The sequence below is a fragment of the Manacus vitellinus genome, unplaced genomic scaffold (genome assembly GCF_001715985.3).
Source record: "Manacus vitellinus isolate BGI_N305 unplaced genomic scaffold, ASM171598v3 scaffold_6_pilon, whole genome shotgun sequence".
In the NCBI taxonomy this organism is placed as follows: domain Eukaryota; kingdom Metazoa; phylum Chordata; class Aves; order Passeriformes; family Pipridae; genus Manacus; species Manacus vitellinus.
The window spans coordinates 6,690,642-6,757,260 of NW_021940750.1; the positions used below are offsets into that span (position 1 = coordinate 6,690,642).

The following is a 66,619-nucleotide window of genomic DNA, read 5'->3' on the forward strand; positions in this document are numbered from 1 at the left end:
TAACAATGGTCATTATTTTAACAAAATATTATTTTTAAGACATACAGACTAACTGTAGTGAAAGTGTTAGAGCCCTCAACACTGTTTTTTCTTGCAGCCTTTTCACTTATCCCTGGTTTATCCTCAATGGCATATCTAGCAGCCAGTGCAGCATTTGCAAGCTCTGTGTTTCACAATCTAGGAATTCCACTTGGGTAAAAGCATTCTATACAAATTTATTGCAAGATTAAGCATAAAGAGCTCTCTATACTAAAACCACTTGAAAAAAAACCTCAAACAAACAAAAAAGCCCCCAAAAACCAAACCCAACTAAAAAACCACTAGAGACCAAGCAGCACCTGAAGGCATTGACCTTTCTTGCACCAGAGTGGGAGACATTTGTCCCCAGCTATTCAATTTGTTTCTAATAAAAGACAAACACCATTGTTACATGTGTCAAAATACTCAGCACTGTGTAAGGCATTGACATAATGATGATCTCATCCTGCAGAGTTTAGAGACTATTGATAAAGTCTGCTCTCTTATTAAAACATGAGATTTAATTTTAGCTACTATTATAAGCATTAACCATATCTCACACAATTTGGCAGAACTTGAATTCAGCTGCACAAAAAACTACATGATTTACAGGTTTTGATCTAAAATACTGCACCAAAAGGATGCCTACCCAAAACTATGATCAAAATCTTTCACACAAATGTCTCAATGTCTCAATACTATAGGCGTCTAGAGAGGTATTAATGAACACAGAGGTACCTTTTTCCGTTCTGCCTCCAGCTACTCAGCAGCCAGATCAAAACAATTAATTCAGCATATACAGCTCAGTAAAGAAAAACTGATACTTTTAACAGTTATCCCCAAAGTGGGTTGATTTCTCCTTAAGAAATCAACTGGGTAGCAAAAATACCAAGCAGCGACAGGTTGATTATATAAACTGAAAAAAACCCTAACCCTCTACTAGGACTTCTACCATCTAAGAAAGGGAAGAAACAGTTCCCTCATTAATATTTGAGGTGAAAAATTTCAAAAGTGGGACAATGTTGAATACTTCAGATTAAATAAAACAGTGGAACGTATTAATGACTATTTTTAAATGTTCAGAATGTTTCAAAACAGAAGCTGTTTTAAAATAAGAACTTTTCTTTTGTTCAGAGTGTCAAACTGGAAAGTTTCCAAAGCCCCTCCAAACAGTAACACAAGCAATTCTGCTGGGAAGACATCCTCTATTGCACGTAACCAGTCTTCTAGTAAGGAGACTATACAGGACACCTCCTGGGGACCACAAGAGATCGTCCGTGGGGCTTTCTCCCCCACACCAGCCTCCTTGGCCTGTGCCCCATCTTGAGGGGTGCTCCCTCTCCATGGTACCTGAAGTCAACACTGTGAGAAGGAAGGGGAAAGTGGAAGGAAACCTCTTCCTCACCCCTTAGTGCAGACAAGGGGCCAGCCAGCACCTCCAGAGCCTGCAAGGGCAGATCACATGCACAGGACTCAAATGATGGTCCCAGTAACTCAGTGAGCAAGGCACCCTGAGGAGTAATTAGATCTGATAATAACATAATAGTCAATGGTTTGTCTAATATATCCTTCCACAACATGTTGAATTAAGGGCTGCTGGAAAGGAGGGGAATGAGCAAAAACCAATTATCCATGAGCAAAAACCAATTATCCATAAGCAAAACTTTACAGAGAAGCAAAAATAAATATATATATATATATTTTAAAAATTTGCAAATAAATAACCTAAGAAACATTCTTTCATTCATTCTGTAGTGTGATTTTTTTCCTAAAGACTGAGTGTCCATCCTGATAGAACATGCAAACTTCAGGAAAACAAAGAAGTAAAAATTCCCAAACTGTTATTATTCAGTATATATGAATTGAAATATTGGTTGAAAGAAAAGATGCACACTGTTTATTTGCAGGACATGAGGTTATGTAATCTAGTACTGTAACCAGACTAGACCAAATAAACTGGCAGTGGTGCAGATGTCAGCAATTATTGAGAAATTTCATCTGGTGAGAAGAAAGTCCTCTTTTAGTTCTAGATACATGTGAACACTCATGTCATTTTTGGTTCAGAATGCCAAATTCTATTATAATGATTATTTTGACATGGCATTTAAAGCTCACTTTATCCAGCTAACCCAATCTCCAAAAAACAGTTGAAGAACTTGTCAGTTTTCTGTGGATTTCTCTTGACTACCTGTTGTACCTTTAAGAACAAGTCACTCTGTATTATACAAATACTTCAAGGAATTTTTAATTGCATTTACTATTTAGCAATATAGAAATATGACTCAATGTTGACAGAGAAGCCTCTGAGTGTAAGGAATGGAAGCATTGAGGATGAAAGGACTTCCTCAAAAAGGATGCTTTTAAACTATAGGAGAACCATGATGTCAGCAAGCCCTTGCCCAGAACTACCTAGGAACTGTGTCATTTAACCATGACAAGTTGTCAATGACAAACACTGGCATAAATGAAGGCTCGATCCCAGGTGACTGTTCTCCTGCTAGCTTGGCATAAGGTCTGTCTCTCAGCAAATCTCAAATGGTATCAAAGTAGACAAAAAGCACTGCACTTTCTGAACGCAACAAGTAGCATCTTCTCCATACTGTATCCTTAGCTGCCTGTCACATAAACAGCCTTGACAATCTTTAAGCAGATTAAGTACACAACAGCTTCATCTCCAGAGGAAGTGAGATTAAAAGGTTTATTGCTACTATGACAACAGCTAGGTTCTGCTGTTCTTAAAATAGTTTTGAAACCTTAGCAGTGACTGGAACTGCATACATGCCTCCCCTACAGGATTCATCATGTACTAAGTACAGTCCTCCAAAAAGAAATCATTTCATAACAGTCTACTTTTTTTTAACCATGTATTTTTACCATGCTCTTTAATCCCTTGTTACGAGCACTAAGAATAGAAAGCAGTAAAAAAGGCACAGTGCTGCCATGTGGCTGTGATTACAGCTTTAGAAGTGATTATTGCCGGGAGCTGGCTGCAGGCACCAGGACAGGCACTGCCCTCAAACAGTAATCACCCCACCCTGTGCACAGTGGGGTCTAATCAGCCCTCTACCCGCTCTAGGCTGCCATTTTTGCCTTAAAAATCTTTCCCTTGATGCTCACAGGTATTCTGTAGTGTCTATGTCTGAATTAATTCCTTCCTCATAGTAACATCCACTTCTGGAAGGAGAATTTGTCACAGAGTTCATTACCAAACAGTACAGTGAGGCTTGTGCCCAGGGCATAAATCTGCCAATAACTAAATGGCAGCAGGACATTCTTCACTTGAGTATGCTATTGTATCAGTGATTAGCATTTTATTGCTGAGGATGGTCAAATAAACCATTGATTCAATCAAATATGCAGCTGCTACATTTGATGAATGTCCGGCTGTGCTCTGAGGCGTTCTCCAAGTACGTTCATGCTGACCTGTACAACAAAACCAGCAAGAAGTACAATCCTTAATTCTGACAGCAGCACTACCCCGATAAAAGAGGGTAACCCTTATCTAACTACTGAAATCAGAAAATTATTATGAACACAGAGGTCTATTCATTACTTCAGTCAGTTTAGATTAAAAGCATACTTCAAAACAAAGAAAAATCAAATCTAATCCAATTACATTGGTATTTTACATCAATGTCTCTTGACCTTCCTGCAGCAAATCAGGATTTAAAGAGAAGAGAAACAAATACAGGTTGTAAAACTCAGGAAGCAATTGACTGTTGCCTTCTCCAGACCTGTTCTGTTAGCTCCTGCCTTGTTCTTTTCTCTATAGAGTTCACAAATTCCTGAAATTTAGAGGCCTTAAATATAACTTTAATAGAGATTTCTGGTAATTAAAAAATACCTAGCAGTAACTGCTACAGACCTAGCTGAATTCTCCATGAGAGTTGATGCTGTCAATAAAGGAAATTTATTTACCTATCCCCAAAAGATTACATTAAAAAATGGAATTAAGTAAGAAAACAAATAGGTAATCAAATTAGCATATTAGATTGTATCTCCAAGTTGAGTATTTATCCTCAGTAAGATAAAATACTACTATTTTCCAGCTTGTCAGACCCCAGCATATACTAGTGCCTGGCTTTACTCCTCCCCACATGGATGTCTTTGTGCTTCCCTTGTTAAACTTCAAGAGATTCCTCTCTGCCCAGTTCTTCAGCCCATTGAGGTCCCTCTAAATGCTGCATAGTTATCTGGTCTATCAGCCACTGCTTCCACTTCTCACATAATCTACTAACTTGCTGAGGGTACACTCCATTCCATCATCCAGAACATAAATGAGTAAGTTGAGCAGCCTGATCCCAGTATTGAGCCCTGTGATAAACCACTAATGACTTGTCTCCGACTGGACCTTGTGCTGCTGATCACAACCTTCTGGGCCTGAGCAGTGGGTCAATTTTCAGTCCATTTCACTATCCACTTATCTAACCCACACTTTGTCTGCTTGTCTAGAGTGAGGTTATGGGAGATCGTCAACGGTTCTCCCCTCATTCATTAAGACACTCAGCTCATTGTAGAGGGCAAGAAGGTTGGTCAAGCATGATTTTCACTTCATAAATCCAAGCTAGGTACTCCCAGTCATCCTCTCATCCTTCATGTACTTGGAAGTTCTTTCCAGGATGATCTTCCATGTCAGCTTCCCACAGACTGAGGTGAGGCTGAATGGCCTGTATCTCCCCCATTCTTTTTTACTGCTCTTCCTGAGGATAGGACTGAAATTTGCTCTCTTCCGATCTTCAGAGAGCTCCGCCAACTGCCATGATCACTCAGATAATTCCAGAGTGGCCTTGCAATGATGCCAGCCAGCTCCCTTAGCACTCGTGGATGCAACCCATCAGGCTTCACACACTTAAATACATCCAGTTTGTTTGCAAGCTCCCTAACCTGACATCTTCCACCAAGGCTATCTACCTTGTTCCAGACTTTCCCTCTTCTCTCAGTGGTATGGGACTGTTTAAGGCCAGTCTTAACAATAAAGACTGAGGCAAGGAAGGCAACAAGTACCTCAGCCTTCTCTATGTCATTTGTCACATATTTCCCTGCCCCATTCAGCAGGGGTGACATCTTTATTTCCCTAGTCTTCCTTTTGCCATTATGCAGTTGTAGAATCCCTTCTTCTTGCCCTTCACATTCCTTGCCAGATGTAACTCCAGAGGGGCCTTGGCTTTCCTTAACCCTATCCCTGCAAGATTGGAAAGCAACTCTATGCTGTGTTTGGGTTATCTGCCCCTGCTTACAACATTTCTTCACTTTCTGTTTGGGCTTAGTTAGGAGCTCCTTGCTCATCCATGCAAGCCTCCTAACACCTGTACTTTACTTTCTACTTGTCAGGACAGACCTTTCTTTAGGTCTTCCATGCAGGTCTTTCACGTAGAGACAAGGTAATCCCCCAAAGAAACATCTTCAATAGCAGATAATCAACATGAAAAAATTTGAACTTTGCAGTGAATACTTCTTCAAAACAACCAAAAAGTGCTGCTACGGAAAAAATTCTTTCATATTGATAAGAAATTGACACCAAAATAACAATACACAACACTGTTAATTAAGTGTTTTCTTTCTGAACTTGGTATATTTTTTTCCTACTAATCTTCATTGTGCCAGCTGGTGTTTCAATATAATCTCGTACCATTTTTCAAACTTTAATTTTCCCTTATGGGATGCTTTTGCAACAGGCTTTGACTGACTCTAAAGGAACACAAAAAGCAGCTTTTAGAAGAAAGTACTACAGGAATCAGTTGAAGCTCTTCTGCTGGGAAATAAAGCAGCTACTTAAGTGTTTTAAGAAAGGAATCTTACTCATTAAATGTTGAATAAAAACATCTACAGCGTTTATGTCTCCAAGTGCTTTAAGTGATGGCTTTAAAATAATGTAAAGGCAAGATGAGTCAGGATCCATGCAACTTTTATTTTAATGATTAGACAAATACAGGAAAATTTGCAATAATCTATCAAAACCATATCTTATCAAGAACCGGAAAGGTGTTTAAAAAACATTCACATTCAATTCAGGTTATGTACAAACCAGTGTCTGTAAAAAAGAAAACAGCAAATACTTTGAATGTAAAAGAATTCCATTCTAGTTCACGTTTCAACATTTCCAATGACCAAGCTACCACTGAGATACAATCACAGTGCAGACATGTTCCACAGTCTACTAAACTTGCTTCAACAGCATTGCCAAACTAATTTTTGAAATAAAGCATTTTGATAAGTTTTGTTGTACAGTACCATCCACCCAAAATTTACTTCTGCATATTTAATCCTTGATTGCACTAGTGGCAGAAGAGTTGTCATCTACAGGTCTGGAGTACATGTATCTATATCTCCATAGGTACAGATATATATCTATATATCCAAGAAGCACCAGTCTCCTATGCCTGAAATAGCCTGTGTCTGCTTTGTACATTTAGGAGATCAGCCATTTTTAGTGGAGCACAGCCCTTGATTATTTGGCTTAAAGAAGTCATCATCCATCCAGCCAGAACTATCCTGAATGTGTTGCAGTATCATGTGCTTACACCTTCAAGATGCACCTCACACAGATGGCACTGAATTTGAGTGTGGCCATAGTAGCCATACATAGATATGACAGTATCATATGCTTTGCTGTAAGACCAGCTTCCATGGGTCTCTTTTCTTTGCCTTGGATTAAATCCCTCAACAGAAAAACTAAAAAAAAAAAAAAAAAAAAAGGAGAAATGGATGTGGTTGGATTTTAGGAAAATCTGTAATTTTTTATGATGTTTTCTCATTTATATATTTATTTGGAGCTCAGTCAAAAAAGGAGACTTATCATTGACATAAGCTGAAAGGGGAGAGAAAGCTACCATGATACCCAGTTTCAAAGTATGAACACTGAAGCAGTCACAAAACAGTTACCCCCAGTCTGCTTGAGCACAGAGGAGATGAATCCATCTGCTAGGGTTACACAATAGCTCTTTCAGAGGTACAGTCTAATGTGCTGTCATTAACATACTAATTTAATAATAATAAAAACTCTCTCAAAAGTGCAGACTACTTATCAGAAGTCCTTCAGTTATAACAATCTAACCAAGATGAATCATGATCTCAGATCAGTGTTTCAAGACAAAGAAGAGAAATGTGACACAACCTTCGCATTTGTGTAGTAACAACCCAAATGCAAACAAAAACTACTGTCAACTGAACCTTATACGGACCCAAGTACTGAGATAATCTTTAGTTGCAAGATCTCATTTGAAACATAAGCTACCGTGACTTGGCCTAAGAGGGCAGATCTAGAAAATTTAATATGGTTTCTGAAGGTGTATTAAGCCCTGATAATAAGCAGTGTACTTTAACATACCATTGCCTAGGTTCGAAAAGCAATTTCCTTTCTGAACTTATTTTGAGATTCAAACATAAACTTGAACAGTTTCTATGAATACAAATTTAATACTCTCCACCACTGTCACTCTACACTAGCTCAGAAACTGCAGGATAACAGAAGCGCCTCTGGGGAGTGGAAGACCGGCAATTTAGTGCTTGAAGGTTCTGACTTCTTCCTTGGGTTGTACATCTAACACCCATTCAAATACATGAAAAGGTTTTTGTGTATTTCTATAGATTCTAAAGCAACTCTTAATGGAGCTAGTGCTCCCATGGTGCATATTGAAGCCAAAAAAGAAACACGAGAGATGACTGCTGCATTTAAGTAAGAACCCTTAACTGAGAGCTGGCTCAAATATGCAAAGAAATGTCACTGATGCCAACTCTTAGCAATCCTGTTCTATACAATGAAACTGTGGTTGGGATGTCCAATAAAATACACAAGGGAATTTTTTTAGATATAATGCTCAGGAAAGGGACAAGTTACAATGGTATAAAACCAACTCAAAGTCTCATAAAAAAAAAAACCAAAACACCACAAAAAACAAACAAACAAAAAATGACAGAAAACCCCAAAAAACCCCAAACAACCAACCTGTTTTAAGTCAGACTTCATTGCAGCAAAATATGGAACAGTGATATAAGCTAGAAAACACAAACAAGTTTGACTTGAAAAGTCACTGTAAGTAATTTTGATATGGTTAGTTTATTAATGCTATCCAAGATGAATCAGAACACAAATGAGATGAATAAGAGTACTTCAGATGAGACAAGACAATACATTTTATGAAAATATAAGTGCTAACACTATAGTTAGCAAGTCATACTAGAAAAGAAACATACATTATCAAGGACAATCAAAGAAAGCCTTTCTTGGTTTTAAAGCAGATTTACACATTACAGCCTTTCTTCCTTTATTTGGGCAATGGTTGGTGAGCATCTCTGACGTTTCAGTCCTTTGAATCTATAGGCACTGAAACAAAACCCCGGAAAAAAAGGTAAAAGGAGCTAGTGTCAGGATTTTGACAGTTGTTCTACTTGGCAAGGACTCCAGTATGAAGATGCAAGTAAAATGGAATGCCCATCCACTCCCTATGCTTCCCAAGGAAAAAATTACTTGTACAGAGTAAGAGTCTATGGTAAAACCAGCTTCATCTCACACAAGTCTCATTTCCACTCAATTATTCATAAACAAGTTCTTCCAAATGAAGAAGACAACAGAGTTGATCAGTTTTAAGGTTTCAATAGATTCTTCTCCTTGTAAGAAGTTCAAAATCTCCTATCTTCTTTTCAGTGATATTGTCTTTCATTTCTCCAATCTTCAGTTCCTCATGGGAGAGGTAATTAAAGTGAAGAAGGTCACAAATTTTGCTCCTTCGTAACTTTTAGCAATGTCTCCCCTAACTTAAGTATGCTCACCGATAAAGATACTGCACCAAAAAATCCCTGTCCAGCCTCAGGTGTTAAGACAGCTGAGTGACCAATACTTCAGGTCAACAGAACTCTAAACCACGTTTTTGACGATGAAGAATTTCAGTGATGCATTAGAAGTGCTTTTAATAGCACTCTGATATCTAGATCTGGCAAGCTAAACTTTATCTGGGATTGCTGCAAATGTCTACTTATTTCAGAAGAATTTCAATAGAAGGAACATACAGCAACAATGCAGTCCGTGCTGTTAGAGACTACTTTCAAATGCAGGGTTTGAAATGGTGTTCTAGCAAAATGATTTGCAAGAGCACAAAGAATAACTCCTGAAATTTTTTTTAATGTAGTTTATTAACCTTTTAAAATATAAGATCCAAATTAGGACCTTATAATCTTCTAATGCCAAATAATTCAGTCCAAGTCTAAGCAGCTACATAAACTGGAGCAGGTATACAGAAGGTGCACTCCATGCTTGAGAATACAATTATTAAAACTGAGTAGAGGCTCTGGTTCCAGTGTGGAAAAAAAAAAGCTTTTAAATTTACTAAACCAAACACGCTCAGGCACAGAGGCTATGAAATCATGGAGCACTCTTAGAGTGACAGTACTTTCTCCCTTTGTCAAATTGCTACTAAGTCCTTTCTTGTTACATAAAGCAGAGTCAGGACTCTACTGTCAAAAAAGCACTGTTGAAGTAGTCCAGATTGGGTTCTCTCTCTTCAAGCAGTTACAGGGACACGTTCCATGTGATTCATCAGCTTCCTCTGTTAACATCAAGGAAGTCCTGAGCACCCTTAATGCTGTGAAAACAATCAACGTGTGGTAAGAGATCGTACTGCTGGTGGAAGCATTAGCAATTTTCACACAGGTGGTCCTTACCAGAGATATGTATATCAGAAAACCTCTGATATAATAGCACCTGGTTTAGACTGGCCATCAGGAAGGAGCCACTTTCACACAGGAAAATTCATTTGGTGCCCAGTGCAGCAGCTGTCTCAGGAAAAAAACCAAACCAAAAACCACCATCGGAAGAAGTTGTAATGATTCAGGCTTGGAATCTTGAGTAATTAACTTCCATCTCACTTGAGAACTGAGAGAAAAACATTTTTTCTTCTCCCGGATTTGCTACAAATACCCATTCCAGCATCAAGTCTGCTAGATATAAAACTGATGGAATGCTAGCTGGTCCATAAAGGGTTGCACCAGGTTATCTGTAGCAAAGTAAAAAACTAGCCCGAAGGTTATGGAGATCGGAAGAGCTGGTAAGGCCTTCTTAAAGATGGCAAGAAGCAGAAGTGTAAGGCACAGACCCTGAGGGGGAGGAAAAAAAAAAACAAAACACAAAAAACATACAGAGAAATTAGGAAACTCTGACAAGCAAAAGATTATATATATACATATATATATATAAAAACATGAATGCCACAGAAATAAAAGATACAGTTTATGCCTTCCTAAACTAAAGGCTTAAGTGACAGACATACAGCCATTGAAAATCACAGCTAAAGTCCTCATTGGAAGACAAAATGTTGCAGTTATGACTTCGTCCCTGATGAACAATAGAAACTACTCCTATTATAATATTACATTATACTCACAATTAATATGGCTACAAAACATGCTAAAGTTGTATTCCAGTCCCCGCTTGCTGTTGCAGAGGCTTTGCCAACAAGGACACTGTAGAAAATGAAGTCTCCTAAACCTAGTTTTACCCCTCCTGCAAAGTGAACACATGGCAGCATTAAGTATCAATCTACTAATATTACACATCAGTAACTGTCAAAGAAAAATGCAGATTTACATTAACTATTAACGAGACTTGATAAAAATAACATTTTATTTTCAAAATTAGTACCACTCCTGAATCAAACAAACTCATGTGAAACAAGATGGATTAGAAATACTCCACTACTTAATTAATTCATCCTATAATTTGAATTTTCATATATTCCCGGTCTCCTGGACATATAAATGCAATATATATAAACTCAGATATTTGTAATTATATTTGTGGAGGGGTGTCTACTTCGTGTTGTCTTGTCATATTCAACAGAATATTGAAGTGCAATTCCTTTAAGCTGGCTGAAGGAGGGGAAAAACAAATAAATCCCTTACAATGATGTTTAATTTGCCAGTTAGAAACCTACACACAGCAAAATATTCCACTGCTTTCCCAATTTTCCTACAGAATTCTTAAGAAGGTAGCTCTTAACAGCACTTGTGTGTAATTACAAAGCATATAACAGAGGCAAAAACTCAGCATACTTAGTCTAAAACGTGAGGTTTAAGAAAATTTGTGATTTAATATCTTATTCTTCTAAACAGTAACTACCATCTTAGCAACAACTCTGCAAGCAAAATACTCAATTATTTCTGCAAGCACCACAAAACTTCTTGAATGCCAGTTCACTGTATGAGCTTTTAGTACAAGATATTAACTAAGAAAGGTCAACACCAGGTGATCAGCTGTTTTTATTTGGCCTATTGATTACTTTGTCACCTGACTACAGTCCAGCCCAAAACTCACTTCAGAGTTCCAAGAGGAACTCAGAACATCAAAACAGAGGTATATGCCTGCTTAAATATTGGGGGGAAAAAAAAGGAAAAAAAAAGGAAAAAACGAGATAAAAATGGATAAAAGAAAAATGGCAACCCTACTCTCTTTCAACAGGCCTCCAATAAATGTCTAGAACAGTGCAGTCATGAAAAGCTTGTAAGCACTAAAACACCCTTTAACTGCTGAAACATTGCTTTCTACTGAGTGGATAACAGTAGTTTAATCTTGAGACAAAAAAAAAAAAAGGGTAATGACTGCATTTACAGGGCCTGTAATCCAAAAGAAGTGATACACAGCAGAACACTGCATGAAAAAGACAGAAACTAATGCAACTGACTGTATAATGGTCTGAAAACAGCTCATGCTATTAAAGTTTTGAGTCTGTGCATCAAATTAAAGAGCAATTTGGCCAATACCACGCATTCCTGCAGCAAACCCAAATGCTACCAAAAAGCAATGCAATCTATTTCTATGAGGCATATCAGGATTGATCATGAGCAGTGAGGATGGTTATGATCTTCAGCTTGCTATTAGCTCACAGCATGGTGTATCTGTGCAGTGAGGATGACTAAGACTGACTAGATTCAGATTTAGTAAGTTTTTCAGACACAGTACTCCATACTCACGTTCTTCAGGGTCTTCACTTGTTTGAGAGTTGCTGGGCAGAGCCTGAACAGCAGCACGCGATTCAGGTGTTGATTCAATGGGTCCTATTCTATTGTCTCTTTGTTGCTGCCATTCCTGACTAAAGCCACCATCATCTGCTTCAGCATCTTCATTCTGAGTCTGGCTTGCCGGAGCTCAAAGGAAGAAAGGCATTTAAGACCTCCTCCAAAAATTTGCCATCTAAAACATGAAAATCTCTCCACATGTAAGGTCATAGCAGAACGAGGAAAAAAGAGGTATGCCATAATATTTAGCAACATCTAACACGGACACACACGATCACAAGACATCTTCACTTAGGATTTCAATACTTATTGAAACAATCAGGAGTCAATATCCACTCTGCAGTCACAGCATCTACATGCTGTACTCAAGCCCTAGTATTCAGGAGTACTTCCACATAACAGTGGAAGTTCTGTGGTGACCTAACTTAAAGATCACAATTTAAGGAATAAACTCTCATCTAATATTTCAGTAGCTTGTTTAGTCAGTACTGACAGCTTAATTTTCCAGTAGAATACAAAACTTTACTGAAAGTTACATATATATAGATGCCTTCAAGCATGTTCAATTCTGAAACTCTACTCTGCTTTAATAACACACATAAATAAACCCCATGTTTTTAAACACTAGCTGCATAGCCAAGAGGGCTAGACACATTTCTGCTTAATATAAATGGGTTTGTATTATACCATATCTTCCCAATTTGACAAAGAATTAAGCTCTGTCAATAGTTGGCTATTGGAAGTAATTTCAACATCAACACCATGGAACCCAGAAAAACAAATGCAATAACATTAACTGCACAATAAATAAGCAATTTTTGAAGTCCTGACAGATTCATCATTCCTAATTAGGTCTCCATGCTTTCACTCCTCTACAGCAACCAGGACACTTAACACACTAAAAGATAAATATCCATAAACATGTATTCCAATAAAGTGACAATTATAAAGGCTTGTCAAAGAAAAACTCACCTTGTTTATCATAAGTGGAGTTTTTGGAAGCTTTCCGTTGGGCTTCTGGATCTTCCTCAGCCATGTTCACTAGCCATATCATTGTTGCTATTTAAAAGAAAAAAACCAACACAACAGCATAGCTTATCATATCTTCAGATGTATGCAATTATGAGATAAAACGGATTGATGCTAACACTTTCTCATTTTTCGTGGGGTTTTTCGATACAACATCCTTTTCCAACAGGCACTTTCAGTAAAGCACAGTAATATCTGGAACACAGCCAGTACCAACTACAACACACATTTACAGAATTTGGTGAATAAAATTTTATTCTTACTAGATGTTGAAAAAAATGGCAACAGCTGTTGCCAGAGAAATTACTTCTGTATATGAGGCTCACTCTGAAAATCTGAATCAACAATTTCTTTACCTTTTTTTCATTAATCAGTGCTTTTATCTGCAAGTAAAAAGGTCTATTAACACTGGAACTGAGTTATGTCAACTCAGAGGCAGCATCTGCATCAAAGTTAATTGTTCTCTGCCTCCACCATCCTCCAATCTGGAGGTAACGACGTATTGTCAAATTTAAATGGTGTACTTCAATTCAGGTTTGTGGTTTCTCAGCTTGAACCTCTCCTCTCACAAAAGAGAATAACAGGCAGCTATGCACAGTACAAGTAAAACATAGCAAGAGTAACAGACAGAGAAACCCCTCTCTTTTCTCCACTGTAGGCTTGTCCCTGAAGTAGCCAGTCTACAGCACACTTCCTGCTTCCAAATAGAGGCCTGTCAGGAGCACCAGTAGCATCAAGACTTATGATTAGCTTACTCCACTGTTTATCCATATGATTCCACCCAGCAATATGGAACTTCAAAACCAGTGGAATTATTTACTAACTGATACACAGGTCATAACAGCAAATTTAATTCAGTAGGTTATTTTTCACAGCTGCAGGGAGAAACAACGTATCAAAAAAGACAAGCCCTGGAGAAAATAGTCCTGTAAACAAATCTCTTCCTGGCAATTTCTCACATTCGTTATAGTAATACCCAGGTTATTTAAGCACTGAAACCTGATATTTTCAGAAAACAAATACTGCCTTTGAATAGGTTTAATACACAGCCTAGTGACATGTTACTTTGTCCAAAACAAGATCTGTTACCATTCTTCCTGTTTGCATTTTGTAACAAAATATTTCTGGGTTTTATCTTGAAACATCTTAGTCATATGATGAGTCAAATTTCAGAGTCAACAGTGAAAGGAAAACTGAGGCCCAAGTGAATGGACCAAGAATTTCAGCCGAAAAAGATCTTATTAAAACACAGAAAAATGAGCAAATCACTTCAACTAAGTGGGTGACTGCAAGTTTAATGTACTTACAGGAGTAAATAAGTGCTGGAAAGAGAGTTTCATTTCTCTCTTGAGCTGTTTCAACTAGCATACGAAGAGGACCTTTAGGACATAGGACAGCAACCAAATCTGAAAGGAAGGGTGAACAGATCTTATATCACCACAGACATACTTAAAAGAAGCTTTTTTCTATAACACTTGCAGAAACTTGTAATAAAGTAAAATGCACCCTGGACATAGGCTTCCAAGACAGTCACTGGCCACAGCTCAGCATCCTGCAGGAATACTTTTTAATATTCTCAGTTATACAATCTATTTTACATATTACTATAATATGTATACAAGTTTAAAACCACAATATTTCTCACTTAAGATATTATATTAACTGGAAATGAATCTGTCTATCTGTCGACTTGCAAGTAATTCAAGAAAGCTACTATTCAACTAACACCTTGGAAATACCCAAGCTTGCTTTCTATTATCAAAGCTTTTTGTAACCTAAGTTTAATACTAAAACAAATTTTAAGAGAGCAGGTGAGGCCTACATGACTTCTACGAAGTAGGCATATTTGGAGAGAGAGTTCTAACATTGCTACTACCCTTTGCAGTTGTCCACTCACCATATGTCTTTAAATTCATTTGAAACTAAATCTGACACTGAAAGGAAGAGCTTACTTGTCAGGAGCTGTATGTTGCACAGAGTAGGCCTTCTGCACCTGAGCTAACTGCCCTGGCACCGCTGCTGGTCCCACTCAAGTAAAGAATTCTTGGTGTGGGGTCACAGGCTTTGAAATTTACATCCCTTTACTCACAACAACTGCATTATGGCCTTGGAACTTTACTTCAAAAGTAATTCTGTTTTGCTGTCACTGAATAAAGGCTGAATGCTTGAAATACTCAGATTTGTTCCAGTCATGAAGGGTGGAATTGGGGATGGGGGATGGGAAGGTTTTCTCAGTGTGTCTTGTGATCCACAAGCATACACACAAGGGACAACTTCCCTTCACCTGAAGAAAGAGGACACTTAAGGAGTACACTGAGGTATCAGAGCTAAGCAAATCTTATTAACCCTTGCACTTACAACTTAACAGATTCTCAGTCTTTATCATTATCAGTGACTTTGAGAGTACACATCCATCACACTTAACATGTTTCCAAGAAAATTCAAATTATGAGCTTATCCTTACTTAGATGTAATGTTTTAATTATGTCTAAGTAACTGAATTTTAGTCTTGCCTGTGAATTAAATCAGTATTTGGGATAGTGATTATCTTACCAAAACTACCCAGTGCCCCCTACAGCTTTATGAAGAAACTACATCTTGGTTTTTCTCAGCCATCCTTCTGAAAAAGGGCAGTATGTGACAATTCTAACAATTTTCTTTAATTAAAAAAAAGAAGCCAAGGAAACAAGTCTCACAACTATATCCTTCTAAATGCAAAATGACTTCGAGCAATGCAAACTGTCCTTAATCCTTCCTTGCTTCCTTCTCATTATATTATCAGGTAAGGATCAGGTTTTGTTTCTATGTCCACAAATTTGAGCAATTCATAGGTTGGGCAGATCTCTACTTGTATGGGATTGTACACAAACAATAAGTTCCTAAATTCTGAATGTACAAGAGGTTCCAAGGATTCTTGGGGAAAATGAGAAGCGGAAAATTCTCCCCCTTCATAGAAGAGATCAAAATAGAAACGTAGGTCTCATCTCCTCCTCTCTTGAATTACTTCAATTCTCCTTCCCAAAGAATCTAATGAGTCCAAGAAACATGAAGAAAGATGGCACCATACAGTCACAAAAAGCCCTCAGCTGGAGGGATCTGATCTCAGTTTAGATCATGACCTTATTTCTGAAGTCTGTAATCACCTTATCTGCTACTTTGGGTGACACCCACACACACTCTTTTTCTTTTTTTAAGGTCTAGTCAGACAAGTGGAAAAGTTATGGAGTAAAAGAAATTCCTGCCATAGTACCCATTACTATGCCTTGCCCCAAAACTTACCATACACTGAAATGACAGCCAGGATAAGCCACGCAGTCCATTCAGGAAGGTACTTAATGAACACCAAGGCCATGAGAGCACTTATCATAATGAGATATGCTTGCTGGAGCCGAAGTGGACCCTTCCAATGGATACAAATCATTCCCACAACACCAAAGTTCCAGATCATGAGTGCCACCGTAATGTAATCCATGGCAACGTTATATGTCTTAAAAACTTCACTAAAAAAAATGAAAATAATATGGACTGCATTTGCTTAAAACAACAGAAACAAAATACAGATGCAAGCCTCAGAATATCTTTTAAAAGATTTTCAGATTAAATGTAATGGCACAAATGTAAAATTCTCCCTCCAATTAGTACTTAACTATTCTTCACAACTGGGATAATTTTACCAGTGTTTACGTAAAAGCAAAATAGACAAATACTTTGTCACCAAGTCACAGGTGACTTCACTGACGCAAGGAAGAAATGGTTGTGATGGCTTTTTGCAGATTCTGCTGCAACCAGATCATCAAGCCACTAAGAACCCTATAATTTGCATAATACTTTCCCCCAGGAAATTTGTCAACTGTAGCTGTCAGCTGACCTTGGAGAAGTACACTGTTAACAGGATGTCTCTTACTGTCATAATGTATAATTGGCTTACAAACTCACTCACTGAACTCACTGAGTCCCCTCAGTCACTGAACTTCTACAAAAGTGAGGCAGCAGGGACAGATACAGGAATTGCCTTGTATTTCAAGTTATTGTTAAGGTTAGAGAAACTATTGACCAAAAGAGGCATCGCAGATCACTTTTAGCAAAAATCAGTGACTGAAGGAATATCATTTTCTCCTCCCAAAGACCAAATTAAGTAAGTTTCTTCAGAGAGAAGTGTATTTGTCATCAAGTGGGATAAAAATATACACAGGATAGTAATTTCATGACATAACTCTAGATACACACCCAGATCAGGCTGTTCATTTTAGACAATACCAAATATTATGGACAACTTTTCTTGATGTCTGGACAAAGGCATGCTTCTAAATTTGAAAAGAAAAGCACTGAATATATTTTGGTGAGCTAGTAGATTCTTTTCAGCTGGCTCTTTTCCACCACTCCCATGCAAACAGCCTTTCCATATACAGCCCAGCATCAAAGCAGTTTATTGCAATAGGTAACTCACAATCATTCTTCTTAAGATTCAAAGCCTAGTTCTAGAATAAATACATACGTAAGATGATAAAAGAAAAATAGCATATTAATGCTTTGGTTCACTTACCCCAGGTAGATGAATGAGAAAAAGAAAAGCAGCAAAAGAGAAGAAATGATAAGCCAGCCATGGATCACCTGAAAAAGATACAGATGTTTTTAGAGTTGCTATTTTAAAGTTAATATAGATTAAAAATGCTTTTAAAGTTATTTTACCTTTTGATTAAAGCAAGCAAATGATTTAAGAGATTTCTGTCTTTGGTTGCTGCTAAATTCGTATTTATTGTATTTCAATTTAAACTTATGAATTTTAGGTGACATGTGGTCTTTCAATAGAGGTTCTTCAGCTCTACTGAAAACTACTGTTTGCATATTTTTTGACCATTTTGATACCAGTGGCATGATAACACAGCAGAAATATCTAGAATTAACACAGATGAAAAACATGACTCATTTTTGTGCTGCTCTGATTCCAAACCATTTTTAGAATACAGTTACAGAATTAAAAGCTGGAACCCAGAAAAACCCTCAGTGCTTATCATCAGTGAACAACTACATAAGGATTTCTATATTCTCTGTCAGTCATCTATGCATACAATCCCTAATTTTGATATGAGAGCAGACATACATGCCCAACAATTTAATAAAAAAAAGTTCAGCGTCGTACTCAGCAGGGACAAAGATTTAAAGCTGGAAACGACAGGTGCTTAGACTGTGCACTGAAAAAAATGCATACCACTCTTGTGGTATTTACTTTGCAAAACTAAAAAGTAAGATTGAAGAGCCCTTTAACTCCAGTAATCTCTGAACTGAGAATGACAAATATATGTTCAAAGTCCCAGCATAGAATCTCATATATAAAACCTGACCCAGCATTGCAAATAGATAACCAGTCAGAAACAATAATCTAGAAATTAAAGCTGCATAAGGAATTGTGCTTTGAACAGACATGCTAAGTGGAAAATTAACTGGTTAAATTAGCTATATATGTACACCAGATCAAAGTATTCAGAAACTGATAAATAACTGTGTTATCTCTTTGTCCTCTTCTTAAACATGTGTAATAGAATAGATCTTATGTTATAGTTCTTAAAATATTTTGCAAAGGCTAATTTAAAAGCAAAGTCCATACGCACACAGACTAAAAGAATCACACCTATGTGATGCAACCAGGACTTTCTGCCAAATTAAGAATATGGTTATTACAGTTAGTAATTTAGTACTCTTAGTCTAATGCTAAATTTTTCATAAGCATTTTTAAAATTCTCAGCAATTTTTGAAACTTTCATTCTCGTCCTTCACACTGCCTTTCAAAACAGGTTCAAATTTAACCTTCAACCTAACAAACCTGTAATTTAACTTCTAATCTCTCAGACTGGCTTTTGCCAATGTGTTCTCAAAAAGACTTAAGAATTTCCAATATGTAATAAAGCATAGTGCCTGTAAAGATGCTGCAGGAAAGCTGCCAAAGTATTGCTTTCAATATGGAAAATTGTCACCACTCAGAGCAAGTAGGAGGAAGAACCATACAAAAGCTGAAGATTGATATGTACCTGAAATAGAACCCAATTTTCCAACAACTTGTGAAGTTACTAAGTAGTGACCTAGGAATAATAATTTTATTTTTCTGTAAAATTAGTTGAAAATATTTAAAGAAAATGGCAAAGAAAGCTGTGTCATGACTTCTATCTGTAGTTCTCCTATTTGTAATATAAGCTCTTAAACTTTCTTATCACTTAAGAAAATAAAATGAATACTAATGTTTCATCCTAAAAAACAGTAAAATGCTAACAGTGTCAAACACCAAGGCCATAGTCCAGCAAACTTTTACACACACTTTGCATAACTACTGTCAACAGTACTAAAGGGGGCAGTTTCAAGAGTTGACCTGAGCTGACATTTTACACAGACATTTGTTTTATCCTCAGTATGCATCTCATTTACTATAGCATTTTCCAGATCACCGGCCTCTTTTCATACCCGTGATTTTTCTAAAGTATTTCTTGTAAGTTTTGGTCAGTGTGTTCCTAGCACGTTACCAGAACAGGTTTGTTGCCTTCTCATTAAAGAATCTTCATTCTTCATTTGACAACAACTTCAACACTAACAGACTGCTGGTACAGATTTGGCTTTGCCTGCTATAACTTGAATAAAAACTAAGGATGATCTGCAGAACGCAGATAATTAAAGTGAGCTACAGCAGTCAGACTTTGGCTAGGCAGACTAAACCAATGAAGAATGTAAAGAATAAGAAATTAAAAAAGCTAATCAAATACAATCCCCTTCAAAGGTGTTTTTGGTTAGATTTAGGAACTAGAATCAGGATCATGCTTAACATATAATATACAGGACAAACACAGGAAACTAACAGCAGTGAAGATGAAGTATTTCCTTTCTTCAAAGGAGTTTTCACATAAAAATCTTGTGAAGATAAGCAAATCATGACTACTAGATGGAGACCTAATGTTCTTTCATTATAAATTTCGTTCCCCATAATCTAGACTATATTCTTCGTATAGAACTGCATGTTAAATAGAATTCAATGGACAGATAACTACATTTTACAGCATTCTAATATAGCAGCATAGAAATACTCTGTTAGAAAATCTAAAAATAAAAAATTATTTAATGTAATTAGTATATAATATAACTACAGGAAATATCTGGTATCAAATAATTCTGATTTTTTAGCAGAACAATTATTTTTGCAAGGAGAACGTGCCCTGCTTTGTAAGGTCAAGAAGGATGCCAGAAATGTCAAAAGCTTAGTTAACACTTGTTGATGTCTTCAGCACCTGAAGAGAAGCAACTGGCTACTAAGGAACCTAATGAAAGCACATCAGTTATTTGACTTCAACAGAATGAAGAGAATAGGCAGTTTAACAGGAAAACTTTGTTGGTTCAGATTTAACAGCACATTGTGATAAAAGATAAGGTCCATACTTTAAAAATCACTATTCTAAGATGTATGCAGATTCAGGCAAAAATAATTTCCTCAGTCACTCCACAGATACTTTGTAAAGGGGTTTCACACACAGACATGAAGACGAAAACCACTGTTCCCTCTTGAAAACAAAATGAAGTGAAACAAAGCTTTGAATCCCACTGCATGTTTTACAACTATGAAACAGATTAAAGGTCCTGTCTGCATATTGGGGAGTTTTATTAGGCCAAGCCTTATCAAAGGGGTCATTAAGACCAAAAAAACCCAGGAATTTTCATACATAACTCCTCCCAGACAAGTGACATTGCAATTATTTATGCTAAGCCTGGACTTGCCTAGATTACATCATTATATGATTGCAGCCTTTCACAAAAGAGCCTTAGAGTCTCTGTGTTTGCTATAAGAATATCGCCTGGCATGTACAGCCACGCACACATCACACTGATGGAAGACATCTCTACTGGGGACAGGGTGGGGAGAGCGTAGCCCTCAAAAAGCCCCTGAAGAGATTTTGAATTGCAGGTCCAGGCCTGTCCTTTGTATTTCTTGACCACAAAAAGATTTTCGTGCATGAACATTTCAAAAGAATAGAAAGCAATGTCACCCTAATTCTAACTGACAAAACAGATGGCAGTGTTAGCACTGGGCCTTTGCCCAGCTTTGTGTCAAGGGAACAGAAGCCACAAAACTGAAACAGTGAATCCAATCATCAGTTCTGCTCCTTTTGCTCAGTCATCCTTGATAACCTTTCATTTTGTTCCATTCTCTAAATAATCTGTACTAATAAATAAAACTAGCACAACTACTTACCTTGTAGCATCTGTATTTGTAAAGCACAACCAAGAGTATGGTCATGACAATGATAACGCTGATCATTATAGCTGCGTTGAGAATTGAATTCAGGGCTCTCTGTCCCACTGTCTCTGTCTCTTCTGTGAAAGGAGTGTAGATGCTACAACAACAAAGAGTCAACTGAAATCACACTGAATACACAGATGTTTCTGATATATGAAGCCAACATCAAACAAAATTGCAGTAATGTTTCAATTCAGAGCTGTAAAAGCTATTTTCTACTAAGGCAAAATTTGAACAGTGGCGTAGTATCATATTTGGCTAGTTTTAAGTAAAAAAAAAATTATTCCTTACAAGACTTGCTTTTCCTACATTCTTAGATTACTACTATTTTCTACTTTGTAAAGCAAACAAAGCCCAGAACTGCCCCCTGTTTGATATGGCTGCTCCCATGTCATGTGTCCTTCCCACTCTCCCATGCCATCACTCATGCTCCAGTCAGTGCAGCTGGAGTTTCAACAGCATGCCACCTACGGATTCACCACAGAAGGCTCCCCCAAGTTTTCAACAAAACCATGTTAAGAGTTCAGCTCACTCTTTCCTAAAGAAATACAAACCCCTGGGGAAACTGCTTCACTGCGAGAAGGGAAGGCAAGGCAGGAAGAAAACAGTTATCATAAATAAAATCTCAAAAAAATTTCTTTGATCAACAACTTTTAAAGTGAAAAAGAACACTGTGTTTTATTGAAACATCTTATGACATATTATACAAACATTTCAAAACCAAACACACTTTGAATCATTTTATCTAAACGTTTTCACAGTGGAACATTTAGACTGATTTTTAAGGTGCATTCCAACCCCTTAACATTCTATGATTTGCTGCAGTTTCTGACAGGCTCAGTGTTCTTCCTTCATCTCCTTTCTCTCACCAGCTTTCACTAAAATTGCCTTTTTTCCTTCTCAACATTAATATTTTACCAAAATCCCCCCAAAATTTTACACAGTCAACTGCCAGGAAAGTTTCTGTAACTACACCAAAAGTGAACCTCATAAAGTTATATTCCCCTTGCATTTGAATTTTTTTAATCAAACAGCATGGGCAAACCAGAACTTGGCACATATGTTATTTCCTTTAAACTAGTAGTTTTGCTCCTTTTCCAAAATTTTTATTCTAGCAGAGTACAACTGAAATGGCTTTGGCTTAGAATTATTTTATAAATACCACAGGGCATGATGAAGTATTAAAATGAGGACTAGGATCTGAATCAAGCAGTGACAATCAAGATATTATCCCCACTGATCACCAGACAGACAACAAATGTCAATAGTACTATGAGCATAAGAGGCTGGTCTCTGGAAGGAATAAAACAAAATTATCTTTGGGTTGGAGAAGGGGAAAAGGGAGGCAAGAATTAGACTCTTGAAAAAATGGAGTTTAAAGAAAATTATCTGAGTCCGTTGAAAAGATATGGGAAAAAATTGATACATACAGCTGTCCATCCTTGCGTGTGTAAAAGCTGACAGACTTGATAGTTGCCACAACGACCACCATGCAAAGCGTGACAGGTACAAACAACATAATCACATGTTTTGCCCCATATTTCAGTGTCAGCTCTTCATCTTCTTCTTCATCTTGCTCCACCACTTGCCGAATGTTGTTTTGTGGCTGCCCATTGGTCTCAGACTCAGGACGGTCATTTCTTCTGCGCTCACTATGATCATGGCGACGTCTTTCACTGTTGTCATTCTGTAATACATAAAAACCAGTTTCCTCAGCACCTCTCCACAATCATTCTTGTACACTAAGCTAAACATGACCTTGAGGAGGAAACACGTAAGGTAATATTTACTGTCAAGAACACATGCCACAGCAGGGACTTAACCAGCAGTAATTAACTGCATCACATAGTTATCAAAAGAATGGGAGCACAGGGTTAAAAACATCTACATTAAAACCATCAACAATTAAAAGAAGGTTGGTGTCATTTAACAGCCTATGTCACCTTTCCTTTAAACAGAATTTTAAAGGTGAACAGAGACAGACAGCTTTTTCCCTTGGTTCAACTACAGTTGAGACAAGGGTGCATGACAGTAGAATGCCCATAGCTTGACAAGAATTAACTGTATCAATTCCTAAGAATAATGCCAAACAGACATTTATGATCCCCTCTCCATGGAAGTTCCAAGAAAATGTTGACTTCCTTTATTATGTTACTCCCACTACAGTATACTAAGTAGAATATATATTAAAATGGAGTGTCATAGAGGTGTCGTGTTCCCACCTTTTTAATAAAAAGAATGACACATAAATGGTGATCAAACTCATGTAATTCTCAGTCTGTATACTGAGATTTGATCCCAAAGTTTTAGTGTGATGAATTAAGCATACAGATTCTTTCTCTCCTTTCCCAAGGATACTACTGCCACATCCTTCCACTGACACTGAAGAAATTCCACCACTCTTGTCAACAAATATGAAAGAGCTGCCTACCATTCCTAATAGTGCTACATGAAACATCAAGGATATAATTCAAACAGAAAGACAGTGGTAAACTTTCAATGGAAGCAAAAGCACAAACTAGGAACATAACCTGTAAGTAAATGATCCGGCCTGGTGTCACAAATCTTTTGTACCCTTTTCAAGAAGCCCTACAAGCAGAGGTAATCCACCTTTTATATGTTGTGTGCACATAGAGAACACAATAGGAGAGTGAGCTATGCTTCACCTGTTCTGGACTACAAAGAAACAAAACCATTACCAGACACACTAAACAAGCACTAAATGCAACACTTTATACAGACTACCCATTTTTTTCGTGTATTACCATGTCCAAAGTCAATGCTGTACTGTTCAAACTCAAGAGGTTTAATACAAGAGATAAAACACAAAGATTTTTGATTCCTTGTAAAATTGAACTCATTTCTTCAGAATTACTTAATCTAAACCAGTTCTGTTTAAATAAGTGCACTGGAAGATACCTTTTGCAATACCTTTAAAATATCACTTTGTTTTAGTAAAATTGATCTAGACATAAGATAAGGCATTGAAAATAACCTCATGAATTTCTCCTTAAATATTCTTACTCAGGTAGTTTGTTTCTTAAACATGCAGTGTGTTAAAGTTTAATTACCTGTTGTCAGTAGCATTTCCAAACGTAACTGCTGACTTGTATCTCACTAATTCACTGCAGTTTTTCGATAAATCAATAGTAATTTTGGAAATTCTTTATACAGAATTTTCCCAGCCCCACCTCAGAAAAGATAACATCTCAAGTATACACTCAGGAACTCACAGTGGGGTTTTAAAAGCACTTTAATGATTAAGGAACACAAGTCCCTGGACTTTGAACTGTAAATGCTGACACTGCTAAAACCCTAGTTGAAGCTCTACAACTTCCCCAAGTCATGAAAAATTTACTTTTAAAGAACAGTACAAAGTAACAATGTACACAAAACACTATGCCTATTTATTCATTTTTTGTGGTATCCTCAGAATCAAGCTCAGCAGAGTTTCAAGATCTGTCCTCTGAGAAAATCTGTTTTATTTTTCAAAGAGGAAACGGAATATAAGAGGAGAAAAAAAAAACAACTTATCTAAATTAAACAATTAAAACTAGGAGGTAACCAGATTTTTTGAGTTAAGGTTTTAACCTTAATTTGAATTTAGTATCATTAACTTAAAATATGTCCTGAAAAATATCTTGCAATGCAATATCATTTCTTACTAAATGAAAGATTTGTTATAAATCACTTGGCATTTTATGTAAAGTCCTCACATACAATTACTGAAAGTCAGAAATGGGAATATGGGAGAATGCATATAAAGGGATCATGTTTAATTAATCTAAAATGTGGCTGCAACTGAACCTTTTTCTGTACAGATCATAGCCCAAATGTAAAATTTTTCACTTTGATAGTAAAATTTTTCACTTTGATAGTAAAATACTCTGTTTCTCTCAGTCTACAAGACAACAATAAACTTAACTGTCTAAATAAACTGCCTAAGATGATCATAACGCGACACTGGAGATGAACAGAGCCTTGGAACACTGCACAAGCAAAGCAAACCGAGTCTCTAGCTGTCTGCACACTTTTAGAATGTGTCGCTCTTTCTTTGCTGTACTAGCAGTCTTGCATGAGGCACCACTTACCCCATCTTTGCAGTAGAAATATAAAAAATAAAATAAAAATCTACAGCTTTGGAGAGCAAACACAAAACCAGCCAATTTAACAGCCTGATTAACTAGCGCACCACTACAACAAACTTGCAAAACCAAACATAAAAACTGAAGAAATTAGACCAATATGTGCCATTTTACTCCCTTCACTAGTTAGGAACAAAGACCCAATCACAAAACGCCTTTACATACTAAAACACAGTGCATGAAAACCACATCAGCATCAAGAGTTATAGGAATTATTCTCTCATTTGCAGTTAAAGCTAGAAAATAAGTTGTCCTTTCAGGCTACTAAAGTTAGCTAAATGTGACATGCGTGTGCCCCACTTCTTAAAAGAACAAAGTGCACTTATATCCTACCTGATCAGTATTAAACAGAGCAGAGGCCATGGACTCTTGCTGAAGTGGAAGCAAAGGAACAGACTCTTCGCTGTCCTCAGACATAGTTAAAAGTGAAAATTCTGAAGCTAAAAAGTCAGTAACACCTGTTGTAACACCGTAAGCAAATGTAAGTTATGAACTACGCGCTTTCAGGTGAATAAACAATTTCAAAAGTAAATGCTAGTGTTTTTTTTTCCTATCAGGAAAATAGTTAATAGCAAACCCAGACTAATGCCCCTGAACCAAGAGATAAAATCCTAGCATATTTGATAAGAAGTTTTTAGTTATTATATCCAGATTTATATGTCAGGAGCAGACCACTGTGCCTGACAGTGGGCACAGACTTCATCAGTTCTCACATACAACCACTGATGTTTAAAGGTCGCTATACAGGGACAGATACTGAAGACTGGGCTGAACTCTTCGTCTGTGAGTAAAAGAAGAGATGGTAAATTATAGCACTTAGTGATTTCACATGCTGACTGTTAGCCATAAAAGCTACATATACTTAAGCAAGAGAGGACTTTTGTACATACGTCCAAATCAAAGTACATGTGTATGGGGGAGAAAAATCATTACAGCTAAGTATCAAAACTACAGAGTTACTTAAACATGGAAAGAAAAAGCACAAGTAGCAGTTATTCATCAGTACAGTCTGTTAGTAAGAAGAAAATAGAACCCATCGCTGGTAAGGAGCATCACCAAGTTATCTGTAAAGATGGTGAGCCCACAGCTTATTGCTGAGCTCTGCCTTTTTAATCTGGCAGAAGTGTTCAATAAAAATTAATCTCTCACCTGTCCAAGAGGAAAAGAAATCTTTTTCATTCCCTCTGAAGTAAAAGCAGAAAGGATGCAGTAGGAAAGTTTCCCACTTTTCTGTTTTTATTGGCAGTTTATATAAACAGTAAGATCTTAAGTCAAACTGACTTCTTAATTTAAAAATTATTTTTCAAATGTTTTATATTTTTACTGCTATATCATGATGCTGATCTGAGATTAAGACAAGGATTTTTCAAAATTCTACTTAAATTGCTGTATTGTATAAAAGAGTTGGAGCAGGGATCAGAATATTCTCTTGAATATTCTGCCACAAACATGGCTACAAGTGGCCCAGACTCACAAGAGCATTTCTGTGTCAAAAGGAAACCTGATATTCAAGAGCTATAGCAGGAACAAAGACTAGAGCATGACAAATCCAAGAGCCTGAGCACCACACCCAGGCAGATCATCTGAACTTGGTTTTACCAAAACAGATACAGTACAATGGGTATAGCTTTAGCAACAAGTACGTGCTTAGGTCTTACAAAGCAGTCATATAAAACTGCATGGTTTGAGTTCTCCCCTCCCTCTCCCCCACCCCAAACCCTCAAGAACTCTGAGAGCACCTTGACAATTATTTCGAGTAAGACAAGACAGAGCTGTTCTTCCTGCATAGGAACAGTCCTCCAGTAATAATAACAAAACCCAGGCTTGAAGCTCTACCTAGACTAAAATAAACTCTGGGACTGAGAAACCTGTGAACCAAGTAGATCATAGCCAGGCTAGATCAAGAGAACTCACTAAATCCTCTAAAGGTCAATGTTTGACACCAGAGTGTTCCACCCAGTTCTTTTTTTTTTTTAATTGATGGCTTGGTCGCTCCAACACCACTTTAAACTGGGGGAAGTCTTCTCTGTACATAAAAATAAGTTCAGAACATCAGATATTTTGCAACATATTTCTTCTGGCACTGCTTATCAGCACAACAGTTCAGATACAGAAAATTAATCCCAACAAATTATTCACCTCTATTTAACTGCTACTAGACAATAAAATTGTTTGTTACATACTGTGTTGCTGAGGTGGGTATCAGGGAAGTTTTCTGTCAGCTGTCCATGCTGAAACTGGGGTAAATGCGCAGACAGCTCTGTCATTGGAGCAGTCCTCTGGAAATCACTTATTTCCACACAAAACGGATCTTTCCTCTTCAGATGCTGAAAGGAAAAGGATGTGTAAAAAGCCTTTGCTCTTAACATGACCAGGGTCACCCTCCTCTCTATACCCCAATTTTTAGAGTTCACACAAATCAAAGACAACCTTTTTTTATCCAACGATGATACCAAACTGCATTGCATCTACTAAGAGCTCATAATAGGGATTTTCCAGCACAAAAATAAGAGCCTCTAGGTATTATCAAATTAGTTCATCAGCCACAGAAATCAGCCAGCAACAAACTAATCATTCAGAACGGTTCTCCACTGCTTCCTGTGCAATAAGCAAAAAGCACTGCACACTTGTTCAGAGCATAACTTCCACATTTTTACCTCAGCAGAGTACAATTGCTCCAAGCCGTTTGGTTTCGTATTGCTGATAAGCTCAAGGGTAATTTTCAAGTAAGGATGACTCAGTTACACTTGAATCATTTAAAATCTACATATAACCATAACCCTGTAATGACCTAAGAGTGACCTAGTGCTACACAAGACAGTATTTCAGCTGAACCTCAAGAACTAATGTGCATTCAGCCCCCCATAGGTTTTATGTACCACCAGCAACATCTACATAAACATGTCACATATATGTAACAGCTTTATACATTTTTCCATAAAAAAGTCAGATGCTAACATTTTCCTATGCAAACATTAATAAACTATGTGTTCTGTAACAAAAGAGGATAAAGTAATAAAGGAGAAAGAGGAAATCTGACCTAAGTTTTAGAAAAAACCCCATAATTTTAAGAGACAGTGAGCAAGCCTAGATAAATCACAGGCTTGGTTACACAAATAATAAATAACGAATAAACCTCAAGGGTGGGGTGCCAGTCCATCCCAAGCGGCTCTTGTTCCTACCTTGTGCCAACTCCAGCACTCATCAGTCCTCTTTACAGTAGATTTTACTCACTAAAATGGAAGAAAACAAATCCAAGAAAAAAAAAAAATCAAGAATTTTTTTTGCTGTTTTAGTATACTCAGCTAATGTATGGAGGGACCTTGAAAAACTCCTACAATAGAGGACATCACAAAATAAAGTCTCTCGTTTTTGGCAGCAGCAAGACACAAGTGCTGCAAGACAGCATCTTACTTAAAGAGAGAGTTAAGCCTATTTTCATACATGGGACCATATTGAAGCCAAATCTAACAAGACTAGGGCACAGTGCTTACTAACTTCAGCAGCTAACTTAGTGTAGCTTCCACTTAAGACCCATTAGGAAGCAACATCAATTTAAAAAGTCTAGTGGGAACATGCAAACTGTTTGGAAAAAGAAAGACCAGGTAGCATTCACTAAAATAGCTCCCTTCCACATTTGCCATTAAATGTGGAATTTAACTCATTGAAAATATAATTTAAATATAAGATTAGATGAAAATAAATAAGAATTCCATTGTTCAAAGTTTTGCTCTAATTCTTTGGTAGGGTCACAGAATATAAACAATGGGTTTTTTTTAAGGTTGCTATCAGTAGAAATTCTCAGTGACAGAGCAACCACAGCTGAAAAAGTTGAGAATTTTTATCCATATGTGGAATATCAGAATGAGATTTTTCACACTGCAGCATGTCAAAATTCTAATTAAATTACAGGAAAGAAAACCAAAACTTAACACCAGTCACAAAATCCTACTTAAAGGTCGGTAAAGAAAACCACACAAACTCACCAAACAATAAAAACCTCAGCTACTAAGGAGCAGAGAGTATTTGAAGACAGGGAGGAGTAACTGACAGAAGAATTGCATCAAAGCTTGAATCACAGACCTCAAAATTTATGGTTTGTTAAAACAATTCCTGTTGAAAACTCAAGAAGTCAGAAAATGGATTCAGGGCATCTTCCCAAACAACTTTATTTTATATTGCTAAATAAGTGCACACTCTTATGTTTGAAACGTAACCATGAATGAATGAATTCTACAAATGAACTGTGCATAAACAGACGCAAACTAAAGTTTTACTTGTTTTACCTGAAAAGGGACTCACCAAAAAATTGTTTTTCTAATGAAGCTGTGAATATTAAAATAGCCTGTCTAAAAAAAGTTCTTCCTTGCTTCCTTCTGGCTTTCCTACGTCGTAACAACAGGAATTACAACTGTCGTTGTCATGCGCTTACATTTACCCTAATAAGCAGAGCTAACACACATAGTAAGCAGAGGCGACACTCACGTAAGCTCCTCTTTACTTACAAGAGAAAGTAAAGCAAGTATCGATCAGACACAAACGCGGCGCGGTTAACCCGTGCTTCGCCTCTCAAATGGGGAGCAAGAACAGCTGCGGCCGCTCGGGGGGCACCCCCGCCCTCAGCGCTGCCCGGGCCGGAGCCGTCTCCCTCCACCCGGGGCCGGCCCGGCGCGGGATCCCAGGCCCCCGGGAGGCCCCCGCAGCGCTGGGGGTGCGGGTCAGGCCCTGCCCGACCCTGCCCGGAGTCACCAGCTGCCCAGGCCTGGCGCAGCCCCACCGACTCTGCAAGCGAGAGAGCGGCAGGGAAACGCCCCGGCCCGCAGGAGTGCGCGCAGGGCTCGCCCCAACACCGGGCCCGGCCCGCTGCTCCCGCTGCCCGGCCCGGGGGCACCGCGCCTCGCTCGCCCCGCCCGGGGCTGCCCCGGCCCCCGCGCACAGACGACCTGCCCGGCACCTCTTCCCCGGGTTCCGCCACCGGCTCCGCGCCGCCGCAGCCCGGCCCGGCCCCGCCCGCTTCCGGCCCGCCGCCACCTCACTTCCCACGGGCGGCGCGGCTCGGGAGCGGCCCCGGGCCGGGGCGGGCCCCGCACGGACTGCGGCACGCACGGCACCCACCGGCCCCCGGGAGCGCCGCTGAAAGCACACGATGGAAGCTCTGCCGCCACCGACTGCATGGAGCCGAGACACGGGGGCGGGGAGCGAAGAAAGGTACCGGTGATGAGAGGCTGGCTGGGCATGGAGAGAGAGCACACTTTGAAACGCCAGCCAGAGGAGTCTCGCAAAGGAAATCTAATTTCTCCTGTTTAACCTGGTACCAAACAAAGAGAGGGGTATTATGAGAAAATACACTTCTCAGTTGTTTAGAATTCAGGCCATATATATGCTAGTAACTCTGTTTTAAAATGGTCCCGCAAGAAAGCATTATGAAAATAACTTGAAGGGATATTTATATTTCAAAATACAAACATTAAAAGTAAACATGGTATCTTTTCAAGAAGCCTCTAAGGAGACCTGTGACTTGTTTGTGGAAGAAACAAAGTCAATTTCAAACTTGACACTTACCTTGCTATCCATATTTGGAGCGTAATCCACAGCTCCCTTTTAAGTGCGTAATTAGTGGGTTATTAACATATAGTAAGTGCTATGATAAATGTAATCATTCTGAATATAAAAAATGTGAAATCTCTGAGGGACTACGTAATTCTGCATGTTTAAAACAATGCTGTATTTCAGTATTTGACTACACTACAGGAAGATCCATGGTAAATTGAAGTGGCATAGAACGATTGCACCTAAAAGGTTTGATGTAAGCATTGCAACACAAGTGTCAACTTTCAGTAGATCCTATGCATATGAAATGCATTTAAAAGAAGCCATTTTTAGACTGAAAGTGATGTCTAACCATTAACCAAATAACACTACTTGTAATTTAAAAGGAGAAAAAAAAAATCCCAAACCTCAACCAACCAAATGTGGGCATGCAGCTCCACCAGACTATTTTCTGTTACAATACCTTACAAATTAGTGCACAGTCATGCAGTGTGAGCAGTGTAAGTCTGCATCCAATGTTCCTACACAGGATAATGTATAGAATAGGAAAAAGTGTGACCGAATTGTAATATAAAACCCAACAGCTTCCAGTTTCAGGTGTATCCACTTTCCAAAATACTACTCCTGCAAGCAGCTATCAAGCAACCCAGTTTAATAAAGGCATGAAAGGTCTAATGCTTCCCTTTCAGTAATAGGAAAGCATTAGTAGTAAGATACAGGAATGCAGTAAGAAACTCAACTCTGTTTAGGGCCTTCCCCCTGCCCACATTTAGAGCTATGATCAACTAGTTAGATGGTTATTTTTAGCACAGGTTCCTGCTTAAAGAGAATGGAGGAAGGAAACAGCCAAGATTAGAAAGACCAAATGGGTATGTGACCAGGTTAAATATTCTAAGAAAAAAAAGTCTCTTACCAGCTTAAAGGTAATATAAAAATGTGTCATTTTTGGTAATGCATCTTACTTGTTCCTTGTTTCCCATTTCTTTTCAGTGCATATTAATGGACAAAAATGGTATTTAATATTTTGTACTCACATATTCCAAACAGCACTGAATGGCAGTTATACAGAATGATTATCAGGAGAATAAAGGCATGTGTTATGTCAAGGTGCAAAGCCTTACTCTACAGTAAAGTCCAAATCAACAACTAATATATCCAGTTCTGTTGCGTAAATACTGGTATTTCTTCACTGCACAGTATGTGGAAGTTTTGAAGTCATTTTCCATCACAGAATGGATCACACTGTGGCATGATGCACTGAATATCCAGTGGCAACTTGCAGTTTCCTAACGTAGCTCATTCTGAGCATACTCTTGATCTGTGCATTCACTAACACAATACATTTAGTGGATATTAAATCATATATTCAGAAAGTGTTGTAATATTGGCAAAAAAGGCTTTTTCTACCTCAGATTTTCCAAATTTATCTTGAGATAATTCTGATTTATCTTGAAATAATTCTGTTACTGCATTTCAAAAAAAAAAAACTTAACAAACAGAAGTTACTTTCTATATTAAGAACCTCAGCAGTACATAATTTGTATTCTACTCCCCAGCATCACAAACACAAAATATATCATCACTGAGACATAATAATTTGAGTAAGAGGTAAAAATAGAAGTGACTTCATACTTGCATTCTGAAAGAAGAAAATTTGCTGAAGTACTTGCATAAGCCAAGTGAGAGATGCTATAATGAACACTCCTTCCTTCTTCCACTACTGAAGGAAACCTCAACGTCCACAAAATTAATTTTTTCAAGATGTCACAATGATTCTATATACTTATTTACTTAGCTATTTAACACTCCAGCTTAAATTCTAGATGTTTTTTCTCACCCAGGCACCTTCAGTCTCCTTAGGAAGAGTACAATCTTATGTCCAGTACACATACAGCTTTAGGGCAGAAATAAAATAAACTGAAGTTTCACAACTTGAGCTTTCACGGAAGAATCTCAATAAGGACATTGGGCAATCTGTCACATAGTGGCATCACAATGCATTTGTCACATTTGTATTATTTTACTACTACTACTGAGAGAGAGAATGCCGTTAACCAGGTCAAAAGGCACTCGTGAAATTCACTCTCCCTCTTCTCTGTATTTACTACAGAGCAAGTTTTGAATTTATTCAGAATCTGAAAAATTTCTGGTAAATGCTGATGTAAAACTGTATGAGGAGAATGGGGAAGTGATTTCTCGGGGTTACATCAAGTTGCAGAAAAAATAGGAAGATTGCAGCATATAAGCATGTAAAACAAAACATTCTCATGCAAACTCAAGCAAAACATAAAAGTAACAGAGCATTACACTTCAAGTTAAAAAAGACCATTTTGTGCTGTGTAGTATCATAGGGATGAGAAAGAACATATCGGGATCACATCTAAATTTGCAGGCTTCTTGTCACCTAATAAAAAGCAGGAGGTAGTTTTAAAAAAACCCCACCCCTCACGTGGGAACAGTTGTTGATTCAGTAAGCAGTATTAAATATAATTGCATGCTGCACAAGACTCCAAAAGAATATCAGCCCTTGAATCAAATATATACATTTTTAATATCTGAAATATTTACATGGTGGAACCTTTACACGATCCCATTTTTTAAGAACAGTGTTTTCAAGTGTCCTCTCCAGATACAAAGAACTAGTAACTCAAGGTCACAGTTATCTTTTCTGAACAGGTCAGCCTGCATCCTTCAGTTAAATACAATATAGAGATACTGGAACACCTTTACTTTATTTGTTTGCTATTAAGAACTGTGTTTTAAAAATTAAAAATATTTTTGAGACAGTTTGCTCCCTGGAATACAGTCCTCCTGCAATCAAAACCGCTCACAGCATATTATCGATTTGACTTCTTACCCAGGTATGAGATAAAAAAATGCAGTTTACAGTACATGTCATCATTTATACCATATCAGACTATTTATAAAAAAACCCATACAAACAAGGCAGGAAAATATTACCCTCTTTTTGTGGACAATAGACTGCGTACAGTAGAAAACAAAATTCAGGGCTAGTTTAACAGTATGGATAAAAACAAGATTTCAGCTTTGTTTGAAAACTTACAGTTAAGTTTTCTTTGAGACAGTTACATTGAAACAAGGTTTTTTGTTTTGTTTCTATGAACTAAAAATGTTTTTAAAAATAATTTGTTTTAAAAAAAGTAATCTGATTATTCTGGAGACAGAGGGGATAGTGGGTAAGGACTAAAATGAAATTGAGATGATGTCCTAGGTTAAAAAAAAAAAAAAAGTCATTAGATAGCACTTACTGAGGTCCTACTCTTGTTTTAACTGAGCAAATAAAAAACTTCCTGCCATTTGCACTTTCTGGGAAAGAAGCAGAGCATCTGCAAGAGATTTAACTTCCCAGCTTCACTAGTAATTCTAAATGGGGAACAAAGTACCAAGACTACCACTGGTTCACATCAGAATGAAAAATCTGAAGGAACTCCTTTTCCAGAGTCAGATGAAGAATCCACATGAACACACAAAGCTGTTCTGTGAAAACAGCTCAAGCCACTTATTTTTAAATCTTATTTTGATGATTTTTAAATAAAAAGAGGGAAAGTATGCCCCCCCCAAAAAGCACTTGCAGTAAAATCCTTTGTCTTCACCTATCAGTGATATAGTTCCACATTAAGTGCAAATGTTTTGCAAAACAGGGGAATTTTTTTCTTAATATTTACAAGAATAAGAGTAACATAACAAAATTACCAAAGAGCATGTACAGTAGCTGCAGCTTATAAAACATACTGGTAATTGTACCTTGTGTATTATAAAGAGAACCAAATGCAGGATTCAGATAACTAATTGTGAAGGTGAAAGAGGCCTCAGAGCAGAGGACAAAAAAAATTCACATTTTCTACATAAAAAAATACAGGTCTCAAGTCTCTGAGAACAGAGAAAATTCAGAGTCTTTGAATGATCGGGAAAAAAAAGCCTAAAACTGAAATGGAGCCCTAGAAGCAAGGAGAGTGCTTTATTTCACTAGGCCAATCTTCTTTGCTTCTGTCTCGTATATCAACAACCTCCACATTTTGACTATGAAAACTTCAGCTTCTTCATCTAGTACCTGTAGGAAATACACATTTTATAGATTACTTTTAGGTTAGGCATTCCACTTATAAAGACTAATTGTAGATACATCAGCACTACAAAGTGGAGGTAACATAATACAAGTTAAGTCTTTGAGGGAGGGACTGAACAAAACTTCTGTCCTGCATTTATCACTAATTATATACTTGTATAATACAGCTGTTGAGCACTAAGAAATAAAAGTATCAGTAAACTAGTCTCCAAAAGTGGTTTGGGAAGAGGCATAGAAATGGCGGGCTTGGAAAGAATATAAGAACAACACATTGACATGCGGTATTTTCCCTTAATTATCTGCTAGTTTCTGCTCATTTTCAGCTTGGAACTTCCTTGGATATTTATTAAGTAAACTCTCAATGAATTTCTCTTTCTGAACTCATTATTCAGGCTCTTCTTGAATCCATACAAACTTTTAGCATGCATAACATCGCTTGGGAAGTTCCTCAGGTCCCTCACTAGTCACACCAAGAACCATCTACTAACTTCTACTTTGCATGTGGCTCCTACCAAAAAAGAGTGGACAATTAGTTTTTATTCACCTGTCAGTGTATAAAATATGGTGAAACAGTAGCACTATTTCATAAAGTTTCTCTTTTCCAACACCAGGCAAAAAAGAGCTTTTACTCTTCTAGAGAAAATTCTCTCTTTTGCTCATTAATTAGTAAAAGACCCACTAAACCACTAATAAAAATCTAGTTACAAGAATGAGAAGGAGGAAGAAGTGGGATTTCTGGTACAGGTCTGTTATTATTGATTCTTACATCTTTGGGACAAAATTTTTGTTCTATGTTTCCGAATACTGAGAAATTCTGAACAGGGGTCAGTAGTTTGTACCTAGGTGCTGTAACCACAAAATAATGCCTGCACTAGCACGATCTTTTTAATCAAAACAGTTTTCATATCTAATGTGTGTTTTCTGTCCATGTTCTATGAACACCAAGTATTTCAGTTATGCACTCCTGCCATTTTGTATAACTGACTATTAGCTTCAGTAAAATGTAGAAGGCATATCAGTTACACAATTTCTGCTTACCATGGCAACATCATCCAGTATGCTCTGTGGTGAGCTGTGAGCCATAACCTGAAAGAAACAAATGTTTTTAGACTGAAAACTTAGAATAAACCCTATAAACATATTTGGACAAAATCCAGTTATGTCTGGATTCTGACTGTTATGCACATGCGCTAAGTATTTGCAGTTCATTAGGTCCCAGTATTAGCCAAGGCAAAAATTAGTATTAAACTGCATCAGAGTCCATCATAGTGAGTGCAAGTTTATGGTCGATTACTAAAGAACAAGTTTCAGGAAGCTCCTGAGATTCACAGGTATTTGCTGGCTATTTTTGTATCTCCAACTAAGCTTTCTTAATTCAAGGAAGAAGCTCCCCTTTCTTTCAACAATAAATTCGTAATGGAAGGTAAAGGTAAAATTCTCCCTGTATCAATCCTCATAACAGGTAGATGCAAAATCCAGCTAAGTATTTAAAATCTTTTTCAGAACCAAATAAGTTGTCTTTCAATACTATAAAATTTCATTTATTTATATATATATACATATATACACATATATCTAATATAAGCATGGCAAATATTCAACTTCTGCTTTTCACTTTGTACTAATCAACTGTATCACAAAACCATCACACTTGCTTTGCTTCTCACAGAGTAGCCCTAAAAGATAAACCGAGACAAGCCATTATGAACATGAGTACCATGAACCTGAACAGTTTTCAAATTCCCTAATAAAAAGCCATAGAGTTGTCCTGAGAGACAATAAAAAGGCAAGTTGTAAGAATTCAGTTTGTAATTTGATGGAAGAAGCTCCACAGACTTTAGTTGCAACAAGTCATGCAAATGGTTAAAATGATTAGCGTTAGAATGATTTCTAATGCTAACTCTAAAACCTTAGTATTTGCTTACTACTAAAGGAACAACTTTTTAAGAAATTCATCTAGTTAATCCAGAAACATATGTAAAAATCAAACTACTAGCTCTTTTCCCCCTACATTCACACAAAGCCTATTTCTAAGTTAAAAAATGTTACTGGCAAGTGAGATATTAAGTCTGAAATCTAATAGTAAAACTATCAGTTATAACAGCTGTTCTTGACAACTGGTTATTTCTTTCTCTAGTTCCATGTTTATCTAACATAGCATCTAACATGTACATATTGTGCATAAGCACTAACAGAGGTTAAATTGTAAAACATCAGGGTACTGATTCCAAGTTCACTGTCTCTGCTGACCAATATCACAGATTACTGTGAAGCTAAGAACAAACTGCCTCCAAACACAGGTACAGCAGTCACTGGTGCAGTTTAAATAGGGAGCAAACCCCAGACTTCACAAAGGAAGCAGAAGATACTAACCTTAGAACAAACAAAGTCAACTAGCGTGGCTTCTTCTTCACCAATATATTCTATTATTTTTTTGTTGATCCATGGTCTAATTCGACGTTCCATTAATGTCTGGAAAAAGAAAAACACAAACTCAAAATGAATAATTACCTTAAACTTCACTGTCTTGTAACAACTGCCAGATAGGCAGTTAGAAGACTCAAACAACTATTTAGCAAAAGATACATATTGCTGCTGTCAGTGAGACAACCCTCAGAGATTTGGCATCTGCAAGTATTTCGGACATCCACTCAAACATGTTTTTACAGGACAAGTTTTTTCCCTCTTCCATAAAACTGCTAGACAATATGTAGCAGCGATTCAAAAGAGACCAAACAAAAATAAGCAGGCATACTTCAGAATAAGGATTATATATGAACAAGAAATAGAGGACTCAAGTTTGACTCCATTTGATGGTAATGCTCCAATCCACCGGGGTCCCAGTAACACTGTTTTTCTATTCAATTTAAAGGTTTGGAAAAATTAAGCCTTTTTGTAAATGGTTAAATGAAATCAACTTACTGAATCCACAATTGACCAATCAAGAGGATAAGCAAAGAGCTCTGGTTTTGCTGTGGGAATCTTCTCAATGAGACTCTTAATATGTTTGCGTTTTTCTTCTGTATTGACACTGCCTTTGATATTGCTTTTATCTTCATCTCCATAATCCAGGGGGACAAGTTTCCTTTTGCGGGGCACATCATCACTGTCTTCATCATCAAATTTATTGAAAACACTATCCACAGCAAGCTTCTTCCTTTTTACAGCATTGGGCTGATTAGGACTATTGCAGGCACCTAGAACCCAAAAGACAGAATAACATATTCATGAACTTCAACTGAAACTAGTTTGCTCTTCACACATTTCTTGAGGAATGTTGGTTTGTATGTTATATAAATGCCTGTGAATGCCTGGCATCGGCTTTTAATCTCTCAAACTCTGTTATAACAAGTGGCAAAAGAGGTAAAAATCTCAGATGGAGTTTGTTCAAGATTTTTGAAAAATAGGATCTTTTTCTCTACCCTGAAACTAAGTAGCACTCTAAGTGAAAGGAAGGCTAAAGCCGAGTTCCAACCTTAGCAGAAGCAGAGTACAAAAGTGAAAGGCTGCAATGAATCCTGCTGTAGGAAAAGCGCTAATCAGCCTAATACCATAGAGCCTCTCTTCATTGAAGATCTAACACAGTGTGAGCTCAAACTGCAGCCTCGTATAATTGAAATAGTAAATAATAAATCACAAACCTTCTAGAATACAAATGTCTTTAGTTCTGCTGCTCAGAACTAAATTTTTCAGAAAACCCAGAAATTGCTAAAGTACTAAGGAACTATATGCTCAAGTTCCACTCACAGTTGTCATCCATTCATTGTGATACTCTAAGAGGAAGAAAAAAAAATCTAATTTTATTTTTCTTTAAAAGGGCCTTTTAAAGTAAATATAAGAACTATCTAGGTCTTAAATTTAACATATACTTACACCAATGAAAAGAAGCAATGAGTTTTAAAAGAGATATTTATAGATATATTAAGGTGAAAAAGCATGTGAAAATAACCAATCCCAGCTCAGAACATTCCTAAAAATTTTAAGCACATCAAAACATTTGGAAAGCCATGTGGTTACTCAGCTTGGCTTTTTTTTTTCACTTTGATCCCATATGAAAGATTGAAATAAAATGTAAACTTGCCCAGTTTGAGGCTAAGTCCTATTTTGGGCCGATGCTCCTCCAGCTGCTGTTGTTCAGGTGAATTTTCATGAGGGATAATAATGCCACAGGGAGATTCATCACCAGGTGTGTTAGGGGTTGCATTTCCACTAGCAGAAGAAACAGATGGAGCAGAACTGATGGGTCGTAATGTTGGTTTAAGGCAGGGCTTTTGTTCAGGCTCCTCCTCCTCTTCCTCTGGCTCTTCTCTCTTTTCCTCTTTTTCTGCCTTGTCTTCCTCTTCCTCCTCAGACTCTGGCTCTTGTTTAATTTGTGGCTGCCTGCGCCGCTCAGCTTCCTGCTCCATCTACAATGAAAGAAACAATCAGCAAAATAGCTCTCTCAAAACCAGCACTGTTTGAAAAGAATCTAAAGATCCACCTCTTTAGAAGACTGTTAGTCAAGAAATACATGCAACTACTGGTGTTATTATAAGAAATAGTGATTAATTCAGATTTGTTTTCCAACTCCATCCAATCTGGATATTAATCTGGAAAGTGTGGTTTGTTTTTTTTTTTCATTGTTCTTACTGCTCATCAAGGCTTCTTTTTAAGAAAAAGTGAACAGAGGAAATAGTAAATATCAGATCGCTTACACAATTTTGCTCAATGCAACCAGAATACCAAGGACTCTTTTTTTCCTATCAGACCAACAGCTACTCACCCTCTGGAGTTCTGCATCTGGATCTGGGTGTCCTTCTGCCAGAAGACGCTGCCTAATTTCTTCTAATTCTTCCTTTTCCCTTTTCCTATCCCGTTCATCTGCTTCCATCTCTTTCTCCCTGTCTCGTAGCCTCTTCTGAAGAGCACTACCCCTACAAGAGATACACATTTTGTACTTCAAAGATCATTTCAATGAGAACCTTGTACCACAATACAAGAAAAACTTCATACAGATGTATCTTCCACTAAATGAAAATAAGATTCATAAGAGCACTGGTGTCCTCTATTTTTGTAACAGAAAAATATAAGATACCAGGTATCAACCTTACTATACTGAACCTACTCCATCACATCAAACAGATGTAGAATGTGGCTGCTGATCTTTTTAGAGAAAGAATCAAATTATTTTATAGGTTTTTGACAAGAACCACTTCTGCTAAATTAGTTTAATGCAAATGTTAGTCACATGCTGGAGGATGTTTTCAATGCTTTACCATTAACAAGCTTGTTCTTCATACTATTTACAGCTTCCTTATAGTGAATTATTTAGAGGCATGCTTGTTCCCTTCTCCCTGCCCCCACCACCTTATTTTGACATTTCACTGACCTCTACCCTGCCTCACCCACAGCTACTCCCAAGCATTAACAAGTAGCAGTAAGGAGTTTCCCTTTTCCTTCTGTCAAGTGACACTGAAAAAATTTAGATCATTATAACCCTTACAGTGCCACATAATCAGTTAAATATAAACTCCATAAGCCTCTGCCAACAAACCCCACAATTATGTTGAAATGAACAATGAAGACTTAATTGTTAGGAATCAATACAAAGACATACCTGTAGTACTTTGGATCATCTCTGTCATCATCATAATCTTCTAAGAATTCTTTTAACCGTTTAGCTTCCTTTGTCTGCAAGGAATTGAAACTTAAGTAATGATTTCTGGTTTCCTTTCCAAGAATTTAAAATTTAGTAATATTATTAGTAAGTTAATTGTAGATCTACTGCACTTAACTAAAAATACAGAGTTTTTCAAAGAGAAAATGGAAAAGTTTTAGAATTGCCTCCATCAGGTTCACTAGGATTGTGTCACTGATATGCATATATATGCATACACACATATACATACACACATGTGTTTTTTTGTTTGTTTGTTGGTTTGGTTTTTTTCATTCCAGATGAAGAGGATAAAAAGTTCCTGTTCTCCAAATCCATAAATCAAGTACTAGGTATTTTCTAATGGCATCTTAAGTGTATTTTATCAGTACTGCTGTGTTTCAAGAGCTTTTTAAAAAAGATTTAGTTATGCACAGAAACAAATCAGATGGCTGCTTCTAGAATAAGCACTCTCCTGTTCCTAATCCAAACCACGTGGCATTATTATAATGTACAGGCCTAAAATTGAAGAGGGCAAGGGGCATAGAGAGGAGACATTTTTTCTCCCTCTGATCATATCAAAAGAGAAATCTAAATTAGGACATTCTAACCTGTATCTAAGCAATATCTTTAAACCAACAGTAAGATATTGCTATGCTGATGACTTTGAGAAACCAATTACGATTATGGTTGTAAATTCAGCACAGAATTTAATACTGCTTTCTACAGCTGCCATCCATAGCCAGCATCCAGGAGGATTATGAATAGAAAATATCCTTGAGTCATTCTCAAACATTTTTCCCCCTTATGCATTTAGAAGGAAAACTCAGATTCCACATGAAACAGTGTATTTTATAATCCCCTCACCCCTGCATGTTTCTTTACATATTTGGCTTTGAAGCAATTCCTAACCCATCGTCTACTTAGAACTCTCTCAATATCTCCTCTCCTCCTCTGGGAAAATTATGAAGGGAAACAACACCCCTATAACTTAAAATCATATCTCACAGAAAGAATGTTTGGGCACATAACCAGGTTGGAAATTAAAAACCAAGCCTAGTCCCACCTGCATGATGGAAAACATACAGTAAGTTTTGCCACAAATCTGATGCAAATACAAGTTACTGATGTAATAGTTCATGATGATCAGACCACCGTATTTTGCAGCTGCCCACTTCTCACTCCTGCCTTCACAAGACCAAGCCACTAGGCTTTGTTTCCAGACTCTAAATAGTACTCACACTTATTAGACATCTTCTGTTTCAAGTCTATTAAGTGTGGGGTTTTTGTATAGAAACACACATGGTCTTCTCACAAAATGAGAGTTCTACTACTGTTGATAAACAGTAGTACAATGTTCCATTCTAAATGAGACCAAGAAAACAAAGCAGGAAAAATGATATATAAAACTATGAACCTTACCATTTCCCTTCGTCTTTCTTCTTCCCTTTCAGCCTCTTTTTCATATTCTCGACTTTTTTTTCGTTCTCTGATTTCCCAGTTTTTAAGACGCTACAACAGAAGGAAATACACACACTCAAATCTCAAGAACATTAAGAACAGTAGTACTACTTCAGAGTTAGTCTGGATTGTTGTTTAAAACAACTGCATTGTAAAGAATTTGCAAAATTTTATTTTAAAACATCAGAATAAGAAGTCAAAAGTTATTTTGACAGTGACTTACATATTCTGCCCCAATTCACGTACTCAAAGATCAAAAGCTTTTTTAGGAGAAGGAACTATGTGTTTTATAGTAGACTTAATATCAACTCTCAGAAACATTATTTTATTTAAAGAACCTTAAAAATCCCAATCTACCTCCTGATATGCAGCTTCTTTTTCACGCAGTTTCCTCTCTAGTTTTCGTCGTTCGTAGGCATCTTCTTCATCTTCCTCTCGGTCTCTCTTCTTATCCTTTTCCCGCTCTCGTTCCCGCTCTCGTTCTCTTTCCCGTTCCCGCTCTCTTTCTCTTTCCCGTTCTCGCTCCCGTTCTCTTTCCCTCTCGCGTTCTCTTTCTCTTTCCCTGTCTCTGCTTTTTTCTCTGAAGGAAGGAAAAACCGCCAAGTTAAGTACAGAGCATTCCTCTCCACTCAATCAAATGATTTACAACATCTTACAGGTTATTTTTCTTCTGCAATTTACAAGATGATTAGTTGGTATAGCAATAGGCATAAATCAATACTACTAACGTATTCAAAAACCCATTTACCTATAAGTAGTTGTTTGAGCACTAACCATTAAAAAAACGATATCTACAGAAACCAAGCATAAGCATGTGGCAATTTCTTATCAGACTCTGGTAGTAGTTCTCTATAAACAAGTTAAAACCACCACAAATAAAGGGTATCCTTAATAAATCTTTCATGTTTACGTGGCTTACAGGCAATTTTAATGCTACTGACTAGATGATTTGAAGTGAAACAGCTATTTTCTCTATGGCGAAGAGAGAAAAAGCAGCACTCAGAGTATGACATGATTAGTCAGTTTGAGACCGAGTAGTCCCCATGTTTTTACTAAAAAATCCACAAAACAAACAAAAAAACCCGCAAAAAATCCCCAAGGCAACCAACCAACCAAAAAACCCCACCAAATAACAAAGGAAAAAGTAAAACCCACTTAAGCTAAAGCATACAACAGATGTAAGACAACCTTAAGTAGGAATAAAGCTAATAATGAAAAATAAGAGAGATTTGAGATAAAACCAGTATCTTTAAGCCATGGTTTGGGGGTTGCTTACTGCATATTGCAGTCCTTATACTCTTGTGCTGTGGAGGGAATAAAGTATTCTCCCAATTTGTATAAATACAACACTTTCCAAAATTTTAATTTCCTATTGTTACTCTGATCTTCCACAAGGACCATTCTCTTTTGAATGGCAGCTGATCTGCTGAACTATATGCATTTAGTAAACATCACCAGGAAAAACTGAAATGAGCAGCAATCCAGATACATTTACCTTGATCTGCTCCGATCCTTGCGATCTGAACTCCTTTCACGATCTCTGTCACGATCTCTGTCTCGTTCACGGTCTCTGTCCCGGTCCTTAGTTCGGTCACGATCCCTATCCCGCTCCCGTTCACGCTCCCGTTCCTTCTCCTTCTCTCGTTCACGCTCCCTCTCTCTTTCACGCTCCCTCCTTTCTCGTTCACGCTCCCGCTCCCTTTCTCTTTCTCTGCGTTCTTTTTCAATTTCCTGTCTTTCTTTCTCCTTTTTGCCTTTTTCCTCCTCCAGTTTCTAAAAACCAACAAGAGAACTTTCATAGTTAATTTTGCAGTTACAGGAACTGGATATTCCCGGCGCAACACACAAGGCTGGTAATGGAAATACCAAAACCGCCACTAATTTTGAAATATTAAATAGGGTTTGGTGGGAATTTTTTGGAACTCATAAGTATGAAATCAAAATGCAGCAATCACAAGACTAAGTTTCGTGCAAAAGCATAGATCTACACGGACCAGCAATCTCCAACCTTAGCAGAGTAGGGCTGGCCTTGGATTATAAGCTGACTAAAGTGCACATACACAGTCATCATTCAGGTGGGATTCAAATTCCATTTGCCCTCTAAGCCACATAGGTACAAGTAAGTGAACTTCTAGCTGATAAAATTAACTGTCCATCTAGGACAATATATTTCAGTGGAATGCTTACTGGGACAGTGAGTTGTTTCCCAAAAAGTCTTGGCAGACCAAAACCATCCTATATGAAAACTTGGGTAAAGAAATACATCCACTTACATGTGGTGCATGTGGTTAAACAGTAAAGAAAACTGACACCTTTCCCCTTTTCCCTCCCTAAAAAAGTTCTAACTGTTCATTGGTAAGAACTGGACTCTGCAGAATGGAATTCTTAACTTCCGCCACTGCAAGACGGAGACAGTTAACAAAAGGTTGGAAATAGCTCTTTTGAAACACAGGAACTAAAGGTTACCTGCTACAGTTTTACTAAAAACTGTACAAAATTGCCCCCTTTTTTCAATTAGATACAGTACTTGTGACCAGAATTCCTATAAGACATTAGAAAATACATCAACAGAATGATAGATAAATCCATCCTTGGAAGCAATTGTTATGTGTTAACTTACAGATGCTGTGCTAGGACATGGGCCGCCAACACTGGATTAACCTTGCCTATTAGCTATGTTTCTGGGAGGAAGAGCAAGTACACGGTTCACAAATATACCAAATAACAACCAAATATACCAAATTTCAACCTGATGGATGCCAGAATACCACTTTTTGAACAAATATTGAGCAGAATAAACACGTTTATCCCCTTTGGCTCCACGTTTACCATCACTGAAATGAAATTAAAAACTGTAACAATGAAACAGCATTTTCTCTGGTTTCTGTTTTTTTCTTTTCTTTTAAACAAAGCATTTAAGACAACTTTAAAAAGCAATCTTACCTGATTAGTGTTCTTCTGCCATGGGCACAGGGACCAGAGAACCGACAAAGGATTACATAAATAAAGCTAATTCACTAGTGATTAATGTATCCAGTGAAACTATGCTGCATTGATAGCACAATACAGGCAAACCGATGTTGGATACATTGAAATCACAAAAGGAAAAAGGGACTAAAAATGGCAGGAATTGGTAGGAAACTGATGTGAAAAAAAGTCAAACTTAGATCCTGAAATATACACTAATCTGAAAACTAATTTCTAAGGACTGCATTTTCAGTGTTAAACCTCAGTACTGCTTTACAGTGTTAAACCTCAGTACGGTCAGATATTAAGCTAGGTTGTCAACTTTTAAAAATCCAACTTACCTCAAATTTCATATACTTTTAAAGAAAACTTTACATACTGAAGTGGTTGATACTTACAGGTTATCTTTGGTTGAACTCCTGTTTTGCCACTCTCAAAAACTTTGTTTGTGATGACATTTCTCAAGAGAGTGGATTTCTTTCTTTTTTTTTTTTTAAATATATTCACACAAGTGTAAATACACATAAACAAATTTTGATACGTTAAGATCCATTTTCTAAGTCCACTTTCTTAAAATCCAATCAAAAAAAATCAACTGGTCTGTTTTGTAATCAAAATCTGACCTCCTTTAAATTCTGTAAGCCTAAATAAAAGGATCTGAAAGGGTAATGGGATGGGAACAGTATCAGATAAATTGAAGTAATGAACAGAAATGAACAGGTAGAAGAATTATAAATCTTACCTTGAGCTCTCTTCAGACTCGTCCGTGCTGTAAATGGACGCCCCCTGCAATGCTGACACCCTGACAGTCTGTCGTTATTGTTTTATAAACTCATACCAAAAACATGCAAAGGTTCACTGTGCTCACTAGCCAGCTGCTAAGGATTCAACAGCCCCTTTAAACATATCCAATATATACAATGACTACTTCCAGTTGATTTGTAATGTTAAGAAACCCAAAACAGCCCCCCAAATAATAGATTAAAGGCAGTAAAATGCCCAACAGCTTCTGAAACAATGAAGCTTGGTTTTTGTTTGTTTTGTTTGTAATTTTTTTTTAAAAAATTATTACTTTTTTGTATCTTAGTATCAGTGACAACTTGGGGCTGGGAACTGAACATAATTCTACTGAAGTTTCACCACTGACCAGTTTCACATTCAATTGCTGAGCTTCTCCAGATGATTTTTTTCTGGAATTTTTCCCCAGGTTTTTATCTTCAACAACTTCAGTCAAGAGCAAAACTCAATATGTGTACTTACAATAACACGTAGTCACCTGTGTTTATATTGATACAGTTGTGTGAAAACATGATACCAACCCCAGTGATTGCATGTGGTAAAGCTAAATAACACGGGCATACTTCACCTTTTCTTTAATGTTGATTTGGGGGTATTTTGAAAGAAAAGTGTGTGCTCAAAAGAGGAGCTTGCTGATACTTCTCTAGGCCAAGGACCATTCCAATCTTGTTGGGGAAAAATTAATACCAACTTTAAGCTAAACATTAAAATAAGAACGTTACATGCATAGTTGCACTTTACTATCCGCAAGTATCACCTTCCAAAGCAGAAACATTCACAGATGCACTAGCATTAGTGGAAACTTCTGTAAGTGGGAACCCTGAGGTGGGACTTGATGTGCACAAACATTTCCAAGCCAGTTACCCCTTTGCATATTTTTCTGAGGGGGCATCCATAAGTATAATAAAAAACAGAAGCTCATACTTACATCCTATTCCATGTTACTTTCCAAGCTGTGAGTTTCATCTTGCATTAGTCACCATATGATCTCTATCATAATGGTGGGGGTCAATGAATAGATTAGCTTTATGGGAATTTACAGTTCTTCCATGCATCTAAAGTTTGGTAAGTCTGGTAACCACTGACCTATTTTTATCTTCCCCCACTCTTAACTTAGAACTATTAAAATAAAAGACTTAAATTTAATTCAAGTTTCAACTCTTCATAAAATCTTGGATAATGTTACAAATCTACCTACAGAAACACACTCAAGTGTATGTCTTACGCTGCAGCCCCGTTTAGCCTTAGTTATAAATATCTTGACTTAATGTATGTGTAGCAACTTAAGCTGCCTTTAGTCATGGTAAAGTGAGAAGACTGCAAAATACTCAGTAGCAATCAAAGTCTTAGCATAAAGATGTCAAGGGCCACTTTAACGTGGCAGTTGTCTTTTTTTGACTTGTAAAGAACTATATGTATATTAAACCTAATATAAACATCATTTTAAGTGATAATGCAATGTACTGCTAAATTTTATAATAGTGGTTTTTTGGATTTTGAAAAAGCCTAATTTTTATCAAGTGCAAAAACAAGAATACTACCTTGTGTGTATCTCTGAATTTACTGATCTCTCTTGATATCAGGTCTCTTTTGTCTTCCTCCATTTCTATAGCATTTATATCCTCCTAAAAAACAAGGGGGACAGGAGTAAAAGCATTAAGAGCCATCTGTACAGACACAGGAGAAAAAGAGAAAAGCCGCAGGTTAGAAGTTTTCAACCAGTCTTGCAAGAGATAAATAAAGTCCTTCTGCAGTACCAAACCTGACAGTCTGATGTTAATGAGTGAAAAAAAAAAAAAAAATCAGATGGACAAGAGTCACAAATCTGGCAACTAGCAGTAAACATAGTCATTGTCAAAGCCTACAATGTAAACGAACCTTGGTGATGAGTGGATAAGGTATCAGTGGGGCCACTGGAAATCTGCGGAAAATCTGCGGAAAAATCCACGGAGATTTTTTTTTTTAAAAATAGATTGCACACTACTCTGAAAAACAATGTTTTGTATGTTTGTACTACAAAGCAATATTGTATTGCTGTGATCTCATTTCTTTGATTCAACAAAGTTACAGAAGAACCTCGCTAATTCTCCCTTTGCTGAACTACTTTAAAACACATAGTGATGTCTCATGTTAGTAAGACTTCACTGAATTACAAGTGTACTACAGGTTATTAGTACGCTATGGTAGCATCATAAACAAGGCTAAGCTACACTTGCCAAAATAAATGTTGCATATCTTGATTTTATTTACTCGCTAATTCGCAAAATTTGGTAGATTGCACCTGCTAACTTATAATTAGTGCGAATTAGCGAGGTTCCCCCGTGCTTGAAATTGAAAACCAGATTCCACTCACTCTCAGTTCCCCACACACATTTTCAACTCCCCCACATCAGTCATGCCTTCATCCAGGAGAACTAACAGCCTCTGCTGCTAACACCAGCGGATTGATAGCACAATCTTCTCCATGCCAAGCTCTTCAGGGGACAACAGCCCCAAGGTTGGCAAGTTTCCACACCCTCCCTCTGCCCCCCCAATATATCTGCATCCATCTTCCCTTTCCCCCCCACCCTCAACAGTCTTTCTCTCCACTCTCCTTTAAAGACAAGAGCAACAAGCTAGTACCGTCTCTTCACTCCCACCTCTATCCACACAGGCCAAAGATGGCAATTTCCAAGTTTCTTTTCCTCCTTCCCAATGTGGGAGGTATGATGGGATGCATTTCAACCCACAAGTGCTGTGTATTTTAAAAGAACTTATTTGCCTACTTGACTAGCTCAGATTGGTAAAATTCTACACAACACAGAGCTAGAATATCACTCTGTCCCAGGGACATAGTCAGCATCCAGCTCTTCAACGACTGCAATGGTCCCTTACAATGTTTAACTGCCTGGCATTATTCATGGCCATATATATATATTTACCCACAGGAAAACAGACATTGTAACAGTGCTTGTAACAAAAAAATACAGCTGATAGCATTAAACAATGACTCATTACTCATTTGCAAATTCTCATCCAAGAAACCATCTTCTCCCAAAGGGAGGGAGAGGAAAGAAAAACAAATTCTCAGCTCAGCACTTTTATACCTCAGGTTGGCCATGACTAACAATGTTGTGGGAAGATATACTTGCTCTCTGTGGGAGATGTTACTTCTTACACCATGCTTAAACTCCATAAGCATTACTGCTTTATTGCCTTGGAATAGGTACTTTGCAGAAGACCGAAATGTGTAAAAATCTTGGTCAAACCATTTTCCAATCTCTTTCACATTAGGTGCCAAATGGTAGGTGTGAAAGCCCATTTTCCCATGGTTAGAAACTTTGCTGGAAAAGCTAAGTCTGAGTTTGCTTATTCTTGTTCCCCCTTCTCCAGTTTGTTTTAATCCATAAAAAGGTCATTGACAGAGGCAGGTCTAAACCAGAACATTCATTCCTGCTTAACATGGTTTTTTTTGCATTGCACAAGATATGAAAGCCAGCTGATCAAATGCAGCCAAATTGAGATGTGTGATTTTGTAAGGCAGGAAGACTAAAATGTGCCTTTCATCCCTGAAGGATCCCTTCAAGGTTTGTAAGGTATACACATATACAACTAATGAAGTGCTTCCACACCTGGGTAGACAGTTGCAACCAGCTGGATCAAGGCACACTACAAGAATGCATACTATATAAGCAGAGAGAAGAATTTTGTCAAAAACTACCAAATTCCTGGCATCTTTCATTGGAAATGGATGGTATGCAGAAACTCTTTACAGTTGTTTTTTAAGTTCTCATCTGAACGTCTACATGCACATACAGATTAAACTGCACTAAATTCAGTATTTCCACCTTCAGAGGGATGAAAGGTTGGTTCAGTCCTGCCCAGATTCAAACCTGTTGTTCCAAGAAGTCTAGGTGCTTAGATGCCTAAACCATCCTGAGTGGATGGTGTCTATAACTGACTAGCTTTCAGCTCAAAAAAAAACCAAAACCAAAAAACCGCTGCTGACATCAATGGTTGTTGATGTGTTTTCTCATCAGAAGTTTAGGTTTAAAGTATTTGCACAAGGTTTGGCCATTATATAAAGGTGAGTTGAAGAAAAAAAATCTGTTTTGTCCAAAATCAAAACACATACGTCCTCCTTCTTTTCCTTTTTCTTCTTCCTGGGGTGAGAGTCAGATTCCTGGGAGGGGGCATTGAGCTCGCTGGAATATTCTCGTATTAAGACTTCAATGGCCCCTTTAATTATCTGATCTCTTCTCTTTGTTTCCTCATCCAGTGCTTCATCATCGTCATTTGTCGTCTCTGGTCTGGAGTTCTAAGGAAAAATGGCAAAGTAACAGGAATCAAGAAACTAAGAATAAAAGTAGTTTTATCAGAAGTTCACCTTTGATCATCAACATTCATGCCCCTACAGTATTTACTATAAAAAAACAAAATCCCAAACCAAAAAAAGACAAACAACCCCAAACAAACCACCACACGAAAATCAAACCACCTACAAGTAGTTATCAACTGCATAATTTCAGTCAGATCTTTTCACACTGGCAATACCATATTTACCACACAGTGTTACATGTGGAATGGCTGCAGAGAGCGAGTGTAGGATCGCGTAATAAAACGGAACAGAAAAATGGTGATTAAGGCAATAGACAGGAAAAGAGTGAGCGCACGCACACTCCCAGAAAGGCAATCACTATAGTTGCAGCTCTTGATCAAAAGTTTTGCCTTGTATATTCCAGAACTCCAGTGTCATTTCAACAGCAGTTCCTCAAAGCCTTCTACTTCAGTGCCATGCAATACAAATGCCTACCTACAACTTTCAAGCTACAACCTATAACAGAACTACATTAAAGAAACATCATTAGGGAAAACATTCCTTGCACAGCAAACTCTTTCTTTAAATTACTGTTGATCAAGTACTTTGCAGTTCCTCATCTTTTTGCCCCTTTCAACCTTGCAGGGAGGAAAAGGAACACAAAGAAGTGCCTTTCACTAAACGTTACATGAAATGGTAGAACGATGATCTGCACACTGAGCAAGGTAACCTCTTGATCCCCTGAATCTTTTAGAAAAATGGAATCTCACCTGAGAATCCAGCTGCGTATCCCGTCAAGCGATAGGTGGTGGGTGGAGTGAGGGGGAGGGAAGGGTCTGATGGAGCAGCAGCTAAGAATGAGGGGGAAGGGAGGATTCAGTTGGAGCTGAAGAAGCTGCAAGGCCAAGGAGAAGCAGGCTGAAAAGAGCTAGAAGGCAGTGACAGGGAGTGGAATTGAAGAGGTCCAGGGAGAAGAAGTGATCAGGGAGAGGAGCTAATTAGATAAAGGTTTGCTTGGTGTGTGTCTACATGAAATTGTGTTGTAGTGTACATGTTTGATTTCTTGATTAAAAATACTAAAGAAAAAAGTTGAAACTTTTGGATCCAAGTGGCACCAGCACAGTAATGATGGTATGGTATGAAGCAGGTATTGCAAGCAGTTCAATTACAATACACTTCATCAGTATTCCTCAGCAATTCACAGACTTTCTTTGCACCACCACAAAAAAAAAAAAAGCGCAAAAACCTGAACAAAATCTAACAAAAAACATGGAGCTAATCTCATTCTACAGTTCAACAGAATGGGTTCATACCATTGTCTTCAGAAAAGCCATAAACAGTACCCTCCACTTCATTACAATCAATCCCCCAGAACTGACTGTAACCCACAGGGGGGCCCACAGAAAACAAAATTCCAAGGAGATGTACAAGAACTCCACAGATATTTTAAGCTTGTTTACAACATCAGCTGTGAAGCACAGTATCACAGGTGATGCCAACATGAAACAAGGAAGTATGGAATGAAAGGGGCAATCAAATCAGACCCAGGCTAACAGCTAGTATGGTACTCCATTCAAAGCCCATGAAGTTCACGCTCTGCTTTTCTAAGCCACTGCATTCAATCCCACACACTGGGTAAGCAGTCAAAGATACATCGAGCACCTCAAGTCATCATTATGCCTCTAGTTCTGGTTAAGTAACATGAAATAAAAGTACTTGTGTTTCCACTATATTCTACACACATTTAAGAAATATTCCAAACTGGAATTTTAAAACTTTACCTGCTATAGTGTGATTAGTGTTTTTAAGTTTTCTAAACAAGAGCCTCTTCTCACTTCCATTTTACGGAAATTGTTTTAAGAGCCATCTTAAGGCACATGCAAAATTTTAAAACTGTTATAGACCAAACTCAACAACTTGATTGTGGTGTGAAATGTATTATTTTAGCAAAGAAACAGACATAATTAATTTTAATGCAAATTTGTCAATTAACTATCTTTGTATCTTACAAGAATTCAAAATACCAAATATCTGTAATTATTCCCAAAGAGATCCTTAGCTCTAAAAAGGAATGGTACAAAAGCAATTTCTCCATCTACTAAATGTCTGAAACATGCTGTCTGATAACTGCATCCTCAACTGAATGATCTACTTCTTTTCCTTTTCGATGATTTGTTCTATAAGATCATCGGTGAAGGGGAAAAGAAACTTCAATTCTCTTCAGACATCCAATTTACAGACTGACACAGTAACAACCACTTCTAGAGTTTATACACTTTCAAGAGTTTCTAAACAAAAATGAAGCAATGGAATCATAAGGTACAGCACTTTGGAAGGAACTTCAGAAATAATTCTAGAGATGCAGTTGTAGCTTACAGATAAGTCTGAATACTGTGGAATTAAGAGCTTACACTTCTCTGCCTTTCAACATATCTTCAGACTCATTAATGTGATTCTGGCAAAATCCTAAAATGTATTAAGGGCAGAGACAAGAGCAGAAACTAAGAAACATGCCTGAAATCTGATCCAGTTAGTATGTTACACTGACACCCCACCAAAAGAATGCAAATCACACATTTATATACATACCCCATTAGATGCCTTTTTCTTTGCTTTCCATTCATCTAGCTGAGCCTTTGTCTTTGCATCAACTTTGACTAGCAGCTTCTTCTCTCCAATCTGGAGGTCATGGAGTAGTCTCAATGCTCGCAGTGTGGAATCTGGTTCTTTGTACTCACAAAATCCAAAGGCTGAAATGGATCATTAAAATGAAAAGTAAAAGCGTTAAAGCTCTTCAGGTAATTTACTCTGTGTAAAAAAAGTGTTTTGAAATAATAAACTTGGAACATAGGCACTCCCTTTTTAAAAGCCAGGAGTACACATCATAAAAACTCAGAAAGTTCACTTACTGCATTAATCTTTGATGTAACTAATGGTGCAGTAAATAAGGTGAAAACGATACACACATTGTAGATGCCTCATCCCTGGAAACTTCCAAGGTCAGGCTGGATGGGGCTCTGAGCAATCTGATGTAGTTGATGATCTTCTTGCTCATTGAAGGGGAGTTGGACTAGATGAACTTTGAAAGGTCCCTTCCAACTCAAACTATTCTATGATTGTGTTTGTACATCAAAGACAATTGTCCTTTGACACAGAAATGCATTTTACATGATGTACATAAGGCACTTTAGATGGATTTGCAACTGTCTGAAGACCAAGGGCATTAATCAACAGCTCATTGCTAACCTAGAGGGACAGGTATTTCAAACTAGGTTTTTCACAACAATTACAGAAAATTTTAAATCAGAAAAGCATTTTATGAGAGCAAAATAAACTAAGTTTGATATATTAAAAAAAAGCTGAAGGAACTGAATTACACCCTTAAAAGGAAAATAAAACCCCCTAGGAAGATATTAAAACACTAACAGCAAAAAACAGTAACCAAAATTGTTTCCTGTATCCACTGGAGAAAGGTCACAAGAAAAAATAAATCAGATCAATTGACAAGAGGGAAGGTTAGTTTTACATCAGGAAAACCTTAAGAGAGAGGGACAACACAAATTATTGGAAGTGACTAGTAACAGTGCTGCAACAGTAGCCTCCAAAGCCGAAAGTGGCGAGCCTTCCTCAGGGATGGTTTACAACCTCCTCATTTAGTCTCAGAACAGAAAGGTGAGCAAAATTAGGCTCTCAACATTTTCTCATTTAATCTTTCTCAATTTTATTTTTTTCATTCTCTCTCAATTCCAGAAAATACTAGTTCACTAATAGAAAGTATTTAGCAGTTATCGATCATACACAGTATCTTAAAATGTAAAATTATTAAGGATAGCAACGTGTCAAGATATTTAAAATGCCACTAGGTAGTAAAAACACAAGTCTGTCTGTCTAAAGATTTTGAAAAATACGAACAGTTACCTTGAAGTTTTCCAGATGCCCCTTGCACTCTCTTCCAACTCAAAACCAAGCCACATTTCTGCATTAAAGATAAATATTATTAAATATTGTTTTATATTCAAAACATCACAAAAGTTTTTTTGCAAAATATGGCAAAATTAAAAAGGGTAAACACTACCAAAAATATAAAAGGTCCATATTCAAAGACATCTACAGCATAAAAAATCTGTACTCTTCGCTTACTGACTTTCAACTCGAGCATAGTGGATTGCTATTCCAGTGACTGGGAATAGCTCTGCTTTTAGTACATATACAACACACTGCTTGAGGGTCATTACTTCATTCATCAGAATAACAAGCAGTCCACTGTACTTACTGCTAGAAGCTGCCGTATGAGCATGTCTGAGGCCTTCTCAGAAATGTTGCCTACAAAAACAGTGGTAGTGGGACCACAGTTTTCATCATTTTCTTTGTTCTTTAAGCCAGGATGGTCTTTTCTGACTCCCAAATGCTTTCCAACCATGGACACTGTGGTAGGAACTAATACCTAAAAAGAGGAGAAAAGGTTGTAAAATAAAGCATTGGATTGCTTTGTTTCTTTATTTAAATCCATAAGGCAAAAGACTTGGGCATGTACCTTTATTTCAAAATTAAATTTTCATATGAACCTTAGTTAGGCTTACAGAGTAAGACACCAATAAGCAGTTCCGGCCTTAAAACTTTAAACAACACAAAAAAAGATTGCCATTTTCTGGCAAAGACAGAAAACAAAAGGTGTACCTGAACATGGCTACTGGAAGGTCTCAAGATGAGCATACAGTAATGTTAGGTATTATTTCTTATACAAATAACTAATTTGCAACATTTGAGTCACTGGGAAGTTGAATTACCTTACCTAACTGTGTAAAAAGCAAGCTACAAATATAAAAGTAGTTCTGACTCAAAGGCTTCAATGGACATGGTACAGGTCTTCAAGCTTTCACACAGTGAATAAACACTACTGCTTTATTTAATCAATACTCTACCCAAAACCTCTTTGGGTTAAGAAGCAAACATCTGTAAAATAACTGTACAGAGACAGGCATGTCATCTGCTCCATTTTGCTGCACTTCTCTCCTTTCCCCTAGGATTTAATGGTACATATGCACTGAGTCTCTCTTCTCAAAATATCCTTCTAGAAGTGTCACTTAATAAAAATTACTCTATTCACAAAACTAAATAATTCATTTGTTCCAGTATCCTTGTCTTATATAGACTGGTTAGCATGAATATATCCTCCAGTAGGAGATAATACAAGCTATCAAAAAACACCCCAAAATAATCTGTATTTTGGGGAGATTTCACTTCTGCAAAACTGCAGAAACGGTAATTTACCTTGAAGCCAAGAAGTAACCTTCAAATTTTAAAGAGTGCTTTTTTCCGCCCCAAAATCATAAACCTCCCAACTAGAAATTACTAAGACACATGGAGACCTTTCACTATGCTCTTCCATAGATGAGTATAACATGCAATTATTCCTTCCCTGCAACAAGGAGAAAGCAAGCTTATGTGTAAGCTTGTCAAAGCACATACTTTTGGGCAACTCAGCAGTGCTGCGTGATGGCCTTATAAACCTGGATGAGGTGATACCCCCAGGGTACTATGTTAGGGCACCAAACTCAAGGGCAAGAGACCTGGAACGTCACTGATTTAGCTGTACTGCACGTACACACATGATCCAAAGGCGAAGCCTCAACGAATGTATTTGAGAGAAGTACACCTTCTTGCAAGAACAACAATCGCTTCACCTTTGCAGTTAGCAGCTTCAGACATTACTTCAAACTTTGTCTAGGTCAGAAATTAGCATAAAATTTGCATTACAGTTGCATTTAAAATGAAGCATTTTGTTTCATAGTAGTATTCTGATGAAACAGAGCAAAACAAAAATACTGTTGACATCTACTAAGTTTTATTCTCCATTTGATTTTGCTATAATCTCATCCCCACTGTAATACTTACAGTTGGAGCAGGAGCCATAATGCCCATTGGTACAGGAATCATAGGGGTCCCTGAGAAAGACAAGACATTAATTTTAGTCTGCCCTGTTGAGATAACTAATGAATACAAATTAACTGATTGCAGATATAATCTCAAACTAGAGAGCAATTTTGGTCAAATGAGAATTTCACAGTACTGACCACCAGTAATTCCTTAAGCATTCAAACAACGTCTAGATACACTAACATACCACAGGCATCCAGGTCGCTTTCTCATAATACCATTTCAACTTTGTCACAAACAAATCTATTTTCAGAGAAGGTAGTGGTGTGATGAACCCGGCAGGGAATCCCATAAATAGAGAGCAAAAGCAGTTGATATCCTACAGATGATAATTCCATTCCTGACTTACACAATTCACACAGCACAGTCAATTCTGCATATAGCTTAAGGATGAGGTCCTCTAGAGAATGGCATCAAGCTTCATGCTACTATTTATGGAATAGTTTAATTAAGGCGGCATAAAAAACCTCCATTGAGAAACTCCCTACCTGCTGAATACTTGACTGGTAGTCTCTAACACTTAATTTAAAACAATATATAATCAGATGAAACCATGTGATACCCCTCTTTCACAGCACCAAGTTCAATGGCAGCTCTAAGTACTATTATGTGAGGCAATACTTGATTGTAAGAAAGGCTGTTCATCTTTCCATGCCAGCTGCCAGAGGAGGTTAAATATATTAAGTGAATGGATTTCATCAAAGCTATTTTTTGGCCAGTAAAGACACAGACTCAAGAACAATGAAGTCAATCTCATGTCCTTCACAGAAAATAGCCTGTAGAGATCCTATGGTTTTCTTTTTTTATTCTATAAAAAGCTTTCATCTTTTTTCCCTTCTCAATCCTTCCCTTTTGATCCTTCCTTTCTCCATTTGTTCATATCTAACTAAACTTCTGCAACCTACTGTTCCTGGACTTGTTCCCCCACTTTCTCTCATGTGTAGTCCTGAAACAGCACTTCTCCTCAGACAGGAGAAGTCTCCTCCCTCTTCAGCTTTCTCATCCACTCCTGTTTTGTTTTATTTATGTTATTTTTTTAATTTATTGTCTCTAGCACTCAATCCTCTTCCTCAGTCCCTTCATATGAAAGTCATACCACCTCTTATCCCTCCAAGCCACTCAGAGAATCAAAAGTGTATTGCTCTCTCATGCTCTCAGTTTTAATGCACCATGGCATCTCACAGATGGTAACAACTACTCCCAGACAAGATTAATTGTGCAGCCCTATAACTATTACAACTATGATTATCACAATGATTTTAAAGTTACATCTTAGTAAAGATACTCGTGAAATGACTGACAATTCTATGAAACTATCAGCCCAATGCTCAGCACAAGCCAAAAAATCCACTGAAATATTGGGCATCATCACCAAACATACTGAGCACAGGCATAATTTAACTGCTACACAAAAGCTTGGTGCACCTACACCTTTGACAACAGTCTACAGACCTGGTCTGTGCAACCCAAGAACATCACCCAGCCTTAGGCTAAGAAGAGCAACTACATGAATTAACTGTTAAAGCAGCTGCCTTACTATGAAACACTGTACACTCTGGGACTCTTCAAGTGTGGAGGTTTGGAAGCAAGACATGGAATGTGGTTAAGGTGTGCAAAAGCACAAACCACAATTCACCTAACTCCCACATCAGAACTGGGGCAGGAGAGGGACACTAAGTAGGTAGTGAATTTAAAGACAAAAATAATAGAGTAGCACTTCACACAGCAGTTAAGGAACTTCTCAAATTTGGTCTAAGAGGTGATAGTGGAAATGGACAGTATTGGCAAGGTCAAAAAACACCAAAGTGTTCGTGAATGACAGGCCTAGAAAAAGATAAAGGTCAAATGAAAGATCATATTCTAAGATCCTTCATGCTACAGTTGTATGAGGGAACAGACTGAGAAAGTAGATAGGTGTACAAACCCATCCAAAATCCCATTTTGTAGTCCCACTGCCCAGACAATGCATCAGTCTGTATGGACTGCAGGTCTGACCCACTACAGCATTTCTGACATACGAACTGGAATGTTTTACATCTTAATGGTATCCAATAATCTTCAGAGATGACAAGAGTTGTCAGGATCTGCTTCTTATCAAATCTTCCACACTGAGATGTGGAAATGCTACAACTTCTTGTTTTTAACAACAATATTTTTAAGCAAAACAAAATACCTTCTCTAACTTTATTCTTATAATAGCAAACTACTGCAGCTGAAACTTTTCAAAAAAATTATAGGCTAAACATGAAATTTTGACCAAAGAGCTAGTGAAAAATAATAAGAGCAGGCTTTCATAAAAATCTCTGTAACATTTTCAACTCTACTGATGCACTTACACTAAGAACCGAGATCCATATCCTCTATATGTCAAAATATGTTGTCTGCACAGGTAAGCAAATCATGTTTCTAGTGTGCGGAGAAGAATTTTATTCTCACCTGATACCAGGCTTCTCCACTCTTCAGATTCCTAATCCTAACACAAGACTACTTATATAAAAAGTCAAACACAGCAAGAGAACAAAAAGATCTATGTCACACATGTTAAGCAGGAAATTGTTCAGAGAAGAAATTTATCAGGCATTTAAAAATATTTGTCAGAAAGTTATTGTTTAAAGTATCTGGTGTTTTACAGTAGTATATATAAACTGGAGCTAGTAAAGATAAGAGGTATGGTTTTAAAACTTAACTTGAAATTTTTGATGGCAGGATGCTATCTGAACAAGAACTCTGCCTTAGCAGAAAATAGATAACAGCTCATAGATCTGATGAAAAAACTTTAGAAAAATAAATGCAAGTAAAGATTAGCTTGATAAATGGATGTGCAGAATCTTTTCGTAGTTCAGCCATTTGGTTTTTGAATGCCTTTATTGTCTACAAAACACTTGTGTACGACACAACTTAAGACCATAGAGACAGAAGATATTTTCTGCAGCCCTTGTGACAAATTTTAAAGAGGTAAATCTGATGCATTCCTTTCTCCCACTCGCTCTGTGGCCTCTTGCCTCCAGTCACTGTCATCCATATAGGCCACATACAGAAAAAAAGTGGTTCCAGAACAAGAAATTACAATCTCAATGCAAAAAGCAGAGGCTGATCTTACAGATCTTACAGAACAAAGACAAAAAGATGGGAATAATTTTGTGAAGACTAGAAGCAATGAAGAACATAACAGCAAGTTTGCAAGATGTGTGGAGGAAAGTACGTAAGAAACAGAATAAAAGAAAGTGGGACATAAAAAAAGCAAAGAAACACAATGCAACAAGTTGGACCTTCTCTGAAAGTTACTCCTGTATTTTCACGTTACATGTACTCAGTGTACCCAAGAGTATCCAAAGGCTATTACAATGGCTTAAGTGAAAGGAATTGAAAATCAGAGTCTACTGCCAAAACAGTGGCTCTTAGAACACCTAATGCTAACCAAAATCACCACTTAGCTTCAGTCTTGGATGAAGGTCCAAGACAAAGTCCAGTATTGTTTCTAATGGTCTCATTTCTGGTCAAAAGTAAACAGCTTTTGGTAGACCAAAAGGAGCTCGCTCACATGACATGATCAGTGGGCAAACCAGAAACTCAACTGTAACATACACAAATCAGAGTTTTGAAATACATTAAGAGCCAGTAACTTTTTAAACAATTCAGAATAATAAAAGGAAATTTATTTCTACAACACTTCCATACACTAATATAACTTACCAGGAGGTACAGGTGGAGGAAAGCCAGGAAATTGTGGAGGTGGGATCCCAGGGGGAAGTGTTGGGATTCCCATAGGAGGGCGATTCAAATGAGGTGGAAAAGACATTCTTGCAGTCACAATCTGCCAAAAAAGACAGAAAAGAAAACTTGTACCAGTCAGTTCCCAAACATGAATTACAAAAGCAGGGCATATGATAAGTGTCCATAACTATTTTCAATCTTTAAGACATTCAACTCCAAATTAAAACTATTTTTAACTTGTTTTCCCCCAACTATTCATTAAGCTACAAATGTAGTAGGCAGCACTTCTAGAGAAGTGTTTCGGAATGAAGAGAAAAACAAAACTGTGTCTGATTCCTCATACCAATAAAGAGCATTTAACAGTTTGTACAGTTTCTTTAAAATAAAGTTAACTTTGCAGTATTTGAAAGCAAAATTAATCTCGTAATATATTTTCAATAAAAGAAGTAGTGCTATTGTACAAGAAATGATCACAGACAATACAACTGAAGCACAAGATGAGAGAGAGAACTGAGACATCCCAATGCTCAGCATTAATGGGAATTGTATTTATGATGACATTGGGGAGATTCCCCAAATTCTAGCACAGAGAGAGTTAAAAGCTTGGAAGAGAGTTCTGTGATCTATTTTTAACTTCCCAGTCCACAAATCTTCTAGAGCACAACTTGGACATTAGCCCATGAGCTAAGAGTCAACATGCTACCATGGAGAGTAAAGATCATTTCAACATCATTTGCTATTCAGATAGTTATTATTATGTTACTGACCCTGAAACAGACACCACCCAATAGCAAAAACCTCAAGATCACCCTTAATGCAACTAAGGAGGCATGCATTCTTGTTTACAGTATTATTTTGGCAACCTTACACAGTCAAGTCTTCAAAAAAAGATTGGCCCTCAGTCATAAAAAAAAATCTAAACTCGGTTACTGTTAATGCTGCCGAGCACACACGTACATTCACACTGCAGTGAGGAAGCACTGGAGGAACTGCAAACACACTGGATCATGTGGATAGGAATCACAAAGACACATTATCACAAGAATCCAGTTAGCTGTCCGCACAAATATTTGCATTTCTCATTGGACTGTACAGACTACCTTACAACCTACAGTCCTGTATCTTCACCGCAAATGCTTTCCAACAAGGCAACCATGAGTCAAAAACTAAGCAGGCTGTCTTGAGAAAGAGAGTTACAGTAAGCAAAATTCTGATACGTACAACAGATCTGTATCACTGTGTTCATGCTTTCCTCAAGGCATGAGCACAATGGCAGCACTGAACACAGAAGGAACTGGAAAAAAGTTTCGCAGAAGACAGATGTGCCTTTCATACATGTACAAGAGTAAGCCACTAATGACAGTCTTAAATACTAGAAGTAAAAGCTAGTATCAGTACTCTACCATAATAGTAGGTACTTTGAAAGAGCTAAAAAATTACAAGAGAATTATGTAGGAAAACTTTATTCCCCCAGACTCTGGAAACAACTATGAGAGGTAAATGTATATAGTGGACTGGAAAAGATGAAAAAGAAACCCAAATGTATTTGATAACACCTCTGAACATCAGAACTTATTTATTCTGGTCTAAGAACATATGTATAATCCTATCACATAATTAATTCAAAACCACACTTACAACTACATCCATTACATGAGGTGTGTGATGATGGCATTCATTAATTGGCCTCAAAGGGCTTTTATCAACACCTCATTAGGCAAAACAATGAACACTCCTGTGACAAAAGATCTAAGATGGTAGAAGAAAGAAGAGAGTGAATGCAAGCAATCTTCCAACAGTTCAATAAAGATTTTATGTAATATAATAAACATAAAACCTCCCCTTTCTCTTAGACTCCACATGCCTGAGAACACATTTCCTTCCTGTCATTCTTGAATTTTTAAAACTGCATAGGCAAAGAAAGGCAGTAAAGATGTATGCCATTTTATTTTTATAAAAACTATTTATTGTCTCTTCAGACTATCTGCACATCAGCTGACATTCATCTGAAATCCAGATGGTATGGAAAGGAACAGAACTCCCTTATCTGCCTTAGTATCACTATTTGAAACTTTCACACACACGCACAAAAACAGCCAACAGAAAAGGCACAAAATTAAGATATTTAAGGCTCTCAGTCCTTATCTATATTGCAAGCTGACAGACAGACAGACAAGATTCAAAGGTGTTTAGGGCAGATGGTACAGCAATAAGCTACTGGGTCTGAGGTGGTTCTAAATAGGCTACAACAGTGTTACACCATCAAAGGTACACAAGATGTTAAGGAGTGGTCTGTAAAACAAAGAACAATTGGGGAAGTAATTATCCAGGCTGCCTGTAGGTGCATTCCCTTCTCTCACTCTGATAAGCACTTTATCTGAGCCACCATTTTGGAGAAGCAAATGAAAAAAAGCCTAGGGACTAAGAGGTGAAACAATTCGTTGAATTAAAAGATGCTGAAACATACTGTACTCAGTGGATGTTACATATGCACACAAGAGAAATTGGTTGGGTTTTTTTAGTTTAAATTTAAAAAGCAAAGATTTAGCAGCCAACAAAGTTATTATTTACTGCATAAGAGGGACAAGGCAGTAAGAAGAGAACAAATTTAGTCTTTCAATCTCCTAGTTAGATGATGTGAAACACAATTATTCATAGGGCTTCAACAATCCATTTCACTTAAAACACTGTTCTTTCCCCTCCGTCCCCTATATTTGTACACTTATTTTAAATATGTAGAAAGCTGCCCTGCTACTAACTTAATTCTTGCATGGACCAATCCTCACACCTCTACTTCTGTGACACTGAAGATGAACACCAGAATTAAAGAAAGCCTTGGTCTCTTTCTCCCTACTATATGTAACTACTAATGTGAAACCAGCAGAGAGAACAGTTTAATTCTATTTCCATTATGAAAGCTCTGAGGATCAACAGATACCAAGATCAAAACTGCTCACTGGAGAAGTGAGAGATCTGGATGAGAGAGGAAGATGCACCCTAGATGCTACAGTGAAGGGAACCGCATAGCACATTCTTTTCTGTCAGGAGCTACAGAACACACTAGAAATGTAGATACTCTTACAACAGTCAGAGGGGCCTCTGACATCCAATTTCTAAACAAGTAGAAGCCAAAGGTTAGGCATGAAAAGTTAGAAGATGCTAAGCTGGATCAAGGTAGAATATGCTTGTAAACATCTTGGGAACAGTATCTTGAACTTCTCTGCAGATTGTCCTACTACTATGGCAGTACAACTCACTGATCAGTGTCTGATACATTCACTGCTGTCTCAGTATTCTATATGGTGAACTTCAGATTTCCCCAATTTATTCAAACGTGTAAGTAGGGAACTAAATAGTCCTGAGATATTTTTAAAACTTCTGTTGCTTGTGGAAGTATTATCTCAAGTGAAACTGAATGCAAGCAGCATTCTTGACAGCTGCATTTTAACTGGCAGCTCTTTAAGCAAGAATGTAATTTGAGTGAATATTACAGTGGTCACGAAAATACCAGAGAAAGAAAAGCAGTGATCAACTGGCCTGATGTCAGTGAAAATACTGAAACAATGAAATCTTTAGCCCCCAAAATGATGGATTTGTGTCAGGTCTCTGCATGTAGTCAATTTAGACTATGTCTGTGCAAACAAGCAGAGCAATGCAACAGGAGCAAGTCTGTTAAACAAAACTAACGGAGTTGAGACCCTAATGTCGACACTACATGTTTTGGGGTGGTTCACCCATTTGCATGTAAGGGTGCATTTTGTAATATATTTTCCTCCAAAAGGAATCTAGCTCATCCACTGAAGTAGTGCAAACCAATGTGAAATTAAAGTTTCCCAAGTGATGATGATGACTGTGAGACTTCCTTCAAGAGCACACCCTTGATCCGAGTTAACACAGTAAAGTAGGTACACATGTTATTAAGCCTTGGGCCATTTTTGTAAGCTTACTCTACACGGACCCAGCTCAGAAACAGCCGAAGCTACTAAGTAAAGCAAGTGCCACAGCTACAATATTCCAGGTTCAACTTTGCCCCAGAAGGAGTTCAGTTGCTTTCATACACTGCTCTTCTGAGCTAATAAGTCCTGGAGGAACCAAGCACCATGCAGAGTCAGCTGCACCAATCTTCTGAAACTTGAAGAGAGTACAGGGCTATCCATATGGTTCTAAGGTTTGGTAAAATCCACTGGGACTTGTTAATTCTGTCTTGGTGCAATCCCTGTTGGGACAGGGGATCCCTGTCCACTAGGAGCACATTGGCTCTGACACACAGCAAAGCAAGTGTGCAGGGCTGCCCTGAGTGCTCGACTCAACGGTCTGAGACTACACAGAACTCACAATTACTATGAAACAAGGGTCAACATCATTCAGACATTGCTGCCCTGTTCTTCTTTATTATCTCTGACTCCCAAAAGTTCCAATAAAAGGGGACTGAGATTGTACTGGTCTGGCTGCACTGTTAATGTAGTAATTTCTTCTTAAACCATAATACTCTTTAAGTCTTCTGTTTTATTGACTGACTTTACTTTTTAAATAAAGGAGTGAAGAGATATGTCATAAACAGAATGTAAGTTTAATAAAAATCACTGCTAACTAATGTATTTTAAACTGACAACTTTATCTCAGGGCAGCATAATTCTACCAGCGTCACAGGGTTAATATTCTAAGGATATTCTTACTTAAAAACTTGCAAAACATATTCACCATTTTCAAAACAGTTAAGTTCCCCATGAAACACACAATTACAATACTTACTGCTGTTATACTAAACAAAGTTAAAATTAACTGTAAAAACCCTCAAGTCTTAATGCATAAACAAACTTCATATGTTATAAGAGTACATAACGAAGTATAAGAGCAGTGACAGTATGGCTGACACAGTTTGATTTCACTTTATCTGATTTTACTTCAATATTTTCACAAAATATCTGTGCAGGATGGCCCCACAAATAAGGGAGCAGTAAGCGCAAAACTCACTTGAAATGTTGTTGGTTTGTTTGTTTTTTTTTTTTAAATAAACTACAGTCCGGTTTTGATTAAGCTATTAACATTTAGATTATTCCAAGAGTGCCTGCTAAAATCCACATCTATGGTAACTGTGTAACACTACGCTATTTAGTAACACACTAAAGAGCTGTTACACCAAGACATTTGATTGGTATGTCCATATTACTATGTTTCATTGAAATGTCCCTACAGAAAGGCTTTCACACATAAAAATGTTTTTAATGCTTTTTAAGAATTAGAGTAATTGCTATTAAGAATTGTACAATGTTTTCACATTTGATTCTAATGTCAATACCTAGACAGCAACAGAGTGAATAATCACTTCCTCTAACGTATGACAAAGTATTTTACCCATTTTGTGCCATGAAAGGTGGAGTTGAGCAACAAAAGCATTTTCAGAAGCAACTGGCAAAAACATATGCCATAAACCAATCTTTTACAGTCAGTACTATCAAATAAACTTTTGCATTAGTCTCTGTGTGATATGCAGATAATTAAGCCACTTAAAAATAGTCTCCTAGTTTGTCAGTCAATTAAGGTGCTGTTTATATTACTGCTTGTCACCAAAAAAAGCTCCCTAAAAGAAAAATCACCTATTTCAAGCCAACTGGTTTTCCCAGTGAAAATGACTGCTTTCTCAGACCCTACAGTTTTCTCCAAAAATTGCCTGCAAGCTAAGTAAGGATTAAATGTTAAACACAACAGACACGGGGAGAGATAAAACATATAATAGATTTCCTAAGTATATAGATATTTCTGAAAAAAAAACCTCTCGTATTTGCTCAAGCTCATTTTTCAGAGGTGATCTAGAAAGTATTCAGGAACTGCCACGGGATAGTAGCATCCCAAACTGTTATTATGAAGCAACACGTTTATCCAAACCAAAGGCTCAGTCCAAAAGCTCTTTACCTAGGATCCATTAAGTATGTCATCAGTACTTTAAGATATTTGATTTAGGTCCTAGTTCTGTGTCTCTGCACCCATATAAAGCCCCATTCAGTCAAATAAGTGACTCTCCATTCTAACTTGGCTATTAACTCTTCCCAAAACACAAACCTGGCTGTGGCATTACAACGTTTATGTGAATAGGCACTCAGAGGCAGAGAAGCAGAGAAATGGGAAGCACTCTGTACAATGCCACTCCTTTACTGGGAAAGTAAGAAACAGTCCTGTTCTTCCTTCTAATTTGCTGTGGACCACCTCCATAAATGCTAATGCAATACCTGAAGCAATGATTTTCTGCCACAAAAAAAAAAATAGTAAAAATCCGTGTGCCTGCATTTTAATTGGAATGGACTGAGAACTATCCAACTTTGAAATTTCACTTCCTGTAAGCCCGTTTAAGAACTACTGTTGGAAAAAAAAAAGTTAGCTGCGTTCAGGACGTTCCTCGGGTTTAAACAAAACCCTACTTTCCTTCAGGTAGACAAAGGTCTTCTTCTACAGTGGAAAAACACATAATGAGAAAAACATGCAGTGGGCACATACAAATGTTATGACATGGCTGAATCACTCTTGATTCCTTTATGCACGAGCTGCTAACACGTGTTTTAGGAACACCCCCCACGTCCACACTAAGGACAATAACTTGTCTGTCGCGATACCGTCGAAAACCGTTCCATCGCGTGAGCCGTTTCCCCACCGCGGAAAAGTAAAAATCCCACTCACAGCCGAAGGCGGCCCGGCCGGAGTAGGGAAC

General features: G+C 37.5%; 2 protein-coding genes across 7 annotated transcripts; both read right to left on the reverse strand.

The window, feature by feature from the left end:
* Positions 1-5,906: 5,906 nt before the first annotated feature.
* Positions 5,907-30,471, reverse strand: PSEN1 (presenilin 1). Of its 5 annotated transcripts, none has more exons than XM_025896070.2 (12): positions 30,429-30,471; positions 27,654-27,799; positions 25,804-25,842; positions 22,756-23,012; positions 21,281-21,422; positions 17,597-17,664; positions 16,333-16,553; positions 14,361-14,459; positions 12,997-13,083; positions 11,980-12,153; positions 10,395-10,513; positions 5,907-10,107 (listed from the first exon to the last, which is right to left on the reverse strand). In XM_025896070.2, the coding sequence occupies exons 2-12, from the start codon at positions 27,735-27,737 to the stop codon at positions 9,952-9,954; spliced, it is 1,446 nt and encodes a 481-aa protein (XP_025751855.1). In that variant the 5' UTR covers positions 27,738-27,799; positions 30,429-30,471; the 3' UTR covers positions 5,907-9,951. The 5 variants fall into 5 exon arrangements, with proteins under 5 accessions (XP_025751855.1, XP_017938164.1, XP_017938167.1 ...); XM_018082675.2 differs by lacking the exon at positions 30,429-30,471 and adding an exon at positions 29,976-30,065 and having other exon boundaries at positions 25,804-25,928; positions 27,654-27,797; XM_018082676.2 differs by lacking the exon at positions 25,804-25,842 and having other exon boundaries at positions 9,609-10,107; positions 30,429-30,470.
* A 3,076-nt stretch (positions 30,472-33,547) lies between these two features.
* On the reverse strand, positions 33,548-60,016 carry RBM25 (RNA binding motif protein 25). 2 transcript variants are annotated; one of them, XM_029964119.1, is made up of 18 exons: positions 59,896-60,016; positions 56,161-56,210; positions 54,539-54,709; positions 54,184-54,241; positions 52,855-53,015; positions 50,083-50,265; positions 47,847-47,900; positions 47,510-47,593; positions 43,699-43,976; positions 42,561-42,783; positions 42,165-42,254; positions 40,704-40,777; positions 39,870-40,020; positions 39,189-39,513; positions 38,030-38,304; positions 37,481-37,579; positions 36,146-36,193; positions 33,548-35,092 (listed from the first exon to the last, which is right to left on the reverse strand). In XM_029964119.1, the coding sequence occupies exons 1-18, from the start codon at positions 59,999-60,001 to the stop codon at positions 35,000-35,002; spliced, it is 2,523 nt and encodes an 840-aa protein (XP_029819979.1). In that variant the 5' UTR covers positions 60,002-60,016; the 3' UTR covers positions 33,548-34,999. The 2 variants fall into 2 exon arrangements, with proteins under 2 accessions (XP_029819979.1, XP_029819980.1); XM_029964120.1 differs by lacking the exon at positions 47,847-47,900.
* Between the last annotated feature and the right edge of the window lie 6,603 nt (positions 60,017-66,619).

What these genes read in the sequence shown, in the direction of transcription:
- RBM25 (XM_029964119.1), bottom strand. Translation starts at nt 60,001, where the DNA reads ATGTCTTTTCCACCTCATTTGAATCGCCCTCCTATGGGAATCCCAACA. An exon ending in AAGGATCGGAGCAGATCAAG is followed by an intron (nt 42,784 to 43,698) that starts GTAAATGTATCT and finishes TCCTTCCTTCAG; the next exon opens with AGAAAAAAGCAGAGACAGGG. An exon ending in AAGAAAGACGAAGGGAAATG is followed by an intron (nt 40,778 to 42,164) that starts GTAAGGTTCATA and finishes AATTCCTTGCAG; the next exon opens with ACAAAGGAAGCTAAACGGTT.
- PSEN1 (XM_025896070.2), bottom strand. Translation starts at nt 27,737, where the DNA reads ATGACAGAGCTGTCTGCGCATTTACCCCAGTTTCAGCATGGACAGCTG. An exon ending in TCCAGCACTTATTTACTCCT is followed by an intron (nt 13,084 to 14,360) that starts GTAAGTACATTA and finishes TCTTTTAAATAG; the next exon opens with CAACAATGATATGGCTAGTG. An exon ending in GTTTTGTAGCCATATTAATT is followed by an intron (nt 10,108 to 10,394) that starts GTGAGTATAATG and finishes CCTCCCCCTCAG; the next exon opens with GGTCTGTGCCTTACACTTCT.